Source organism: Denticeps clupeoides, chromosome 9 (genome assembly GCF_900700375.1).
Source record: "Denticeps clupeoides chromosome 9, fDenClu1.1, whole genome shotgun sequence".
Classification (NCBI taxonomy): Eukaryota; Metazoa; Chordata; class Actinopteri; order Clupeiformes; family Denticipitidae; genus Denticeps; species Denticeps clupeoides.
The window spans coordinates 21371736-21443824 of record NC_041715.1 but is presented as its reverse complement, the minus strand read 5'-3'; the positions used below and the strand labels follow the sequence as shown (position 1 = coordinate 21443824).

The 72089-nt window shown below is 41.8% G+C and overlaps 1 protein-coding gene across 6 annotated transcripts; it reads right to left on the bottom strand.

The window, feature by feature from the left end:
• Positions 1–34188: 34188 nt before the first annotated feature.
• slc39a10 (solute carrier family 39 member 10) lies at positions 34189–51867 on the bottom strand. Of its 6 annotated transcripts, none has more exons than XR_003750807.1 (11): positions 44890–45187; positions 40815–42047; positions 40567–40741; positions 38926–39101; positions 38414–38584; positions 38211–38331; positions 37735–38046; positions 37494–37574; positions 35860–36050; positions 34721–35771; positions 34189–34468 (listed from the first exon to the last, which is right to left on the bottom strand). XR_003750807.1 is itself a non-coding variant. In XM_028991796.1 (11 exons), exons 2-11 carry the CDS (start codon positions 42021–42023, stop codon positions 35619–35621), a joined length of 2412 nt encoding a protein of 803 aa, XP_028847629.1. In that variant the 5' UTR covers positions 42024–42047; positions 44890–45188. The 6 variants fall into 6 exon arrangements, 5 of the variants coding, with proteins under 5 accessions (XP_028847625.1, XP_028847629.1, XP_028847626.1 ...); XM_028991796.1 differs by lacking the exon at positions 34189–34468 and having other exon boundaries at positions 35619–35771; positions 40815–41562; positions 41740–42047; positions 44890–45188; XM_028991792.1 differs by having other exon boundaries at positions 34189–35771.
• Between the last annotated feature and the right edge of the window lie 20222 nt (positions 51868–72089).

Here is a 72089-nt window from a genome sequence, read left to right as displayed (position 1 = left end):
AAAGAATAGCACTGTGATCAATATTCTCTCAATAAGAATGTTAGTATTTATTTGTTATACAGTGGTAGAAGGAGTGCTACAACAAAAAAATGGTGCAAAATAATTTTTATGGCCATTACAAGACTCATCAAATTCTGACGTGAGCGTACAATATACTAAAATCCTTCTGCAACAATCTTCTGCACTCCCAGTTGGTGCTTTCTGCTGGCCATGTGACCAGCTTCTCTCCCTGCACCGCGCAGGAAGGCAGTCTCGGACCTTCCGGCGACGGTTTGCCACTCCGCTCCTGCCTGGCCCGCCCTTCTTACCGACTACTGGAGGTCCCAGCTCCACTGCTTCCCCACCCCCCTCCCCTCAGGAGGAGCCCCCAACCCAAACTGCACCTCCCCCAAGAAAACTTTGGGGGAGCACCCCACCTGGCTGGACAAAGTGGGGCTTATCCACCTCATCTCGGACTGGCGCAGTGAGGTCAGGAGCTTCCTCCCTGGGGTTTGGCTTCGCTGTTGGGTCACCATCTGGTTAACATAAAGAGGGGAAGTGGGGGTGACATTCAGACACAAAACATACACACACACAGACAGACAAAAGAGAGGGTTGTCTGGTTCCCTCTCTGGGCTCTCCGGGACCTCCTCAGGGGGCACAGCCAGGATGACGGGAGGCACAACCCTCTCGCCACCCGCAAGTGCTGGTTCTTCTTTCACCGAATCCTGATTGGCGCTGGGTGGGGTGGTGGGGCAGGGTTCGATCCCAGTCTCGGGTTCTGGCCGATCGAACTCCGCCCTCAGTTTCTCCAGGAAGTCCGGAAAACCCATCTTGTCTGTCTCTCCCTGCTGCCAAAGGGCTGCGCCCCAGCCCCATGCTGACCCAGTCAGACGCGTGAGGATAGTGATGATCTTGTCTGCGTCTGAGAGGGAGGGAAGCGCAGCAAAGTACACACCACAAGATTTCAGAAAAGACTGTCAAGTACCTGCTGCTCCGGAGAATGGTCCAGGGACCATGGGTATGTACCACACAGGGCTGGGTGTGTTGCTGGAGATGATGGTGGGTGTGTGGCTTGGAGGGTGGTGGACGTCCTCTACAGCAGGTGGGGTCACCTTCCCAAGCAGAGGGAAGGTGTGTCCACGACTGGAGTTGGAGAGGTGGATTCCCCGCAAGGCAGTTGCCCGCTTCCACCACCTTACCCCTGCATCTCTGTCTTCCTCCTTGAGGTCCGGCTCTCTCTCACGGTCCTCACACCACCGGAAGTGCCGTGGGTCCCCATGGACCTTGTGACGATCGTGGATGGGCACGATGGGCGGAGCCTCATCATCATCCGTGTCTTCCCAGTCCACGGGGGTCCCTGCCAGCAGAGCGCAGAGTTCCTGGCAAAGATCGTGAGGGTCGCATCCTCTGTCCCATAAGTGCTGATGTAGCATTCGTGCAAGCGTCCAAAACGCTTTGCACTTCTGGGTCAAACACCTACCAACAACATAGTTTTCGCTACCTTTAAACCTGAATACCTGCATGCACCACCCTGTGTTCCACTTAGGATATTACAACCTTTAACTTTACAACATTTGCGGCTTGTCACGTCCATGCGGGAATGACGCGGCGGGTGAACGTAGAGGAGGACGAGGAGTGACGAGGAACGAAGAATGAAGGACGCTTTCAACTGACATCACGGAACAGGGGTTTAATTGGTGAATCACAGGACAGGGGAGACATCCGAGACGAAGACACTGGTGAACATAGAACATAACTTCAAAGACCTGACAGCGGACAGAAACGAACAGGGCAGCTTTATACAATTAACACAGGTGAAAACGATTAGGGAACATTACACAGGACAACAATGAAACTCTGGTACGGATCCTGAACCTGATCCGGGCCTGAGTAACCCCCCTTTCGGACCGGATCCTGACAGAATCCCCCCTCCTATGGCACGACGCCTGGCGGGCCAGACGAAGCAGTCCATGAAGGAGGAAGGATAGTCCAAACACAGTCTTAAATGGTCCGAGTGGACAGGAGGAATCGAATGGAATCGATTCGAAAACCGGAAAAGATGAGATGAACAGAGCAGAATGATAAATTACTGAATGAACGAATGGTCCGGTATTCCAGATGGACGAGCGGCGGATGTCCAGCGCAGACGGCTTCGGGCCAGTGTGGTACCGGCACCTCGTCCACCGTCCGCATGCGTCCGCCGCTCCCTGTCAGTCTCCGGCGCGCCCCGCTGAATGGCCGCTCCTCACCTTCAACGCCGCCAGACACGGGACTGAGAGGCAGGGGTCGGGACCCTGCTGAACATGAAGCCATGGAAGGCCAGGGACAAGGAAGCTGGCGGCGTCCTCACGGCGAGTCGCGGCTCCTCCGATCTCAGCGGGGCTGCGTCAGGTGGCGTCCAAATGTGGGTCAGGTCTTTCTGTCACGTCCATGCGGGAATGACGCGGCGGGTGAACGTAGAGGAGGACGAGGAACGAAGAATGAAGGACGCTTTCGCCTGACTTCACGGAACAGGGGTTTAATTGGTGAATCACAGGACAGGGGAGACATCCGAGACGAAGACACTGGTGAACATAGAACATAACTTCAAAGACCTGACAGCGGACAGAAACGAACAGGGCAGCTTTATACAATTAACACAGGTGAAAACGATTAGGGAACATTACACAGGACAACAATGAAACTCTGGTACGGATCCTGATCCTGACCCGGACCGGAGTGACCCCCATTTCTGACCGGATCCTGACACGGCTACAATTACTCTTAATAGAAAAGGTCCATCTTGAACTGGATACAAGGTTACACTCCTGCCTGGCTCAGGCATTATAAAGCAACCACATGTCCACAGTTAGGGTCCTTTAAACCTTGACTTGGGAGTCCTGCAGCAGAGAAGACATCAGCACACACAGCTCCCATCAACAGGCTAAATACAATACAAACCTCACACCTGGCTTGTGTTTGTGTGTGTTTTATAACCAAATTGCTCCTGTTAACACAACCCACAACCACTAAGCTTTCTGGATAACCAGTATATGAGCAGCCTACGCAGGACAGTAACCGCTATGTCACAAAGATAAAGACATTCCTTTCTTGGCTGTGAAAGGAGCAGGGTCATCTTTGACAAATTTGAAACAATGTTAATACAGTGGGGCTAAAAAGTATTTAGTCAGTCAATTGAGCATGTTCTCCCACTTAAAAAGATGAGAGAGGCTTGTAATTTTCATCAGAGGTATACCTCAACTATGAGAGACAATATGAGAAAAAAATCCAGAAAGTCACATCCTCTGGTTTTTTAAAGAATTTATTTTTCAAATTATGGTGGAAAATAAGTATTTGGTCACTAACAAACAAGCAAGATTTCTGAAATAGTCACAGATCTATAACTTCTTTTGTAAAAGGCTCCTCTGTCTCATTACCTGTATTAATGGCACCTGTTTGAACTCATTATCAGTATAAAAGACACCTGTCCACAACCTCAAACAGTCACACTCCAAACTCCACTATGGCCAAGACCAAAGAGGACACCAGAAATTGTAGACCTGCACAAGGCTGGAAAAACTGAAAACTGAATCTGCAATAGGTAAGCAGCTTGGTGTGAAGAAATCAACTGTGGGAGCAATTATTAGAAAATGAAAGACATACAAGACCGCTGTTAATCTCCTTCAATCTGGGGCTCCATGCAGGATCTCACCCTGTGGGGTCAAAATGATTACAAGAATGGTGATCAAAAATCCCAGAACCACATGGGGGGACCTAGTGAATGACCTGCAGAGAGCTTGGACCAAAGTAACAAAGGCTACCATCAGTAACACACTACGCTGCCAGGGACTTAAATTCTGCAGTGCCAGACGTGTTCCCCTGCTTAAGCCAGTACATGTCTGGGCCCGTCTGAAGTTTGCTAGAAAGCATCTGGATGATCCAGAAGAGGATTGGGAGAATGTCATATGGTCCGATGTAACCAAAATAGAACTTTTTGGTAAAAACTCTACTTGTCATGTTTGGAGGAGAAAGAATGCTGAGTTGCATCCAAAGAACACCATACCTACTGTGAAGTATGGGGGAGGAAACATCAGGTTTTGGGGGGTTTCTGCAAAGGGACCTGGACGACTGATCCATGTAAAGGAAAGAATGAATAGGGCCATGTATCGTGAGATTTTGAGTGAAAACCTCCTTCCATCAGCAAGGGAATTGAAGATGAACCGTGGCTGGGTCTTTCAGCATGATAATGATCCCAAACACACCACCCAGGCAACGAAAGGCAAACTTGCACAATTGGTGGCTGACTAAATACTTTTTTGCCCCACTGTATTTTGAGATATATTGTTTTGATAGTGACATTAATGGCTCTATGTTGATAATTGATATGTTAGTCAATTATAGGCTGGAATATGTTGTAGATATATTTGTTTATATAAATGTAATATTGCATTAATAGTGGTATTTGTTTAATAATTCTGCATTTGAACCTTTGCAAATGAGTTGCTGTAGCATGATGCATTTTAATTGGCTGCTGCATTGTAGAAATTGAGAAATCAATTTAAGTAACAATTTAAAGTTGCCCGAAAAAAACATGTTCTGATTGGTGACTGCGTTTGCTCGGTGGAAGCTTGAGGGAGCTTCACCTACATGGGTTCGTTCTTTACAGCAGTTGTGATGTTGGGAGTGTCTGGCAACAGGGCACAACGGGTGTAAATAGGGGTTGTCGAGACAGGTGGAAATCAGATGGTGGTCAGTTCGTCAAAGGATTTCAGATAGTCTTAACATGCCAGCTCAGCTTGGAGATCAGGATGAAGGGCAACTTGGCTGCTCAAGGCTGCTACAATGTGGAAGTACAGAGCAAATTCAGAAGCCTAACAACCTCCCAGAGGTTTCTATCTCCCTCCTATCCAGGTAGCAAGTGATCAAATACAGCATTTAAATGGCAGATTTGTGGCTTTCCCATAGCACTGTTGCCCACCTCAGCATTCTTTCTGTCAAACAAGAAATCACAGAAACAGGGTTAAATGAAAAGTACAAAGTCATCAGGAGAAAAAAAAGGCACTTATCTGGCAACTTATCCTGAGATGATCTAGGTGGTTCTGGAGACTGAATCTGTTGATAGATCCATGATGTGGTTGGTTTGTCTGTCAATTTGTCTTGTCAATACAATTCTGGGTGAACTGTATATCAAAAATGTAGTTTTATTAAATGATACATAAAACAAAATATGACATGGCCCCAACCAAAACAGATTAGAGAAGACAGACAGGATCAGCAATACACAGACAGCCGGAAAGAAACAGGACGTAAAAAAACAAGTCTCAAATGCATCTTCCAATGTCCCACACAGAGCTTTAAAGTGTGTTACTGTGCTACATGTCAGACTGGCCCAAAAATTTAATTCAGGGTGCATTCAGATGGGTCTTTATAGTGGTTATGCAAGGCATTGCAAGAGGCAGATCAGGGCAGACATCATTAAATTATTAGGGGAAGGTGAACCGGGTTGACAGGCTTGGTGCGTGACCCCAATTATGGACGAGGGCAAAAGCTGCCTGCAATCAATGTCACGTCCATGCGGGCATGACGCGGCGGGTGAACGGAGAGGAGGACGAAGAGTGGCGAGGAATGACGAGGAATGAAGGACTCTTTCACCTGACATCACGAAACCGGGGTTTAATTGTGAATCACAAGACAGGGGAGACATCCGAGACGTAGACACTGGTGAACACGGAACATAACGTCAAAGACCTGACAGCGAACAGTAACGAACAGGGCAGCTTTATACAATTAACACAGGTGAAAACGATTAGGGAACATTACACAGGACAACAGTTAAACTCAACAATTAACCCCATTTCGGACCGGATCCTGACAATCAATATTTTTTAAAGGGATTCAATTATATAAGAAAAAATTAATTTATGAAGCTGCCTATTATTCTATTTTACCTTTATTCAAAGATATTGTAAAATGCAAAGGAACAATGGAACATTACAGGAAGGACAACAGAGAATTTCGTTGACCTTGTCAATCTGACTCCATTAATTATTAGCAATGTATTTAACTCATTTTATGTTACCTGAACATACAGAGGCATGGCATAATAGAAGTTTCAGGAAAAAACAGTTTCTAATTTATTAACACAGGTAGGTTACTATTGCAGTTACATGAAAATATTGTATAGAAAAATAGTCCTAATGTTGCAGATAAACCCAAATTAAAAGAAAAGAGAAAGGTAGAACCGGGAGCCAAAACCCAAAGCCTGGACTTGGTGTAATAGCGGGGGAGAACCTCCCAATGGAGGAGGACAAGAAGAGACAGTAAGATAACTGTTATGTTTGCTGTTGCTGAATAAATACGTGGACACTCGACGCATTTCTGCTTCTATCTCACTTTACTTATGTATACCCACAGCCTTACAGCAACACCCACAACTCAGAACAGACGCAAAACGCATACTGCACAACGCTCCCTATTTGCATATGTAACATTCCCCTCCCCCACCCCCCAGGAGGAACACCAACAACACAATATAACTAGACCCAGGTCAACTACCCGGAATGCCAGTATAGCCATGTGTCTGCCAGGTCTGGTTGAATCGTTCCACGCCACCGTTGGCCTCTGGGTGGTAGAAAGCAGTGCGTGTGTCGAATACCTCTGTCCCCAAGGAATGTCTGAAAGACCATGGAGGTGAACTGAGGCCCATAGTCTGTTGTAATGGTGTTGAGAAGGCCCCATCTTGAGAACAGTCGAGGAACTCCATGGCCGTCTGAGATGTGACCAAGCCTGTAGAGGAGATCTCGGGCCATTTTGAGTACAGGTCATAGGCAAACATTAGAAATCCCTGATTATATGGGACACCCTGGAATGGCCTACAGATATCCATCTGAACGTGCTGCCATGGCCCGGCTGGAGGTGTGGGAGGGCCCGTCTTCCACTGACAAGGCAGGTTGAACTTCACCTTAAATTCAATATCCCTGTCGATCCCAGGCCACCACATCCTGTCACAGCAGCGCTGCTTGACTTTTACAATGCCTAGGTGTCATGGCCAGGATGCGAGGTTGTAGGCTGCCAGGGATGACGGCCCGCAGTCCCCGTACCACACAAACCTCATTCCAGCAGGACAGCTCATCTTTAATACAATGAAATGCCACCAGGTCCTTAGGCACTGTGCATGGCCACCCCTCTTGAATGAAAGTGCAAAGCTGTGACAGCACTGGGTCTTGCACTGAAGTCAGTTGGAGGTCCTGCAGAGACACAACGTCCCGGAGTAGTCCATGAAGCATGTGGATAAGCTCTGGCTCCAGTGTATCCGTGGCTGGGCCTGGAGGAGTGCCTGGAGTGGCCCTGGAAAGGAGGTCCGCCACAACATTGTCCCAGCCGGGGGTAAACAGCGGAGTGAAATTATATTGGAGGAGCCTCTCCGACCAGTGGTGGAGCCAGAGCGTGCCTGAAGATGCGAGTAAAGTAAGGGCCTGATGGTCTGTGCAGAGAGTGAAATGTTGGCCATACAAGTATATATTTGCATATTGGTTAATTGTATACTTCCAATATTTGCAATACTGTGGTGTAAACCCTGCATATCATACAGTGTATGACTGTGTATGTGACAAATAAAATTAGAATTTGTACTGTATGTGCAAATTTTGAGGCAACTACAACAAACATCTGACCACTGTGATTGTCAACAAAGGCTTTGCCACCCAACACTAAAGCACTTTTTGCGGAACTTATTTAATTCATGAAAATACAAATTAATTTATAATTATTTCGAAATGCTTTTTCTGGATATTGTTGTGTCTCTTATTGTTTATATGAACCTACCAAATTACAGACTGATCATTTCTTTGTTAGTGGACAAACTTACAAAATCAGCAGTGGTTCAAATACATTTACATGGACTCTTACAAACCGGATTCAAAAAAAGTTAAGTAAATGTATCATTTTAAAGGAAAAATATGTTGATTAAAAATTTCACAGTGTCAACAAATCTCAAAAAAGTTGGGACAAGTAGCAATAAGTGGCTGGAAAAAGTAAATTGGAAGAGCAATTAACACTAATTAGGTCAATTGGCAACATGATTGGGTATAAAAAGTGCTTCTCAGAGTGGCAGTGTCTCTCAGAAGCCAAGATGGGTAGAGGATCACCATTTCCCACAATGTTATGAGGAACGATAGTGGAGCAATATAACAAAGGTTTTACCCAGTGAAAAATTGCAAAGACTTTGCATCTATCATCATCAACTGTGCATAACATCATCCGAAGATTCAGAGAATCTGGAACAATCTCTGTGCGTAAGGGTCAAGGCCGTAAAACCATACTGGATGCCTGTGATCTCCGGCCCTTAAACAACACTGCACTACAACCAGGAATGTTACTGTAAAGGAAATCACAGAATAGGCTCAGGAATACTTCCAGAAACCATTGTCAGTGAACTCAATCCACCATGCCATCCGCCGTTGCCAGCTGAAACTTCACAGTGCAAAGAAGAAGAAATTTCTAAGCAAGATCCACAAGCTCAGGCGTTTTCACTGGGCCAGGGATCACAACATCATGGTTGTGTAGGAAAAGGATCCGGGTACTGAATTGGCCAGTCTGCAGTCCAGATCTTTCACCTATAGAGAACATTTGGTGCATCAGATTAAGGTGTGACAAAGAAGGCCCAAGACGATTGAACAGTTAGAGGCCTGTATTACACAAGAATGGGACAGCATTCCTATTTCTAAACTTGAGAAACCCAGACGTCTGTATTGTGTTGTAAGAAGAATGGGAGATACCACACAGTGGTGAAAATGGCAAAATCCCACTTTTTTGGGATTTGTTGACACCATGAAATTCTGAATCAACATATTTTTCCCTTAAAATGATACATTTTCTCAGTTTAAACTTTTGTTCTGTGATTTATGTTCTATTCTGAATAAAATATTAGAAGTTGGCACATCCACATCATTGTATTCAGTTTTTATTCATGATTTGTATAGTGTCCCAATCTTTTTGGAATCCGGTTTGTACCTGTTAGAAAATGAGATGCAATCGATTAACTTTTGTAATGCCATAAATACAGTGCTTTTACCTGTGTATATCCCAGTTCGGGGTGAAATGTTTGTTGAAGTGGCAAAAGCAAAATTATCATAGTGTCCATGTTTCCATGTTAGGTGTTGTAAAAAGAGGCTGACCTATCACTGAGTCATTGTACAAAAAAAATGTAAAAATAAAGAGAAAAATATTTATTTGCAGGGAGAGAGAAAGCAGTCTATGGTCCAAATCCCAGAGTTATTGCCAGATCAGAATTATTGGCCAAGTAAGTGCAAGCACATACAAGGAATTTGATTGTCTCTCAAGTACAATGTTTGAAAAAAACAACAACAACAAACAACAACTTCAATAATGTGCAAGGATGTGGTAAGTGTTATTGTACAAGTTGTGGATTTGTTTGTGATTTATAAATAACTATATCTACTTTTTATGAAATAAATAGGCAAAAAACTAAATCTTATATACAAGTGCATTGTGCAATGATGGAGGTGATTTGCAGTTTTAGCTGTTTAGGAGGGAGATGGTAGCACCCTAGTGGGTAACACACTCGCCTATGAACCAGAAGACCCGGGTTCGAATCCCACTTACTACCATTGTGTCCCTGACACTTAAGACACTTAACCCTAAACTACTGACTGTTAGTCGCTCTGGATAAGGGCGTCTGATAAATGCTGTAAATGTAAATGAGCCTGTGACCAGGGTGTGAGGGGTCTGAGATGATTTTCCCTGCCCTTTTTCTGGATCTGGAGAGGTACAAGTCCTGGGTGGAGGGCAGGGGGGATTCTTTATGCTGTCCGTACAGTCCGCTGCAGTCTGATCCTGTCCTGTTTAGTGACTGCTCCATACCAGGCGGTGATGTAGGAGCACAGGTGACTCAGTGACCGCAGTGTAGAACTGGATCAGCAGCTCCTGTGAAAGACTGTACTTCCCCAGTTGCCTCAGGAACTGGGTCTTTTTGAGGATGGAGGAGATGTTGGTGTCCCACTTCAGGTCCTGGGAAATGGTGGTGCCCAGGAACTTGAAGGTCTCCACAATAGACACCGGGTTGTCTGATATGGTGAGGAGGAGCAATGTTGAAGGATTTCTCCTGAAGTCCACTGCCATCTCCAAAGTCTTGAGCTTTGTTCAGCTCCAGGTTGTGTTGACTGCACCAGAGTACCAGCAGCTGAACTTCCTGTTGGTATGCAGACTCATCACCATCCTGGATGAGCCCAATGATGAAGGTGTCATCTGCAAACTTCAGGTGTTTTACAGTTGAGTTCCTGGAGGTGCAGTCATTGGTGTACAGGGAGAAGAGCAGTGGGGAGAGGACACATCCTTGAGGGGCACCGGTACTGAGGGACCATGTTCCAGAAGTGATCTCCCCCAGCCTCACTTGCTGCTTCCTGTCTGTCAGGAAGCTGGTGATCCACTGGGAGGTAGCAGGTGACACGCTGAGCTGGGAGAGTTTGGAGGTGAGGAGTTCAGGCACAATGGTGTTGGACGCCGAGCTGAAGTCCACAAACAGGATCCTGGCATAGGTTCCCGGGCGGTCGAGATGTTGCAGGATGTAATGCAGCCCCATATTCACTACATCATCCACCGACCTGTTTGCCCGGTAGGCAAACTGCAGGGGGTCCAGCTGGTGTCCCGTGATATTCTTTAGATGGGCTAAAACCAGGCATTCGAAGGATTTCATGACCACAGATGTCAAGGCGACAGGTCTGTAGTCATTCAGACCAGTGGTGGTAGGTTTCTTGGGGACCGGAATAGTGGTGGAAGGACCGAAATAATGGTCTTGATCTCAGCTCAATCATTACCTTCACAAACAAAGTCAAACAACACCCCATCCATCTATTGCTTTCAGACCATTTCTTGGCAATTTGAAATTCAGAATCATGTGATATCAGTGTGATCTACTTTTTTTTTACATTTGTAGGCAATTAAATATTTACTGAATAAATGTTTTCGCATATTAAATTTTCTATATTTTAATATTTTATGTTTATTAATAAAAATTATTTAAATAAACTTCTAAGAGAGGTATACATTTTAAACAGCAGTTCCCATTATAATGTGGAACTTAAATTGAACACAAATGTCTTCTGGCTGTTGTGTCTCTGCAGGTGGCTAGTTATTCATTGCTAAGGAGATTAAATTAAAGTTCTTACCAAGTCTTCCTCCTGACACATCTTGTTGGGAAACTTATTTAAAATTACTCTGTTTTTGCTCTAAAATCCCACTTGTTTTTCAGCATTTGTTTAGTCTGTCTCTGCTTGAGTTCAGGCTTTGAAGTTGCAATAATGCTGCTGATATTTTTTTCGCTCCCAGAATTTGTTTGGAATTGAGGAAGGCTGTCAGTTTGCTGCATGACGAGGTGCTGTTTCCTTCTGTCCTATTTCATGCTTCTCTTTCTCTCCCACCAATTCCAAGTTGACTGGGTTCTGTTTGAAGGGTAGGACATAGTTATTCCATGATATTTTAAATTACCTGCAAAATGCAGTACATCTTTTGATACAAATCTGGGAATGTGTAATCCATGTTATTTACATATTGCATCATAGTTTACACTGCACCATCTGTGTAAATCAGGAGTAAAATATATTTGTAAAGGATCTGCCATGTATAGATAACCAGTAAGGTAGACTGGTTATTTATATTTGCTGTTATTTTGAATAATTGCCATAGTAGAGGCAGTAGTGTCCTAGCAAGCAAGGAAGAGGATCTGAAATTGCTGTTAACTGTCACGACTGCTTGCTGACGGGGGAGGGAAGCACAGAAGCAGGACATGCTGGAAAGGGATTTTATTAACAAATAAACAATAAATACAAATAAACGGCAGCGCTGTGGCCCAACCTGGGAAATAAAGACGAACAACAAAAACGAGCCCGCAGGTGTGAGGCATAAACTCAAGTTCATGCACCAAGTCCCCGAAAGTTCACTAGGATGTCAGCGCTGCCGAAGGGGCGGAAATCTACGGCTTTTATGTGCCGTCAGAATTGGCCACCGGTAATGAGCCCAGCTGCAGTCAATCCTGACAGAGCCCCCCCTCCAAGAGCCCCAGCAGTACCATCAGTGGAGGCGGCGGGGCCGCAGCTGGGTCCTCATGCCTACCAGGGGGCTCTATTGTGCTCCACCCCTCTGGAGGCGGACACAGGCCCATGCCTGGCCCGCCCTCCTCACCGGCTACCGGAGGACCCAGCTCCATCGCTTCAGGAGGAGCCCCCAACCCGAACTGCACCCCCCCAAAAAATTATTTGGGGGAGCACCCCCCCTGGCTGGACTTGGGGCTTGTCCAAATTTGCCTTGGACCAGTGCAGTCAGTTTAGGAACTCCCTCCCTGGGGTTCGGCTCTGCTGCTGGGTCGCCATCTGGTGGAAATAAAGAGGGGAAGTGGGGGTGACATACAGACAAAAATGCCATGCTCACACACACAGACAGAGACAGACAGAAGAGATGGTCGTCTGGCTCCCTCTATGGGTTCTCCGGGACCTCCTCAGGGGGCACAGCCAGGATCTCGGGAGGCGCGACCTTTTTGTCGCACGCCAGTGCTGGGTCTTCTTGCCCCGGATCCTGACTGCCGCTGGATGTGGTGGGCCGAAATATTCGGCTTTTGTGCACCGTCAGAATTGGCCACCGGTGATGAGCCCAGCTGCAGTCAAACCTGACATTAACCTCCAAGGTGCCACAGAGGTGCCACTGAGCACCGGCCCCACTCATTGCTCCCTGGGCGCCTTTCATGGCTGCCCACTGCTCATTAAGAGTAAATGCAGAGGACGCATTTCAGAGTGTGCACCGTGTGCTGTGCTTGCTGTGTATCACAATGACAATCACTTCACTTTAACTTTCATTAGTAACAATGAAACTAAAGTGTGTCAAAAGATTGCTACACCATTTAAATATATCAATTTTTTTTCATGAAATGAAAACTGCTCTTTCTCTTTGTGCACTTAAAACTGAATGTGTTGAAATATAGCAAAATATAAAAATCACTCCATTCATCCTCTCATAATTCATGTCTAGTGGTAAACACTAATAATACAGCATTATAATACATGCAGCAGGCAAATCATTGGGTTCTCATTCAGGCAGTGGCATCAACCTTTAAATTCAGAAAATTCAGACATAGCATCTTTAAATACAAACAAACACAAAAGCGTTAGCAATGAACAAGTTTGTGGCTACATGCAGACCTATGGATTTCTGATGGAGAGCTTGTGTCACACTTACAGCAAGACCAACTAGTAACTGATGGAATCATCTTCAGAGAGTAAATAAAAACAAATAAGTGTAAGGCCCTTATTGTATGACACGTGGACAGAAGCATCTGCTTTTTTGGTGCCGGGGATGTAGGACACGGTGAACTCAAAGCGTGTGAAAAATAAGGCGTTGTGCGTCTTGCAGATATGCCAGGTTCTTATGGTCGCTTAGGACTAAAAATGGGTGGACCGCTCCCTCCAGTCAGTGGTGCCATTCCTCCAGCGGCAATTTTATGAACAGGAGTTCCCTCCTTCCAACATTGTAGTTTTGCTTAGCAGTGTTCTTAAAAAAAGGCAGTGGTGTGATTTATTGTCTAGGGGATTGCGTTGAGACAGTACTGCTCATCTAGACTAGATGTGTCAAGTTCAACGACGAAAGGGAATTGGGTGGAGCAAGATGGGAGCCATGGTGAAGAGCTGTTTGAGTTTGAAGAAAGCCTGCTGAGCCTAGGGGTTCCATTGGAGTTGTGTTGGTTTGTCCTTGAGGAGGTGAAGTCATGGGTTGTGCAACCTTGCTGAAGTCACGGATGATTAGACAGTAAAAATTAGCGAACCCAAGGAATTGTTATAGGTGATGAATGGTGGTGGGCACAGGCCAATCGGTGATGGTTTTGACAGGGTCCATGGCAATTCCTTGGGGACTGATGGGGAAACCCAGGAAAGAAATTTCGGATGCATGAAAAGTACTCTTTTCCAGTTTGGTGAAGAGGCGGTTTTGTGGGAGGCGCTGGAGACCTTTCGGACGTGGGAGATGTGTGTCGAAAGGTTGGGTGAGTAAATCAGTATGTCGTCTAGGTAGACAAACACAAACCGGTCTAACATTTACATTTACATTTACAGCATTTATCAGACGCTGTCATGATCCGGACCGGCAGGGGTTGACTCCGGATCCGGGGTCCGGACCGGAGTTTCATGTTTGTCTCGTGTAATGTTCCCTGATTGTGTTCACCTGGTGTCTATTTATATAATTGTATAAAGCTATCCTGTTCGTGTCTGTTCACCATTGGGTCATTGTGCGTGTTGATGTTCCCCTGTTTGTATTAAGTTTGTATTAAACCCCTGTCCTGTGATCGTGCGAATGCGTCCTCCTTCACCGCCATGTCCAGCCCACCCGTGACAGACGCCCTTATCCAGAGCGACTTACAATCAGTGATTACAGGGACAGTCTCCCTGGAGCAACTTAGGGTTAAATGTCTTGCTCAGGGACACAATGGTAGTAAGTGGGATTTGAACCTGGGTCTTCTGGTTCATAGCCGAGTGTGTTATCCACTAGGCTACTACCACCCCATGTCTCTAAGCACATCATTGACTAGCACCTGGAAGGCAGTGTTCAGGAGTTGGAGGGGGAACCGGTTCTTCTTGGTCACCGCATTCAGCTTCCGGTAGTCAATACATGGCCGCAGTCCACTGTCCTTCTTCCCCACACAAAAAGAATGGTGGAAGGACGGATTATGCCACTATCTAGGGATGACTTGATGTACTCATCCATCGGCCTTCGTTCTGGGAGCGAGAGCGAGCACAGATGGCCCTGCGGTGGTAAGGTGCTCAAATGCCAAGTCGTAGGATCTATGGGATGGCAGCTCCGCCGCTTTGTCTTTATCGAAGACAGCGAGGTCATGGTAGCAGTCTGGGACCCCCGGCAAGACGGGGGTGGCGCTGTTTAGAGAACGTGGTGTGGCAAATAAGGGAACATGTGTTAAGTCGTGTTCAAGGGGCATGTTTTCAGTCAATGGGCATGGCTTGGTCATGGTTACACATGGGGGCGTGGTTAAAAGGGAGCTGGGTTGGACATGGGCATGCTTCTGCACGTGGCCATAGTCTGATTTTTTTTTTTTTCTGATCTGATTTTTGCATTGGGTAGGGGTGTGGTTTGTTTCAAGGGCGTGGCTTGGCATGAGGGCGTGGTCAACATGGTACACTCTAAAAAACGCTGGGTTTATTTTTCAACCCAAACGCTGGGTTGAGACTGCTGTTGGGTCGATTTAACCCAATTTGGGTTGAAAATAGGTCTTTATCTTTAACCCTGGGTTGGGAACGCGGACGTGAAAGAGAGCACGCACGTCACGTCAACTTTCAGGAACATCAGCGAGAGAAGCCGCCATTTTTTTGTCACCGTCATTAGTGTCTGAGAGGCGAAAAAAAAAGGTTTCTGAGAGGCGAAAAAAAAGTTTATGAAGGGCGAAAAAAAAAAAGTTATTAAGGAACGAAAAGAAAAGTTTCTGAGAGAAAGCTGCGGGGGTAGGAGACGGGCGGGAATATTCTGAGGGGAAGGAGAGAGGAGAACGGAGATCGGTATGCTTTATTTTGCATATACGCTGTGAAAGGGGGTTTTTGGTTTAATGTTGTATTTTAGATGGTTAATTACACTGTTGCCATTTCATATGTAAAAAAAAAAAAAGTTAATCCTGGTTATAAGTGTTGTACAACTTTTTGCAGACATTTCATGAGTTTGTAATGGAGGAAGATAAATACGTTGCTGTATGTATTTTGTTTAGAGATTACAATGGTTTACAGTGGTTTAATGGCAGTTTTATTTAATACAGTTAGGTTTCTGGATATATACATACACACACACATAGTTCTGCTAGTTCTATAAAGGGTAACTAGGTTCATGTCAGACTGCTAATTTTGCCTTGCCACTCTTTATAATTTGGGATGTACAATTAAATTAGATCATAACGCTAAAATGTATTTTATTTGTTATTCTATTTCAGATGGATGAATACGTGAAAGCTAAGTGAATGGAATCTGTGTTAATTCCCACATTTGAAGGTATGTTGTAATATTTTACTCTGTTCATTGTAATCATTAGGGCTGTCCTTGCCTAAAGATTTGTCTGGATGACTTGTGATGTTCGTTTGACGCATTAGTCAGATAATTGCACATTTATTAATAAACCATTTAAATCATAATAATTAGTCTATAATTGCCCACATTGCCTGTTTTATAAGGCGAAACAGTTTCGGAGTACCGCATCAGTACAGTTCATAGAGACCGAGACCACAGAAAGCACATCCTGTTACTTTCAGTATTTAACAAAATTGCAGTGTTTTGTTGTTATTGTGAGTGCACACTGAGACATGTAGTGTCTTTACATATTCAAAAGGTGTATTACTCTTATCTAAATGTATAAGAGTATTTTAAGAGCAAGTGACCACACAGGTGCCTCCATCTGTCATGCTGTGACTACTGTGCTACTGTTCATTTTCCACACTCTGCACAGACATTTCCACAGTGCACATATTTCTACATTAGCATTAGATTGAGCAGCCATGTAAAGTTGCCACTATATTTCAGATGATAAGCCATATATTATTTGAGGTCGATGATAGCATTTGGATATCCTGCCTGATGTTGCTACTACTGCATAGACCAGCTGTTAACAAGCTGTTGTGTTCTACATATTTTTTTTACTTACAGCTGAGAAGATCGATCAAGAAACCCTCCTTCTTTTAGATGATGTCACACTGACTTCTCTTATCCCTATTATTGGACTTCGTTTAAAATTCAAGAAGTACCTCAAGAATGTGCTTGATGTAAGTACAAGGTATTAGGTGTAGACAGCATGGGGTACATTTGCTTTAAATGCAAAAGGTCTTTGGGATCTGATATCAGAGAATTCTTTTCACATTTGAAAGTTGTACATCATGTATATTCTACATCAACATACTTTCAGTGTGCTCAAACTGGATGTAATCGCACGTTCAGTATTATTAGATCATTTAGAAGACACCTACTGAAGCATGCTAATGAAATGGAGGAAGCCCCTTTGGTTGAGCCTGGTAAATCCACTTGGATCTAAAACCTCAGTTCACAAGCTAGGCTTTGTTTATTTTACACTTAAATGCTTGCGACCTGAGTATCTCTCCAACCTAAACTCTCACTTCTTGTTGGCAGTGTACAAGACGGATGACATAAAAACTTATGGAATAAATTCTGTTTTAGATCCAATTGTGTCTGAGATTAAGGATCTGGAATTGGAAGGAGTTCAGGTTCACACAAAACATTTCAAGGGCACTATTAAAGCAGGCGTTGCACAGGTTTGTGGGGATAACCTGGGTCTTAATTCCATCCTAGGCTACACAGAAAGTTTCTCAGGGAAAACTGTGTGTCGATGGTGTCGGGTTCAAAGAGAGGTTTTGAGAGAACAGACAGTTGAAGACCTGTCAGTCATGCGCAACAGGATTAACTACCACTCTGATTTACTTCAGAATAACCCAACTGAAACTGGCATTAAAAGAGAGTGTTCACTCAATAAACTTCAGTTCTACCATGTAACTGACAATGTAACTCCTGATGTCATGCACAACATTCTGGAAGGGGTCGGAGGTTACGAAATCAAGCTTGTTCTTAATTCTCTGATTGAACAAAAACTCTTGACACTTGATCAGCTGAATAATAGACTTACAAGCTTTGATTATGGTTTTTCTGATAGTCACAATAAGCCATCTGTTATCAAACCTCAGGATCTTAAAAACCCTGATGGGGCCATGAGGCAAACAGCAGCACAGACGTGGTGCCTTCTAAGGTTGCTCCCTCTTATGATAGGGGATTTGATTCCAGAAGGTGAGAAATACTGGGAACTACTGCTTTCATTACTTAGCTGTATGGAGCTGATTTTCTCTCCAGCCTTGACTGCAGAGGCAGTTATATTTTTGCAGCATCTGATTGAGGAACACCATAGTCTGTTTTTGGAGCTTTATCCAGACAGGCATTTGAAGCCAAAGCACCACTTCATGCTTCACTATCCTGGGGCCATCAGGAGACTTGGACCTTTGGTTCGGTTCTGGTCCATACGTTTTGAGGCAAAACATGTTTTTTTCAAAAGACTAAGTCATATAACCTGCAATTTTCGGAACATTTGTAGAACACAGGCTTTCCGACATCAGATGATGTTGTGCTACACCTTGCTGTCTGAGAAGATGTTCTCATTTGACTTTGAAGTTGGTCCAGGATACACCACACTCCTGGCGTCTATAGACGATTTTGAGAAAGTGAAATGTGGTTTTGAAGAAATCCCATTGTTCTCAGATGTCTATTTGCCATCTTGGATTAAATACAAGGGAGCAACCTATAGGCCAGGAATGACACTTTTAGTATCTCACTCTGCTGATGGTGAGCCCCAGTTTGCAACCATTAGGAATGTTGTGGTCTTTGACTCCAAAGTCAAATTCATTGTGAAAAAATGGGACACTGTTGGATTTGACAGCATTATTTTGCATTCTCTGTGTCTCCTTCTTCTGTGCTTGATTTGGTGGATATTCACTCTCTTGAAGATCACCACCCTCTACAAGTTGTGATGTCCTTAAAGGACAATGAGAACCACCATTACATCTCGCTGCGATATAGGCTATTTTAGGAGGGGGCGAGAGGGGGGTTATTGGAGATGTTTGGGGACGGATGGACGGGGTTGTGGTAGCATGGTGATCAAAAACAGCAGTAGTCCATGCTTGTGTACACCTACTACTAAATACTACCTCATGCACATTTAAACAAAATTATACAAATATCAGCAAATTTCAAGTTATCATGGGGACATCGCAATACATGTAAGTTTTACTGAAAGTAATAGCTTAGTTCAAATTAAATGTCCTGTTAAAAATGCAGACATGTGAATTATAATTCAGTTTTATTTATTAAAGGAATCTATCAAAGAGCCTGCAACTACAACAACAGGACCTAGGGAGCAGCAACAGGGTCCTGAGCACAGAAGAAGGGGGGAGCAAGCAGCAGCATTTGTAAGGTCCAAGTCTGAGATAGATTGTGTGTGTGTGTGTGTGTGTGTGTGTGTGTGTGTGTGTGTATGGTCAGTGTACATAATCAAATGCAATTATCATGGGCATCTTGTCAGTAAAGCTGATCACATGCTGTGAGAGAGAGCAGCATTTACCGAGCCGTAGTTCACTGACAAGCTATACTGCAATATTGTGTTCGCTATTTTTATTTATTTAGAATGTAAGAGACATCCTTGCAGCAACATCCTGTGGCAGCAGTATTGTGGATGCCATTGAAAAAAGGAACTGCATTTCGCTAAAAGAAAGACAAGCGATGGTTTGTATCTTGGTGTCGCATCTAATTGAGCGCTTTGGAGAAAAGTAAGTACAAATTTAAGTAATGGATTTAATGCCAAAAATATCATTTGAGATATTAAATGCGTTAATGTGTATGTATGTAGTATTGTTAAAAGTCTAAATAATTTTTCTTTTAGTCCAAGTGGAGCAACAAAAGTCACCCTGGCTTCATCAGTAGTTGAACAATTTCCATGCCTTAAGGATTGCCAAGGTAAAGGCTATGTGAGTACAGTGTCCTAAGACAAGGATTTAATTTTTCTGAATTTTTTTCTGTATCTCACAATCTGATTACTAATTGATAATCGACTGAAGAAAGAACATCTTGGATCTTGAGCCAATGTTGTATTTTCTAATTCTGTTTTTGTATTTTTTTAACACAAGGAGGCATGGTTCAGTCCAGGTAGATTTCACAGACCTGCCACAGGCTTCCTTGAAGAGCGTCTTCGGAACGTGCGCAAAAAGATCGGAAGAGGTGACAAAAACCAGTTTCTTCAGACAACCCAAGAGACAGCAGTAATTTTACTTTGCCAGGTATGTGGGTACATCTGTGTAGGGTTTGGTATCGTTTTAAGTTTTATCAAATCCAAGACCCTAAAGAGTGAAAAATGGGCATTCGATGACCCCTTTAAAAGACGTAACTGTTTGGTATGAATACGACCTCTATTTGCCAACATTAATTGCTGCATGTTTGTGATGTATGGTTTTTCTCACAACAGAGTCAGATGTGTACTCGGAAAGAGTGACTCAAATGATAGAGTGGCTCAGAAATAATGTCTGGCCAGAAAGTCAGGTCGAGCAGTACATGAAAGAGACAGCAATCCAAAGGGCCAAATGGATTCGTAACGATGGATCCAAGACTATAATGGAAATAGCCAAGGAGTATCCACGTCTCCTCGACACTCCGGGCATGGTGGGTAAAATTTTAAAATTTAAAATCATTGACTCTATATGTTATTTTTTTGTTTTACAACTTTTGCCATGTTTGTCTTTGTTCTCTGCTTTTTAGATATCCCAGGATTTTTAAATTTTGAATCCAGACTGCGCTTCAAACCTCACAGAAAATTGGGTATCTGTGTTTAAGGAAAAGATTCTACTGTTTGCCAGCAAACAAAAACAAGCTCTTAATCTACTTCACGACATAGAAACAATGTCAGCAGGTAATGGGTATTAAGCAAACAGTGTTACAAAATGAATTACTTTCTATTTTTTATTTTTCTAATTATTATCTATTGATGTTTATGCATTATATTACATTTACATATCAAATCGTTTTTCTAATGTTAATTAATTCTGATTAATTGTTACTGACTTAATTCATTGTTACGTGTATTGTCATGAATAAAATTCCATTACTGAAGTATGTATTGCTGTAAAATAGTTTTTTATTTTAGTCATTTTAATCACAAGTTTCTAGATTAAATTTGACCCATTTTGGGTTGCATTCAACCCAGCAGCATAGTCATTTTTAACTAAAGGTTGGGTTAAAAATCACAACCCAGCATGCTGGGTTAAACGTGTAACCCAACTTGTTGGGTCAAAATAACCCAGCGTTGGTTTGGTCCCTTTTTGACCCAGCGCTGGGTTACCAAAATAACCAAAATTGGGTTGTTTTTAACCCAGCAGTTTTTAGAGTGTATTTAGTTTGGGGGCATGGCTTAGTTTGAGGGTATGGTTACAGGGTCACGGCGGAGAGGGCGGCATCAGACCTCTCACTGTCGTTTGCCTGGAATACGGTTTGGAGGCGTGCCAGGAAGGCAGTGACAGACAGACAGATCGGGTTGGGCTGCTACACCAGTGGAGTGACCCAATTTAGCATGCACCCTGTCAATCGGGAATAATATAGGTGATCGCCAATTCTTTGTCGTGGAGGTAAGCAGCTTGGAGGCGGAGAAGAAGACTGCATTGCGTTATGAAGCCCAACAACTGCTGGGATCACCACTGAAAGGCGGGGGTGAGGTGAGGTGAGGCCCGCAAGGATGGAATTGGGAGTGGATGGTGGCGTGGAGGGAGCTCCAGCTCCAAAGGGAGCAGTGGGGAAGGTGGTGAGGGGATGAGGCTGGGGTGGACAGGGGCAAAGGAGAACAGGAAGACAGCTGGATTGGGTGGCAGGAATGTCGGGTAACATTTACGTATCTTCGTAGCAAAAGGGGCAGGCAAACTCAAGGCCAACGACAGGCAAAGATCATTGTCAAAAGGCAGAATCAGTCAAGCGTTTGTAAAGAAGGCTAGTGTCTCTGGGAATTAAATTCAACAAAGAGCAGGCAGCTGACTTTTGGCCACCTGACTTTTATACTGGTTGCTGCGCGCTTACACTTCCGCTTCCGGGTCGCTGTCTCGCTGTGGGCTGGAGGTGGTATGTTGGCCCTGACAGTTCTCCATTCTCCTCAAGTTCTTTCTTATTGTCCTCTTCATTCCGACTATCTACAGTACAGGCTAAAAGTTTGGACACACCTTCTCATTCAATGTGTTTTCTTTATTTTCATGACCATTTACATTGGTAGATTCTCACTGAAGGCATCAAAACTATGAATGAACACATGTGGAGTTATGTACTTAACAAAGAAAGGTTAAAAAACTGAAAACATGTTTTATATTCTAGTTTCTTCAAAATAACCACCCTTTGTTCTGATTACTGCTTTGCACACTCTTGGGATTCTCTCGATGTGGTCTCTGTTCAAGAGGTAGTCACCTGAAATGATTTTCACTTCACATGTGTGCCTTATCATGGTTAATTTGTGGAATTTCTTGCTTTATCAATGGGGTTGGGACCATCAGTTGTGTTGTGCAGAGGTCAGGTTACTACACAGCCGACAGCCCTATTGGACAGCTGTTAAAATTCACATTATGGCAAGAACAAATCAGCTAACTAAAGATAAATGAGTGGCCATCATTACTTTAAGAAATGAAGGTCAGTCAGTCTGGAAAATTGCAAGAACTTTAATTGTGTCCTCAAGTGGAATCGGAAAAACCATAAAGCACTACAAGGAAACTGGCACACTTGAGGACCGACCCAGGAAAGGAAGACCTAGAATAACCTTTGCTTCTGAAGACAAGTTAATCCGAGTCACCAGCCTCAGAAATCGCAAGTTATCAGCAGCTCCGATCAGAGACCAGATAAATGCCACACATAGTTCTAGAAGCAGAGAACAACTGTTAAGAGGGGACTGTGCGAATCAGGCCTTCATGGTCAAATAGCTGCCAGGAAACCACTGCTAAGGAGAGGCAACAAGCAGAAGAGATTTTTTGGGCCAAGAAACACAAGGCATGGACATGAAACCAGTGGAAACCTGTGCTTTGGTCTGATGAGTCCAACCGCCAGATCTTTGGTTCCAACCGCCATGAACAAACGGATTCCACATGCCTGGTTCCCACTGTGAAGCATGGAGGTGTGATGGTGTGGGGGTGTTTTGCTGGTGACACTGTTGGGGGTTTATTCAAAAATCAAGGCACACTGCAGCGACATGCCATCCCATCCAGTTTGCGTTTAGTTGGACGATAATTTATTTTTCAACAGGACTATGACCCCAAACACACCTCCAGGCTGTGTAAGGGCTATTTGACCAAGAAGGAGAGTGATTGTGGAGGCCAGGTCATCTGCCGCAGCACTCAGTCACCAGACCTGAACCCAATCGAGATGGTTTGGGGTGAGCTAGACCGCAGAGTGAAGGCAAAGGGGCCAACAATTGCTAAACACTTCTGGGAACTCCTTCAAGACTGTTGTAAAGGCGTTTCAGGTGACGACCTTTTGAAGCTCATCGAGAGAATGACAAGAGTGTGCAAAGCAGTAATCAGAGCAAAGGGTGGCTATTTTGAAGAAACTTGAATATAAAACATATTTTTAGTTATTTCACCTTTTTTCGTTAAGTACATAAGTCCATGGTTCATGGTTTTGAAGCCTTCAGTGAGAATCTACCAATGTACACACAATTCACACATGGAAATGATAAACTGTTACCACACAGAAATTCCTACAGTGTGTTTTTACAAACAAATCAAAGCTTTCAGTTTCAAGTACGGGTTCCATGAAGTATATGCATTGGGTTGGGTTGTGATTAACCCCCCCAAATCCAGCCCCAGGGTAATTAAATATATAAAAGTAAATAGAAAAAAGGCATACAGGCTCTAGGGTGTCTTGCTTCTTTAACTTGAGGGCGGATCGGACCACAACCTGGTGCACCTTGAACTCACCAGCCAACCACTGGTCAAGAGGCAGCCACCAAATGTCATGACATTGAAGGAGTGTTCAAAGGAGGCCAGTGCAGCCCTGCAAGACTGAAACATCTTGTTTGAACCACATGCTGAGGACATTAACCATATCACAGACTGTTCTATATGGATATGAAATCTATATGCTGCTTTCCCAACAACAAACCATGTACAACAAACATCAAAGTAAATTTTTACAATGTACATTTACACAAAGTGCCTAACAATAGAACAGTTCTCAAGGCCCCAAGAGAGTAAGCAGAAGGTAACGGTAGCAAGGAAAAGCTCCCTGATAAAAGAAGAAACCTTGAGAGGATCCAAGGCTCAGCAAGGGGAACCCATCCTCCAATCATCATCACTGGATTACTCTGGGATGTTCAATGAGATATATCCAATAAATATGGCATATACAGGGTATTGCAGTCCAGTGGTGTATTATGATGTGAGATAGCATTTCTGTCCGATAACTATCAGGAGGGATCAACAGATGGCTTTTAAGGGGCAGGTGTTACAGACCAAGCAGGGAAATCCACAAGGGTTCGCAAAGTCATGTGAACAGATTTACTATCCACATGGGAGTGGATAGTGAGAGATAAACTAATATATATAAAACTAAATGGCAATAAATGAGAAGAAAACTCAACATTTCCAGGGCCACTAACTAAAGGTGAGTGGGGTGATGGTAAAAGCTTGACTGTAGGAATAGGTTTTTAGTATAGATGTAAATATTAGACTGTTAGAATGTTAGACTGAGTACTGTCTAACATTCCTTGGAAGGTTGTTCCAAAGATTTGGGGCACGTGTAGAAATGACTGGAGATGGGGAAAATTCTGGAAAAGCAGGGTTGCTTGTGTGATGAGTGAGGATGATGTGAGGATGCACGAGGTGTGTGAAGATGATGAGAGCGAGGAAAACAGTGCATCTCAAAACTGGAAAAAGTGTCCAATTTCAATGGCCTGTCCTTTTAGGTGACACCATATCTTAGTTTATTAGTCGTTGTTCTATCCCAAATTACCCTCATGGGCCTTTAATGATCTTTAATTACGTAATTCTTTTTCAAATAAGGTGCAACTGAGCAAAGCACCCACACACTGCTCCCCAGGGGCCTTTCATGGCTGCCCGCTGCTCACCAAAGGTGAAGGGTTAAAAGCAGAGCAGGACCCACCATGGCCAGAAATAAGCATTAAAGAAGCAAAATAAAAATAAAACAAGAGAAGAGGCGAAGTCTATAGACTTATTGTTTCTCTGTTTTATTCATGCTGCTACAGTCAAGATATCTCTCTAGTTTTCTAGCATCTTACATTCCATAGATGAATTTGGATAAACTGGTTTAACTCAGGCTTTTTTTTTCCTGCATTACTTATTTATTCTTGAATGCACACGCCTGCCAGACACCTGCAAGTGTCCCACTATGTGACACGAATGAAAACTGATGGAAAGCTAGTTTCTACCTTTTCTGCCAGCCTCCCCTCAGGGTGATCTGTTTGACTTATTTGTTGATGAGAACTACCCTGAGGCACTGGTTCATTCATAATTCCTCAGTATCTCTAGGGACCAGTGTGTGATCTGACTGCAGCAATTTGTTGTTTTGCAGCAGAAACGGTGGTAGATGATTGAGTAAAGGGTACTCCTCTCCATGTCCATATCCATGTCCCTCAGGGACAGACTGGAAGTGTGCGATATAGCCGTGTTATATTTAATGCCAACAGAGACACACGAATGTTGACTCATCGTGATGCTTTGGTGGATACACTGTTGTACCTGATTTTCTCCTATGACTTTCTGCCATATAGTAAATGGTTCACCTTACTTCCTGTTTAGCCTACTTCACAGTTGTCATGCTGTAGAAGGATAACAGTCATGTGATGTTTTGCTCACACATACACATCAAAATGTCAACACACTGATGTATATCATGTTCACAGCTTGTCACATTTTCCACGGCAAATCCTGGAACGCTGAAAGCACAGTTATTGTTTTTTTTTATTTTGCCTTGTATTGGCTTCTTAATGGCAATAAAATACATGTGCATTATTGGAGGTGCTAATATTTTTACAATATTTGGTCTTGTCTTCCAGCCCCCTGTCATGGTGCATGTTTCCTGAAACAAGTCCATAATCTCTGATTGGCTGTCTAACCATTTCTCATAATTTACTGTGCAAGAATTTATAATGTTATCATGAAGAGGCTTTGCTGAATGTGTTTCACACAGCAATCATTTGTAGGCGTTGCTTTATAGCTGCCTGTTAGGGCGATCAGGATATTCTTTTGAAAGTGACTTTCCCATGACCCATGATTGAAGTGCATTAGGCTCATCACAGCAGTACCTGTCCTTGCCTCCATCTGTCTTTATGAATGGCCGCGACACATTCACAGTCAGCAACTAAAATGTTTCACTGGTTCACGGTTGATGGTCGAAGTCATTAATAAAAAGTACACACTTGCCTTCCTCTGTGCATTTTGCTTTATGTTTTGAATTGCATATAGTAAAATACTGTATGCTCAAGTTTTAATTAAAACTCAATTGCAGTAGTTGAATTTCTTGAAATACATTAAACATGTAATAAACCTATGTCTATTTACATAATCCAGACTATATATATAAAATTTGAATTAACCAGTTATAGCACATCAACAAATAGAGATACATGTCCATCAGAACATATATTGAAGCCTCAGTCTCTTGCAAGCTGGCTCTTTGAATGTGCTGACATTTTCCTTCCTCACCAGTATGCCCTTCTGGTCATTAGCAAGGCAAATTTACACAGGAAATGCCACCAACAGGCGGACTCACCTGTCGGTCTTTTCATTTCTTGTCCTGGTCTTGCCTGGTTGAACCTGCATATGCCAAGCTTTCACATTTAATGAAAAGGAACCTTTTGTAGTCTGGACCTGCTTGTAGAGAGACACTGAAAGGTCTGTTTCAGGTGTCAGTGGTAGGAAAAAGAAAGTGTTGTTGACGCAATCTTCCTCACTATTCTCAAGCTGACAGTCCAGTGAACTTCAGAAATGGCATCTCTGTTATTTTGCTCATTATATAGTCAGCCTATTTATCCTCTTCATTTGTTCAAATCAATTTTATATTTATCTAACCACTAAGATGAAATCATAATAACACATCTTTATGCAGAAGCACATGTTTCAGTCCCTGCAGAATTTCGGAATAAACTTTGTTGCGATCTACAATGCCTGAAGTTGCAGCAACTTTAATGAAAAGTTGTGGTGTTTTTGGGGGGGGGAAAGTTGCTGTAAAAGTGCTGAAATAAGTGAAAACTGCAAATTATCTTACATTTTAAATGAATACATAAATAAAACATTCAAATTAGGTAATTTAATACAAAAATGTTCTTGTGAGAAAACACTTGGAAGTCACAGAATCTTTCAGGGTGAATTGTCTTGGCTGTATGTGCACTCTCCGTGAGTAATTTGCGGTAGAATTTTTTTTTGTTTTGTAATTAAAAAAAAAAAAGCAAAATGCAAATACTTCATGCAGATTGGCTGAATTTGTGTTAATTGTTCACAACATTGTGAATTCCTGGAGGGACTGAGGTGACAGTAAAATGGAACTGGCTTTGTAGATTCTTATAAGAGCAGATGTTTTTGGTAACTTGAGCTCTACTCTGTTTGGTACTTTAGATAAACTCTTGGCACCACCACCCTCTCTGCTACCACCACCTCATGCACAGGTAACAATGGTTTGTCCACTCCATTATGAAGTAGTCATGGACAAAGTATCGATCAGTCATTGCAGATTACCTGTTTCTATCTTAACTGATGAGTCCAGAAATGTAAAACATTTGTGTGTATTGTTGCTTTGTGTGATAGACCCTTTGTTGTTAGCCTGTTTAGATTTGTTAGCTTGTTAGATTTATGTGCCCTTTTTGTGAACTTTTGTGCGTGTTTGAGTTATCCCCGCTGGACCATCCCTTCCTTTAGGCTGTACTGATATTGGTTATCTGTACTGAGTCTGCAGTTCTATTGTACGTGTTAGGTCACTGTAAATGAAAACACTGTTTGTATGCTTTGTTTGGTTGTGTGTGTAACAGTAGACGTCCTCCTCTCCACACCCTTGTCGCGTTTCTTAAACCCCAAGACCTCTAGGAATGTGACACTAGTCTGATTCTATTCTCTTAAGTAACTGTGATTGTAACCCTGATTGGCCTAATCTTACTCGAGGGTACCTGGTTGTACACAGGGGATGGGCCAAACCCGGAAGAGTAAGGAGCAGTTAACAACCCACATAAATAGCCTCCGGCTCCCTGGATGCATTCCCTGCTTTTTGTTTGCTTCTCCTTCAGTGATGCTTGCCCTCTTTCCCTTACCTTGCCCCCGTTTATGAGCCTTCTCCTAAGCCACTGCCTTACCTGCTGTGGCCTCCCTGATATACATTATTATAATTGATCAGCTTAATAAAGATAGTATAACAACTGCCACCACAAAGTCAGACTACAGGCCTCATTTTACTATTAGGTCTTTAGTATAAACCACTTAAAAGCATTTTATCAAATCATTAATTCCGTGGATTTAGCTTTTGCTAAAACATGGCTGAAGCTTACAAGCATCACTGGTAATGGTACTGGGACTTTATTTTCATAAAGAGTCCCTCAAGATATTTCATTCTTTTGCAAAACAATTATTATGGAAAGTTTTAGGTGAATGTCTAAACTAAAATACAATGTAGAAATTTATATGAATGCATTTGCCATGAATACCAGGTAGAGATGAAAGCTGCCCAAAACAAGAATTTTAGTCCAGTCAAAGCCCCAATTCTGAAACAAGCCTCACCACACACAAAGTACAGCAACCTAATCATCATTAATCATGAAGCCGCAGACTCATGGCTCAGTCAAAACACTTTAAACACAGCTACAACACTTGCAGAGCTCCAAAGCACCCTTTAGTTGCATCCAAAAAACAAGCTTTATACAAACCCCTATTGACCTTACATCAAAACCAACACTCAGTGAAGTGAAAGTGTAATTTGTCATTGTGATATACAGCACAATACACAAAACATGTCCTTCTGTATTTCACGCATCACCATTAGAGAGCAGTGGGCAGCCATGAAAGGCACCAGGGGAGAAATGTATCTTGTGGGAAATGTATCTTGCTCAAGATGTGGCACCTTCTTAGTTTGGGATTTGAGCCTGCAACCCTTTGGTTATGAGTTCACTACCTAGGCCACCACTTAAGTAGTAAATAAAAAATCTAGTCCTATATCAAAGGCTGTCTGTGATTTTCTCCAGGGAAAAATTATGAGACAAAAAGATGAGACAAAGGAAATACAAAAATAAATTCAAATAATTCAAAATAAACAATGATATAAATAATGATGCAATTTAATATTGATCAATTGAAGTAATAATAACAGTAGTTTTTTTTTTTTAATCGATCCTATACCTGGAGTACATTACTTCATAAGGAGATGTACAAACATTTTAGTCAATATGAATTTTCACATTCCACAGATGCTTTAATAATTTCTATGCTGTATTTTTTTTTATAAAGCTGCACAAAAACCTTCCTGTGCCAGGAAAATTGAACTAAGTCATATAGTTGTAAAAACAATGAAGACCATGTGGTGTGGGAGAAGAGAATAGAGTGTGTAGAAAAAAAACTCTTTCTCCCTCCACACAAAGTACTGTATTCAACCACTCCAATTTGATGTTACCTGGCAGAAAGAGGCATGGCACAATAGAGGTTAAAAATGAACAGTTTCTAATTTATTAACACCGGTAAATAATTATTGTAGTTACATGTGAATATTGAATGTAAAAAGGTACCAAGGTTACAGAGAAAGTAAAAATGAGAAGAAAGAGTAAAGAGGGAGAAGAGAAAGAGAGGGGGAGATAAAGTCCCAGAAGCCTTCCGGCTTCCGAGGGAAACCCCCCTGAGCAAGAAGCTCAGAAGTCCTTTTTCCACATGTGAGCAGACTTTTATACCCCTGGCCTACAGGAAGTTGTCACTGGCCTACAGGAAGTTGTCACTGACCAATCAGAACCTGTTGTTTCTGATGTCACGCTCCATTTTTGCCTCCCATTTGGGGAAGACAAAGAGGGTGGGCGGTCCTGACGGCTGATACTTCACACGTTGACGTCGGACAAAAGGCATGTAAAAACCGGGGTGTCGAATCTTCACCCACAACCGTCGACACAGGAATGTCACACCTCCCCCTGCAGACATCTGTTATGCAAGGCAAAAGCAGGCTCCCGTGATGTCCATTCTTACATAGTCATAGTTTTGTGGTGTTAAATTGGACATTTAATGGTTCCTGACATCGGCAATCTACTGGTGAACTGACCTAGTCTGGCATTCTCTAACAATAGAAAAGCAGATAAAAATGCAATGTTTGGTCATGAATTCACAGCATGCTATAATTAGTAGTCAAGTTTTGAGAATGACACAAATACTGTTTTGCTGCTTCCTTTTTTATTATGGTAAATTAGCATATACTCCAGAATGATACGAAGAGTGATCATATGAAGTGCAAAGTCACTCTTTGCCATGAAATCCCAAATCCCCCCCAAAAAACATCAAGAACCGTCATACATTCTAAATCCTTAACCATCATATCAGATTTTGTCATGGGCTGATAGACTGGACTTTACATCATTGTCAGTTGTGAAATGTTGTTTTAGGTTGTTTTAACCTTCGGGACCACTGTACTTATGTAATCTGGTGAAACGTAAGAACACAATGAGTCTTCTTCCACATCAGAATTTCTGACTGTAGAAGTACATCCTATATCAGGCCATAATTTATTCCCAATTCATCTTGTGATCAGAGATTCATTTTAATAACTTTGAGAGCAGTACCATCAACATTATACCTCTTTTCTTGCTCTCCAGTCTTGTCAAATTGTATCCTTCTAGAAGTATTACTTACTGTCTTAGGTGACAGCTTCCTTCTTTGGTACTTTCTAAAGTATCTGAGGATGAAAACCCCATGAATCCACCCTCTGTCTGTGACTCACGCAGAACAATGGCTGCTATGCTTAATGCCAAGGGACCCAAGCTGAGCCTCTTCCCCTTTCTGGCAGCGAGTCCCCTGCTGTGTGATAGACAGGTTCAATCTTGGCTTGGTTCTGTCAGAAAGGATGAGCAGACCACATGCCAGGTCTGATCTGAGAAGCCTGCAGCCAGAATACATCTGAGTGCTGTAATCCTGAAATCCTGTAATCTCATCTGATTTTGCAGGGGTTGTGGGTCTCGCCTCTTCTCTCTTATACACAGTCCTGAGGCTTATAAAGCAGCCATCGCCCTCTAATCTCTCCAGCAGTTTTTATTTTTTCATTTATTTGTTTTATATCATGGCTGTGCAAATATTTCCCTCAGAGGCAGGTTTAGCATCATTTCAAAGAAAGCCTGCAGTGAACTGATGGCAACGATGAGAATCACACATTGGGTCTTTTAAAAAAGTTTATATCTGTCCAATTTTGTTTTCTTTTTCATTTGCCTGATAGTAATAGTCCACCTGATTTACATTATTAACCTCACTTTTTGGGTCACTGTTTTTGCTAAATAGAAATTAATAAACTGTTTGTTTATTAATACTTTAAACACATATTTACTTCAACTGGGCAATGCCAACTTGTCTCCAAGTTAGATTATACATAAGTGATGGGTTAAATGCAGAGGACACATTTCTTTGTGTGCACCATTTGCAGTGCTTGCTGTGCTTCACAATGACAATCACTTCACTTTCACTTGTTACTTTCACTTATTTATTGCAGGATGTGTTGGATGCTTGCACTTGAGGGAGGTGCAGATGAGTGAAGGACAGCAGGAGAGTCAGAAAAGATGCATTTTTAGTTCATGGTTAGGGGGATGGGGTGATTGCGAAGCTTGTATAACTTTGTCCAGAATGAATCCAGAGATCAGGAGATACTTGTCAAAGTCACTTACATTTTGCTTCCAATACATCAACATAAACAAGATGTGGGTGGTAGTAGCCTTGTGGGTAACACACTCGCCTATGAACCAGAAGACCCAGGTTCAAATCCCACTTACTACCATTGTGTCCTGGAGCAAGACACTTAGGCCTAAATTGCTCCAGGGGGACTGTCCCTGTAACTACTGATTGTAAGTCGCTCTGGATAAAGCTGATAATGTCTGATAAATGCTGTAAATGTAAAAAACATTTTTTTTTCATTAAGCTACTGGCACAAACTTCCAGATGCCATTGTCATGACATAATGAAGTATACTAATAATGTTGTGGATGATCAGTGTAGACATTCAGGCTTGGTCTTGGGTACCCTACCATTAAAACTCCACATGGACCAAATGGACCATGGATTTTGGAGTGACAGGGTCTCACAATTTCAGTGTATTTGCAGCTTTGTTGCCTCCACTTTCTTTTCCCCTTACCCTTGATTTCTTTTGGATTTCTCATCCTGTCATTAATTTTTCTCATATCCCTTCAGATCCCAGACTAAAGGAACAAACACCTTCACGTGAAACAGCCAGATTTATTATACCTGACTTTGAACTGTCAACATTTGTCCCAGGTGCATGACAGAAACACGTAATGATGGATCAGACTGTTTGCAACGCGGTGCAATTCCAGACAATTTACTTTTGTTCATAAATGTTTGTGGTTTTGGATGACAGAATGGAAAAGCATCCTCCTGAGAATGGGGAATGGGGAAAAGGTGTCAAAGGGAAGAAAATCTATGCACATCCACCCCTGACTGCGCCTGCAAACGATCAATCAGTGGCAGCATTAAAGCCCCGTTTCCCCCTGCTGGTCCCTGATGAGCCAGCAGCAAGCAGGGGCACAAGTCTCGCCCATCGGGCTGAAACAGAAATCCTGTGCCAGAGAGGGCCGGTGATTGAGTTATCATGGTTTCTGTAAATGTGTGCATGGGGTTCATATGGGAAACTGTGTTTAAATCGTGCTATCCAATGAGCCGTAACCCATCTGGTAAGAAGATGCTCAGTTATCGTAGCTTTATGGTGCACTACTCTGTGGCTATACTCATTACGGAGAGCCATACAACAGTCACCTGGCCTGCACACGGAACATCAATATCAGTGTTTTCCCTCTGAACACAATCCAATTCACCATCAAACTCTGAGCAGTTGCTCAGTACAACTGGGAACAATCTCTATTTATCTAGCAGCGCAACACTGATTGAAAAAAAGACTCCTTCACAATTCTGCATTTCCCACATGGATGCTACAATGGATAAAAAAGCCTGAAGGCAGTCAGAGTGGAAAACACTCTGACAGTAAAGCAGGCCATGTTTCAGCCAGGAGGCTCTTTAGATTAAGCCTCGGTCTAGAAGGTTTTTGTGCAGCTCTTTCAGGATGTATTTCTGATTTCTGCACACCTTTAACATGACACAAGGCAAAGGGTTCATTTTAATTCTGATATTATTGAGTCTTCTACCTATTATGCAGTATTAAATAAAAAAGTAACATACATGGCTTTTGGCAGGGAAATAGAATATAACCTTTAATGTTGAGACATTTCTGTAAAATTCAGCAATAGCATGGTTACCAAAACTTTTTGTGTCCCTAAATATCTGATTTAAATCACTGAAAATACTTACATATTAAATCTGATTTTTAGGTATAGATGGTGTTTTAAAACAATGGGATTTTACTGTGGAAGCAATATTTAATTATGTATAAACCATCATCCTATTTTCATCCTATCTAGAATATAAAATGGACCCTGGAAATCTACAAGATCTGCAAGATCTATCCTCCACCATGTCTGTCTGTTCCTGATTCATCCTGGTTTTTGTTTTAGACAAAAGTGACCCAGAGGGCTGCTTCTTCACCTTTACTTACGTCTGCTCTCAATAACAGTTTATGTGCTCAATGTGCTCAGAATGGATTTAATCACATCCACGTCTCATACTCACCATGTATGCTTAATGCCATCCTTTATCCTTTCACCAGTTTCCATTGGAAAAGTCTGGAAAGTGGACCTATTGGAGCCTTACACTCCAATCGTACTCATTCTTATTAGGCTGAAATCCTACCCTCCATTCATTTAGTTGGATTAAGCAAAGATTTCTCTGCATGAACCACAGGGTTCAGTTTTTGACCATTTGTACTGGCTCTACATGCTTCTTAGGCATTTAATTTGTAGGCATGGAGACAACTTTCACTTTTATGCATCTACAGGCAGTTATTAATTTAAAGCAAACTTGACCTTTAACTTTTCTCTTACTCTCACCATCCAATCCCATGGGGATGGTAAATCCCCCCCAGAGAGCTGTACAAACAAAGATGGATTGATTTACTGTCAAACATTTTTTTTTTAAGTGTTTTTTTCCTCTTGGCTAATGAAGTGTTTAAAGTGTATTTTTTACCAGTGTTCTCTGAAGCTGTCGTCATGGTTATCATCAAACAAATTAGCTGTTAACAACTTTTCCAATGCTCCTGGAGGAACTGAAGCACTTCAGCTCTAATGATTGGAATTAATGGTCAGTAGGCTGGGGAGTCCATCAATGGACAGACCCACCAATTGTAATGAAGCAAATTCAACGGTAAACCAAGATGAAAGAAAAGATCCTCATTAATGTTCATCCGTTCTTTTAACTGACAGGATGTAGCCAAGGGGATTATTGGCTTTCATCTGTTAGCATCCACCCTCATTATTAAAATGTGTACCACATTATATTCATCTTCATTATGAGGGGGAAAAAACACACACACAAAATTTCTCTTTCCTCCCCCAATTTTAATAAACAGAAGTAAAAATATGCCCAAAACTGTTCATTTTTCTCATTCATGAGTCAATCCTGTGACATATATTAGTGATTATGGTCCACAATGATTCATAGCCAGGACAAGATGATGTCAGGTGTCACATGGTGACAGGATAAACACAGGATCACAGGCACACTTCATGCAGACTGGACAACTTGAACAGCAGAAATGGAATTTTCTGAAGCATCCAGAAGCAACAATGGCAAGCGCACACATTTACCCAGAGATTTCTTTTTGGCACAATCAACACAAAAAAGAAAAAAAAAAATTAGTGATTGTAATCCAGACAGCACTGCAATTTAGAGCAGACAATGATAAAGAGAACACACTTTGTTAGAAGCAAAAGTATAGTTTCCAGAGACGTGTGTAAAAACTTGGTAAAGACAAAATGATTTAAAGTATTTCACCTGTAAAGAAATACATTTTTACAGGAATGTTCTTCAGAAGGAAGGTAATATTTTCTGCTCTTTTTCTATGCTCACCAGATAACGAGCCTTTCAGCTTGTGGTTCTGGTGCATCTGTCCACAATAGCTGAATTGTGCTTCTGGACACGGTGCTGGCCTGGGAAGAGTTGTGTTTGTGCAGTGACTGACTGTGCTTGACTCGGATAAAACAGTTCTGGGACTGGTCCCACCTTCAGTGACAAGGAAAATCGCAGAGTAACAACAAGGTAACCTAAAGTATAAATCTACCACTCAGTCAGTACTTGCTCGATACAAAACAATAATTAGAAGAATAATAACAGTGAAGCAAAATCAGCATTCTGATTAAGAAACATTCAACTCATGTCCGACAGGAATATTCGAAATTGGAGTCTAAGTCCCGGCCTGTGCTATTTCAGATAGTAGCCGGACAAATGATTTTTCTTCACACAGCACCTTTAGTAAATTTCAAACTTTTTCACATTATCACAGTAAAAAAAAACTGGCAGCTTGTACAAGCTCTCATGAAGTATCCTCCTCTCTGGTGGGCTGCTGCAACACTGAACACACAGACTGGACAGGGTGGTAGTGATGGAGGGCGGGCAGGCGAACGGGCAGCAAGTAGCAGCCATCACATGCTTGGCACTGTGGATCTTGTCTTTCTGCTAAAAATTTTGTTATTATTAATCACTAATATTATGACTATTATGAAGAATCTTCATCACCAGAAGTGCACGTGCAGTCTGGTTTCATATTTTACAGGCAGTCATATGAGAGAGAGAAGTACATATTAACACAACAAGCTCAATAACCCCCTGCATGTTGGTGGGCTTCTTCTGGTGATGTCAAGCTCTTGCAGCACTGTGAAGTGAAGCCACTCAACTATAGAATAAAAGCGAATGTACGATCACAGGATAACCCCCTACCCATGTCCCAGACACCAAGGTCTTTTTGATGCTAGAACCCAAAGTCTAAAACGATGCGCTTCTCAAAGATTGCGATGAGCAGCATGATTGTGAACCCTGTGAGCATGCCCAGGTTCTGCAGAAGGAAGTGTCCTAGCTGGCAGCGCTTGTGCTCCTCACTGTCCCCATGTAGCATTTCTGGTAACTACAAACAGGGCAAAAGGAGAGTCAATTACTGAAGACAATGTCCAGCAGTTATTACCACAAAAGAATTTGGAGCTACACTGACTCACCATGTCTACCAAGGCCACGTACAGGAACATGCCAGCAGTGACGGCGAAGATCCAGCTGGTGACATTGTGGGTGTACTGTCCGATGGCCGTGCCAATCACCATGCCAACGTATGCCATAAGAGCAGAGAGGAGGTTGTAGACGATGGCCTGCCGCACTGACATGCCTGCCTTAAGCAGCACAGCGAAGTCACCTGCACATGACAGGTACATTGTGAAGGTCAAACTGAGGAACATGCACAGCAAAGCAGATCAGCTAAAGCCTCTCATTTTAAGAGACATAAATATTTACAAAGCTCATCCCTATTTTTCAGAATTCATTAAAAAAAGAAAAGTACAGAACAAAAAAAAAATTATTTTTATGTCCGAGTCATTTAAGCAGCTTTTATTATAAAGAAAAAAAAAAAAAAACATCTCCCCCTGGAGACACTCAAGTGTCTTGCTCAGGGACATAATGGTAGTAAGTGGGGTCTGAACTTGTGGTTCATATGCGGGTGATGTGGAGACTGTATCCTGTACAGAACTGATAAAATAATATAAATAAACGACTGTGTTTGGATGGTTACAGGTTAGCATGATAAAAAAAAGTGTACTGCAGTGCACCAAGAACTGTTGTCCAGGAGTAAATGTGAATAGCTGCAGAGGCTCATCACAATCACCTCCCATCCATCGACTCTTGATGACTGCCTGCTTCATTACGCCCAGAGATGCTTCTCCTCATCCAAGTCAGACTACCGCCCATGTGTCACCAAGCACAATTAACATGCTCATCAATTAGCTGCATCACGGGTCAGTAGAGACCTCTCTCTGTGTGTGAGATGGGGATAGCTACTGCTAACGGCAGACTGAAAGACAACTCCATCACAAACAGCATGGTTTCCTGCTGTTTTCTCTGGCTTTTTGTTAAAGTCCTAGACACTCATTTAACTTCACTTTGACACAGTGTAAATTATAAGTCCCCCTGTTAGACAAAGTTAAATTCACCCTAGTTAGGCTGTCCTAGTTAGGGTACCAGGCCACTGTAGCACCAATATACACTATAACCACATATTTCAGTATTGGTCGTAAAGTGCAACAGTCTGCCGCTGCTTCTGTTTGTTTTTCTCCGAGACACGGAATCAAGCACCCAGACTACTTGCAGACCCCAGTGAAGAGTCGAGCAAATAAATCCTGGTTCCTGAAAACTGCTAAACGAGGACAGAGCATGAAACGAACCAGAGGGTCACCACAGCCACCACCACCATTACAATTACAGCTTCAGTGATCTTCAAGTGGACCAGTAACATCATTATGGACATGTAATATAGACCATGACACTGAACTACATTCTGGACTTCTCCAGCCCTACAACTGTAGGACTTATTATTATATTGTACAAATCATCACCAGCCCTGCACTGACACCATTTGCAGGCTCACTCTACCCTGGTCCCTCTCTGTATCACTCCTTCCCAAGGTTTCTTCTTTTCTTTTTTTCTCTCTCCTAGAGTTTTTTTTTCTGTGGAGTTTTTCCTTGTGTGCAGAAGGGTCAAGTGTGGGGGGTGTCAACTGTAGGGCCTGTCAAAGCCCATTGAGACATACTGTATGTGATTTTGGGCTATATAAGAAATAAATGTTGTTGTTGTTGTTATAACTCACCCAGTTCGTGTGGTAACTCATGGCAGAACACCGCGACAGACGTGCTGATGCCCCCTGTGATGTCATCACTAAAGGCTGCCCCTGATGAGGACAGACACTGAACTGTTATCAGCTGACATCACAGCAATCCCAGAATATGATTCAAATAATAGATCATCCTCATCTGTGAACACGTGAAGCAGCTTCGCCCACACTGCAATCAGTATATGAAGATGTAAGCAGCAATGAAAATGAGAATCACCTATGGCAAGTCCATCGCTGAAGTTGTGCATGCCATCACCCATGATGACCATCCAAGCGATGCTTGCAATCCCAGCATCCTTCATGTCCTGGTCCGAGTGGCAGTGGCTGTGTGAGTGCCCATGGCTGTGGGAGTGTCCGTGGCTGTGCTTTTTTGTCTTCTTGCCATTCTCTCTGGCTAGGTTGTCAGTCTGCTTGGGGGAGCATTCTGTGTTGGTCAGTGCCAGTGGTACTTTGCTGGGTGAGTCCAGGGTCTCAGTAATCTGAGTGTCATTGTGGCCAGTGTCAACGGGCTGTGCCATGATGTCCTGGCCTGAAGAAAAAAAAACTTGTAACATTAGTAGACACAAACCTAGTAGCCAAAATAATTTTTTTATTTGGTATGAGTACCAAAAAAAACATTATACTAGGTCACCAAATATAAGAATACATGACACACCAAGCGGCTCTTGAATGAGACAGAAACTTATGCCAAACCTTCAGTGAGGGGCTTCAGGTGAAGCCACTCTGCGTCGGAGCGCCGATTCAGCTTGTGGTCTGACAGCTTCCTGCCAATTTTTGCCTCTGCAGCCCCTTTCTTGCTCAGACCCCAACTTCCCTGAAAAGAAGAACCAATGTGAGAAGAGAATAGAACCTTTGTTCCTCAATGTGTCATTTTAAAAAAATCCTTGTGAACTTACCCCTTGATCTTTGTAGTGTTTGAACATCCCAATGCAGTGCTCAATGATAAAGAGGAGGTAAATTCCAGCCAGCGCTGTCAGGCCCTTCCACACTCCGTCAAACTCCTCCAGCAGATTCCCAGCGCCCACATCCTCGTGACCCGTCTGGCTGTGGTCATGTCCTCCTTGAGACTTCACCACAAAAAGGCACACAATGTTTTTGTTTTTATGTAGCGATGCTAAGCATGCACTATTTGGCTGGAAGCTAAGAGACTAAGAAGTCATATGCTGATCTGGCAGTGAATTTTTGTTATGGAACCTCTTTCATCTAATACAGTAACATTTACACAAAGCATAGCTCATTGAAATCAGACTATGTCTTCCTAATCAGAACCCAGAAAAAGATCTGAACAAGTTTCTTGGTGATCTGCCTTTGATTTGTTTGATACTGTACTTTGTCACGTTATCGTGCTGCCTCATTTCATGTTGGTATGAATCACAGATGTGGGGTTGAACTGGGCAGGTGGACTCACATGCGGCAGCAGGTGGAGAAGGGCATCTCCACTGAGTGTGCCCACCGCTAGTGCCACCAGGAAAGTCAGCAGGAACTTGAAGCAGGACTGGTTGAGGATTGGCACCAGCACCACGCCCAGCAGAGACAGAAGGCTGATGATTGTGATGGAGATAATGCCAGACATCCATACCCAGCCTGGAATGGGGAGAGAGGATTTATGAGTCAATGACTAAGGAAGTAATAAATTAAATTACTGATCACATTTCTTTCCACAGCAACAGAGTTTACAGCAATTCAGAGTGAATGCTGATTAGCCTGATCTTTCCAAAAAGTCTGCAGTCCAAAAATTGTGGACAAAATCAAGCACTTAAGCAGCTGCTTTCCTCAAAACACAGAAGCAGGTGAATGGTTCACTAGTGGCTTTATGAATGTTGTGTCCCTGTGTGTGTGTGCACGTGTTATTTTTGGGAGAATTCATCTTAAATTACAGGCTCCACCTCCCAGCAGTGATTTGCTTTCACTTTATTCACTTGTATGCTGTGCTCAGCATTAGCATTTATAGCATTTATCATAACACAGCGAACACAGTGCTAAAATACTGCAACATGGAGGGAACAAAAAATAAAAAGTCATCAGTATGGGGATATTTTACACTTCATACACCAACATGTTCCACTGCAACTTGCAATATCTAGAGTTAATCAAAACAGAATTAGTGGAAAGCTTGCAGCAGCGCATATGCATTTATGTAATTGTTATATTAAGGTGTGATGCTTGTTTAAATATAACAGAGTAATATCAGTCCCCTCCCCACAATAAGACAATTTATTCATTGGTGTGGGATCTGAGAAAGCCAGATCGGTGCGTTTGTGTGATTAAGTAACAAACAACACAGAGGAGTGGAAATGAAGCGAATTTTACACTCCACGATATGAGCCTGCATTTCATTCCATAACCAATTCATGATCATGCTCTTGTTCTGTGCTCTGGTCAGACAGCAGGAAGAAGATGATACGCAATTTCAGTGCAGCGCTACAACTCTTACTGCCATTGATCTTCACAGAAAAATCAATACAACAGTGTCTGGCACAGTTTGAGCACAAATACGCTCAGCACACAGTGTCCTTCAAGGCTTTGGGCATTTCTTACAGATATTTCTTAACAGCTCAAAACAGTATATTTTCCATAGCTTCCTTCTGAAAGGCTCAGGATTTCTCTTACACTTATGCCAATCTCACAATTTTCATCTCAACACTAACTTTTCACTAACACTAAGTCATTTCAGGGTGATCGATGTCTCATGTGTAATAAAAGATTAAACATGGTCTTCCCCAAATAAAATTTCTTCTCAACACATTGTATTTATATGCCACTTAAGAGCTAAAATGTATGACTAGTGCTTCAAAAATGTGTCTAAACTAATTCATGTTACTCTATGCTTATGCTATTTTCTAGAGAAGTAGAGAGCAGCAAGTAGAAACTGAAATGATCTACCATATGTTGCATCAGTTTCACTCAATGATGTAAATAATTTGATAGTAAAGCATAATTACTAATTCTAGCATTGAATCAACTCCATGATTCAAATGCTTTGTATTCTGTATTTGAAATTGAAAAATTTAAATCATTATGCATTAACCACAAGTCTCACGGCTTCTACCTGTGGGAGCACTGGCATCAGTCACATGGATGTCCATTTGGTGGTAGTGACGGATGCAGAGCCGACTGTCAATCTGGTACAAGAGGGCTGGGCACAGGTAAGTGAACTGAACAGGCGAGATGAGGGAATCAGGGCTCAGCCCGTAGTGGTTCAGCAGCTGTGTAAGATTCAAACACTGCAAAAGATTGAAAGAGATTGAAATGTTGGAAGGACAGTAAAATGTTAGCTGAGAGAGGGATGTGTCTTACCTCTTCGTGCTGGTGGGAGAGTCCACCAAAGTGCTCAGCCGGACTGTGTGGGATGGTGGACTGTGTTGGATGGGGTGCCTCATCAGGCACTGCTCTCTTCTCAACCCTGGAGTGGCTATGAACATTAACATGATTGTGGTCATCATGTCTGTGCTTATGAGTTGGGGGAAGAGGAGGAACCCCTGTGCTCTTGTTACGTTGACCTCTGCCTTTGGAAGGCCTTCTAGACCTCTTGTCCATGGTGGCTGGAGCCTGGGTTGGTGTGAGAGATGGCTGTGCTTCCCCGAGGTGTGGAGCTCCCATGACTACAGAATATGCAGAAGTCTCAGGTGATGTCTGTGTGGGCTGCGTCTCCCATTGGGTGGGTGGAGAAGTAATACGGTTGGAAGAAAGCTGGTCATGATGGTGAGGGTGTGGGTGCTTGTGGTGGTGGTGGTGGTGACTGTGATGATTAGAATGAGTCTGGTTTTCCTGTCTGTTGATGTGAAGATGATCTGCATGACCTGGCTCTTGGTCAAGGTTGTTAGCTGGATGTCTGCGGTAACTTTTATCTGCTTTGTGGTCATCTTTTTCAGTGTGCTCGTTGAAGTGGTGATCATGATCATGGCGTGGCATTGGGCCACTATCAATTGTGGGACCAGGTTCCTGCGAGCTACAGGGAGAATAGGGCACCTGGTCTGTGGAATGGTGCTCTCCATGCTCCATGTGAGGGTGTTCATGAGAATGTGGATGATGGTGGTGCTGATGGCCAGGAGAGTGGGAGTGGTGTCCCTCCTGCACATCAAGAAGGTCCAGGTGGGCTACATGGTCATGGCCCATGTCATCATGCTCAAGTCCCACTACCTTCACTTCACCCAGACCCAGGCTAAGCAGCAGGCTCTGGAAACCTTTGAAGTTGAGGCGATCCCCCTGGCCATAACGATGGAACAGTTTCTTGATGTAGAAGTGCTGCTCACTCTCAGCCTCGCTGATGCTGCGGGCCTTTGGTTGCACTGATGGTCCCACATAAGGCACCTGAGATATCTGCAGGTCATTGTGGGCATGTATGTGTTTATGATCATGACTTGGGCTGCCCTGCCCATGACTGTGTGCAGCTCTATGCTCCCCATGGCCATGATGGTGTTCTTCACCATGGCAGTGGCTACACTGGTGAAATAGGAATGTGAGCACACACAGGAAACAGAACTTTGTGTGCGAATGGACCCTCATCTTCTCCTTCAACTCAGTCAAAACCTAAGTAGACAAATAAAACAAAGTAAAAATCAATGGCCTCAAATCTTTGTTTCCCCCCTTGTTTTTTTTTCCATCCGATGTAAACACAGTATTGACACTCAGGTGCGCAGCAAAAAAAAATCACTCTGAAGCTCACAAAAAGTAGTGGTCTTGAGTCGAATAAAATTGGGAACTCGAATAAAATTGGTGCAGTCCGCCCATTGAGAACACGTAGCGAACCACAAGATGACCGAACGCCTGAAAACAGTGCCTTATGGGTATATTTGATGTCGTTTTTCCATATGATTAATGCACACCGCCTCCTGTGTTGTGCCTTCTGCAACTCCAGTGCATCAGCCCATTTTTTTTTAAAGACGTGCATAAACCTTCATCATGTCCCTCCAATTTCTCAAAGACAGATCTGCTCCCTGTATTTACTTTTGTTGTTCCTGCAGCGATACCTTTGACCAATCAGCAGAGAAAAAGTTTTTTTGGGAATCGAACCAAGAGGTAAATGATACAATGTTCAAAATTCACAGACTGATTCGGACCAAAGCAAACAAGCTGAGGTGTGAATTCTCCTCACTGGAACCATAGAAGACCAAAAACCAATAAATGGCTATTTGTAATATTATTACTAATTTCTATGTCATGGCTATTAATACCAGTGCAAAATCTAAAGCTTGCACTCAGTGAATTGAACTAAAAACCAAATTACCCCATACAGTGAGTGAATAATGGCCTAGCAAACTACATTCCAGTTTTCATAGGAGCAGCACACACCAGCTTCAGTCTACGATCCAAGTACACCACAATCCAAAAGGAAAACCTGCATGTGGACATATTGCTTCTTTTTACAATGTCTTATACAGTCCCTGACAAAAGTCATGTCGCCACTGAAATACATTTCTAATGAAGAATTTTTGTGCCTCAGCATCAAGCACAGAGGACAAGCCCAGGTTAGGCAGACCCCGCAAGACAACTGCTCGAGAGGACCGTTTGTTGGCTCGAAAATCCAAGGTCAGCCCACTTTCCACTGCAGCAGAGCTCCATGAGACCTGGCCACCTAAAGTCCCTGTGTCAACTAGAACAGTTTGTCAGATTTTGTCAGATTTTAGTGCACAGAAGCCAGCACTAATCAAAAGAAAATTGAAAAACCGTGTGGCATTTGCCAAGTCCCACAGCCTACTAAAAGGGTGGACGCGGGAAAAGTGGCAGAAGATTTTTCAGTTGAATCTTCAGTTGAAACACACCACAGTCACTCTCAAATATTGCAGGAGACCTACTGGAGCCCGCAATGAAGTTTGGTGGCGGAAAAGTATGGGGGTGTGCGAGAGATCTGCACAGTGTAAGGCAACATCAATAGTCTGAAATACCAAGAAATCTTAGCTACCTTTTATATTCCCAACAATACAAGAGGCCAAATTCTGCAGCAGGATGGTGTTCCATCACATACTTCCATCTCCACATCAAAGTTCCTCAAGGCAAAGAATATCAAGATGCTCCAGGATTGGCCAGCCGAGTCACCAGACATAAACATCATTGAGCATGTGTGGGGGTAGGATGAAAGAGGAAGCATGGAAGATGAAACCAAAGAATATTGATGAACTCTGGGAGGCATGCAAGACTGGTTTCTCTGTTATACCTCATGACTTCATCAAAAAATTGTATAAATCCTTGCCAAACCACACGGATGCAGTCCTTCAAGCTCATGGAAATCATACAAGATATTAAATTCAAATCTCACAGCACAACTACTTAATTTGCTGACATATTTTTGTATTTGCAGTAAATGTGTTCAATTTCTGTTTAATTTTTGTCTGGCCAAAATTGTAACTTTCTGTCTTGATTAAATGATGAAAAAGTCAGGTTAATAGCAGGTGTTTCTACAAAATAGATAAGCGACAAGTCAGGGACTGTACAAACAGTAAACAGGTGTGGCAGCGAGTGAAGAAATAACACCTCTAAAGCAAACAAAGCAGCGCAAGTTGGAGGTTAATGACTTACAAAGTCAGTCTGAAGATTAAAGCGCAGATTTACAAAAACATAAGAGCAGCAAAGAACCTCAGTAATTGGCTGAATAATCCGGGTGGAGCTATTTGCAACTCACAAACTACAGTGACAGTCCCATTGCAGACTTTTCAGTTTAACTGAAGCCACTTATGTGAGCTAGAGCCCTATAATTACTGATCAGATATTGTTACAGTACTATTTTAAGATTCATTAAATGAAAAAAGAACTGTTCTTTTTTAAAAATGCATTTTATAATGCACTATACAACAAACAAATGAAGCTAAAACACACAGTGATTATAAGATAATTCCAAAGCAGACTAGTTATTAGATTTTTGGTATATTTCATTTGATTTGTTTTCTCATTTTCTTAAACAGAAATTTTAACAATTTAATATCTACTACATTTTACTATACAGTTTTACTTCTGCAACAAAGAAGGACTTGAAAATTCACACGAAGATCATAAGATTCCACTGATATTAAATATCATTGACTTTTGGAAATGAAAAACAAAATAATATATTAGAAAAGTAAATTTTGTAATGGACTATACACTAAGCCACAGACCAAAAAACAAGGACTTACCTTACTGCCAAAGCAGAAAATCAAGTAAGCCAGTGTGTGAAAACCTCCATCACCATGATTTAGTTTCAATGCCACTACAGTAACTGTGAGTGTCACATGTTCAGTTATGCTGACTCAGAAACTGCAATTACCACAACATAATACAAAATACTTTCATAACAGGAAAGCTCACATATATAAAATATATAGATTTTCATTTGAACATAATTAACATAAAAAATAAATAAAAAAAAAACATCTGGTTCTCCAGCCTGTTTACTTACGCCAGGCTGTGTGTGAAACTGATTTCCTTGCCTTTTCTTCAATGAGTGCCAATGGTCTAGGTTCTGGTTTCAAACATTAACGTGATTGTAAACCATCAGAGCTCCCGACAACACTGTTTATAAACACAAGGCTACATTGACCTCTGAACCCAAAAGCATTTTTTTTAGCAGTTTTCTTTTTTTCTTTTATAGACACTGTGTTGAGGCTCAACAATAAACTCTTTGTTGTAAAAGATGACATTTAAAAAAATGAAGTCTTGTTACACAAGTTGCACAACAATCATAAGATGGTTCTCTGGAGGTCATATAAGAGTGGAAGCTGCAGGAAGAATCAACATATGAGCTGAGGTCAAGACTAGTGGTTCTGAGTTCAGTTCCAACAGGAACTCCTGCCAATATCAGCACTATTTTGAACATATAGTTGTAGTCGGAGGTAATTTGTCATGGTAATTTTGGGTGTACAGCAATTCCTTTGAAATAGTCATTGACCTAGAGTGCTTGTTTTTGTACAGAGGAACAAACAAAAAATGGAACAATGGAAAGTCAAATTGAGTCAATGAAAACCTACAAAAGAGAACTGTAGATTTAAATAAGCTAGGAATGTCTATTGGAGTGCAGATAAATGCAGATACCTGTCAACCCAGGCCACCCAACTACTGGTTCAGTCCTTAGTAATCTCACGACTGGACTACTGCAACTCCCTTCTAGCTGGTCTACCACTATGTACCATCCGACCTCTACAACTAATACAAAATGCAGCAGCACGATTAATCTTCAACCTTCCCAAATTCTCCCACACCACCCCTCTGCTATGCTCCCAGTAGCTGCATGCATCAGGTTCAAAATACTGATGCTGGCTTACAAAGCCAAACAAGTAGCACCATCCTACCTCACAGCCCTTATTACACCTCGCACTGCACCTCGTTTACTCCGAGCCTCCAGTACTGCTCGCCTGGTCCCTCCATCTCTGAAGGTAAAAGGAAAACATTCATTTAGACTCTTCTCCGTCTTGGCCCCTCGGTGGTGGAATGAACTTCCCCTCGAGGTCAGAACAGCTCAGTCACTGAGCACCTTCAAACGACAGCTCAAGACCTTCCTCTTTAAAGAATATTTAGATTAAATTGTAAATTGTTGTCGAACTTTGTGTACAGAATCTACAACAGAGTGAATAAAATAGATGTATTCATAGTTGGGGTCCTAGTGAACCGGAATTGATCTCTTCATCGATGGTAACTTGAAAGCACGTTGTAAGTCGCTCTGGATAAGGGCGTCTGCCAAATGCCGTAAATGTAAATGTAAATGTAGATACCATCTCATCTTAGTCAAGATCAGCCTAAATGAATTGGTTAGGAAGTTCAGTACCATGGGCCCGAAACCGCTAGAACACCACTGTCACTGGCTGAATCCACAGGGACAAACCAAAAGCCTCAGTAATCTTATGGGTGGTTGAACCATAATAACAAGAATGACCAAAACCAAAGAACACTGTACAAACTTTCAGACATGGTAGTGGTAGCAGCATACTCCGGATAAGTAGAACTGGTACACTACAGGTTTGAAATTTGGACCCAAACAACAACAAAAAAATTTAATTGCATTTTAAAATGGAAAATTTGATTGTCATTGTGAAACACTGCAGTACAGCAGACAGCGCACACAACAAAATGTGTCACTATGTACTGTGTAACATGTATATAGCTGAAATGACAAATTCAACTTCAAATTGAACCGTTTCTAACATTTTACTTGGGCTTGGGCAGTAAATGAGCAGTCAGGTGATTAGTTTTGATTAACTTGAAAATGAAAGTTGAGGAGATAGACTAGCTTCTGGCAATTACGTTTTGGTTGCACTGGCAATGAAAGCAAAGTAAGAGGTGTGAAAAAAATTATGTATAAATGACTCGTAACATGGGCAAAGCATGTTGGTACACTCATGTTGGCCAACATCCGCTGCCACAATAATGTCGGCCTTGTTTCTAACTTTTAAGGCTTGATTAAAGCTCTAATCTGTGGCTACATCCAATCTGTCTATCTGACAGGCCCAGGCTACTCACCTCTCTTTGTCTGACTGCAGCAAGCACACTTTCAAATGCAGCTTGGCCAATCAGAGGATGGCCCCGCCCTTAACAATTAATCAAAACAAAACCTAAGAATATGCAATTAATCAGACCTGGACATTTCCCTTTTACATCATGTGGATGGTCTTCCATGAATTCATGTGCATTGCTTACCTGGAGTTTCTATGGATGTTACATTGGGTGGACTTGGAAAAAGTATTCCCTGATGTGAGCGTCTACTTTCAGCTGCAGCTTTGTACACTGAGGAATATAAACTTCAGAGGACTAGTGGTGTCAGTGAGTTTTAATGTTGTACATATATATACATAAATATATATAATAAATTATGTACATGAAATGATGAGTAAAGTGTATTGATATGTATAATGTTAAAATATAATGTGACAAATATTAAAATGTTTGTCAATATACATTCTTGTCATAAAAATGGCAAGAATGTGATTGGGATTTTGAGCCTAAATGCCTCAGCTATATCATGCAATGTTTGTTTTCTGAACAGAAAGTACATTTGAGGGAAATTCTATAATAGTTTGAAATGTAAGCTGTTCATAAAAAAAAGACTCGAACACATGTATAAAAGGGTGACTGTTACCCAATCGCAACCAAGGAATGTATAAGGTCCTTAATCAGTTCTCAGCATGAATTCACTAGTTCACATTTTGCAGGACCTCGGGCCGTGCAGGTGACCACAGCAGCAAAAAAGCCCAACGTAAAAATAAGCAGTCTTGCCCAGTGGGCACCTCACGGGGGCACATTCCTGATGTCTGCTGAGGCGAACGCACCGCTCACACTATAGTTCATCACTGGACACGGGATGAGAGGCTGAAAGAGGGAAGCTTGACTGGTAGAGACGAGACAAGGAAGCCCTTAAGCCCATTCATATGACTCTCACATGCCCCCCCTGCTCAAGCTTGATACTCACTCACACACACATGTAGAGACACACTCCAACTGGGATACAGAAGTGCCAACCTCTGTATAGCCCTGCACCTCACACAGAAACCAGTAGGGGTTCAATCTCAAACCTGACAATTAAAAAAATCCTTCATTGAGGCTTTTTTATAGATCTACATTACATTGAAATGTAAAAAACTAACTAAATGTAATTAAATAAAATGCATCTGTGTATTTAAAAAACATTAAATAAGCTAAATAACTCAAAAGTACACCTACCCAACTCTCTACTCCAGATGGAAGGTGACGTAAGGTAAGATGTTTCTTATCGATCTTCAGGTCAATGGAATACCGGCTGTACATTAATATAATGTGTCAAGTTTATCCTGCTCATATGTTATGCCAATCTACCTCAGGTTCATAGGCTTCAATAATATTGGCTTGTGGGTGAAACGACTAAAAGTTGCGGCAGAGATATGTTCTGGTACTGGTACTCCATATAAACATAATGGTACAAATCAGAGCAAAAATGGCATAGAATATATGCTGAATAAGCCTGAATAAGACAATACTTCTACAAGGCAGTTTTAGCTGAAATGCCAAAAAAAAAGTTATTACTGAAAGTGACATTTCCAGAATGAGTACATATGTACGTCAGGAAAGGGTCTCAGGCTTGAGACAAGCAGATGCCTGCTAACATATGGGATGCAAAGACAGCAGATGGTCCATGAGAACTATGAAGTTTTGGTGAGTGAACAAGGAATAAAAGAAAAAAAATAATGTGCAGAAGTGGAAGCCCCTGTGACAAAAAGCAACTTGTTTCTATTAGGAAACCAGATAAAAGTAAAGTGCCATCTATAACCCCTGTGATGAATGGCAATGAATGGCAACTGGGTACTTGCACATCTGTGTACCAAACTGGACTTTCTGAAGAAATAAATAATGAATATACTGTATATAATACTTGCAAACAAAAAGAAGAGATGGAAAAAAAAAACTTAAAATGCACTACAGACAAAAAGTGTCAGCTGATTGATTATGTGGCAACAGGATCATGAGTAGCACTGTATAACAAACTGGACATTCTCAAACTGGAATGTTATAAAGTGGTGTCTTACATTAACCTCTGGATCTATCCACACATCAGGTAACAAATACAAAGAGAACATGGCACCAAGGAACTTCAAAGTTCTCTACATCTACAGTAGGGGTCACCTACCCTGGTCCTGGAGACCACTTGACCTGCACATTTCTGTATTCACCTTCATTTAGCACAAAATATTCAACTTCTGTACTCGCTTTCACCCAACAACAAAATGTATTTCTTATATAGCCCAAAATCACATACAGTATGTCTCAATGGGCTTTGACAAGCCCTACAGTTGACACCCCCCACACTTGACCCTTCTGCACACAAGGAAAAACTCCACACAAATAAAACTCAGTTCTTGAGTTGAATGAGGTGTGGTAGAACATGGAAAGATGTTCATTTTAAACAGCCTTCCTGGCAATACAGTAACACTTCTTGACAAATTGGTAAAAAAATTTCATGTAACATTAACATGAATACTGGATACATGGAAATTCATACAAAGTAAAATCAATTACACACACAATCAGCAATCATACATTTTGACCAAAGTTCACACATTGCAGTGTTCATTGAAGTACATAATGATTAATGAACTAACACAAATATTTTGATGTTGAAGTTGTATTTTGTAATCCGTCTCTGATTATATTTTAGAAACAATTTGATATGATATTGTTATAAAAGTGTGTATCATGGAACAATCACATTCTCTGCTCATTATTACACCCATGTGACAAATCTTAAGAATCTATGAATCATATTCATATCATCCTTCAAATGATTCTTTAAACTTAAGTCTAAGGTGCAGTTTAACCACATTAATAATCATCAACCACAGACTAATGTTTGAAATATGCTTTCAAAAGAAACTATTCCAAATCGTAAGGAGCTCACAACAGCAACAATCAATGAAAAAATGGAATATACCCACAATGCAACTCATCAAAGCTGCAGTCAAGACACCTGCTAATCTCAACATCATCATCAACACAAGCCATATGTGGAAAATGTTGTCTCAGACATTTCAACAGAAACCTACCTCATAATTTCCTGCACTTCTCTCCTACGGCACCGTGACAGAGGGTCTGCTGAACTCAGTCAGGTGACCAACGGGGTGGGGGTTAGAATCTCGGTTTGACCAGTCACTCCTACAGTGGTCATTTACATTAGAGAGGGGAAACACTACACTAGGTAAGATTAGCTGCCTGACCCACGGGTGCTGAAGACACACCCTTCATTATTACCTGGTGAAGACTTTTCATCACCCACCACATACACTTATCTAATGTCTGTGAGATATTCTCCTGCTTTCAGCATGAGTGAAACCGAAGCAAGGAAGGAAAGAGTAAAGGGGCAAATAAAAAGAAGCCTCAGCAGGAGGTAGAGCATGAAGCAGCAGAAGAATTTAAATAAGTTATTTTAATGCCTGTTAGATTCACATTCCTTGACCACTGATCTGGAGTGAGTAACACACACACACAGGTCACACGGTGTCAGTTCATCCTGTACTGTCAGTTACTACTGTTAACTGTCTGGTAGGGCATTCAGTGAACATCTCTGGGCTTTAATCCACACCCTTCAGTCTCCCTGAGAACACACCTCTGGATCAGCACCTTAACAGCAAAATGTGGGTGTGCCTTCAAATAAAAGCTTCCTGTTCTAACTGATGTCTCAGCAAACTCATCTGGCTGAAGCTAATGTGTCAACACACACACACACACACACACACACACACACATAAACAAGGCCTAACAAGTAAAAAATAAAAAAGTAAAAAAAACCTTTGTTTATAGAGTTCACAAATCTCCACTGTTATCTTAATTCCACCCTCCAGCAGTGATAAAAATTCACTATCATTGTGAACAAATTAACAAACCTGAATATGTAAATGGAATTGGGTTGAGGTTGGAGGCTGCACATGATGCATGCATGCGTGCTACATTGAGAACCATCAGCATTTAATTACTTGTCACCTTCTTACGAACAGAACTATGAATGCACACAATGTTAGAAAATAAAAATGTTTAATCCCCATCAAAGCTTGAGTTGAGATTCAGGGGGATTATGAGGCAGTGCACAATAAGGCACCTATATAACACCACGTGAAATGTCTGAAGAATTTTTTGGCTACCAAATTAAACTCAGCAGGGCACGTATGTCACATGTCTGGATTGAACCTGAGCACCAGATGCTGTAGGGCAGGAGCTGTGAAAGTGTTGCTCTACTCCTTTTATACGTTCTACTTCGTGTAACACCCAAGTAAGATGACGCAACAGACCAAGGACCATGACACAATTCACGGACTGGTCAGAGCCACGCAGCAGGCACGTGCTTTCCCAGCTTCAGAACTTTATTCAGGAGGACGCTGATGGTGGCGACGTGGTGCGCGCCTTAACGCTGCACAAAAGCTACACGTCCGTTTACGGACATGGGACCTACAACATGTGGGGTGTGTAAAAGGTGCGTTAGACCACAGAAAGCCGGCGGGTACAAACACGACGCATCACGCTAGGCGGCTAGTCAGCTAACTACAGACAGCGGTTCAATGTTCCTTTCCTGCGGGCTCTCCGGCGCTTCTCGCCTGTCCGAACGCAGAAATGGTTTCGACGGTCGTTCCACGGTCGTTTCGTACAGAACGAGCCGCGGGTGTCGGAGTGGCTCAGCCCATATACGGCGGTGCGTTAGCATTAGCCCGAACGCAACCGGTAAAAGTCAACGCGCCGAGGCACCATGATATATAAAGCGGCCAGCGAGGAGCCTCAGCCCATTTCTGAACGCCGAAGTTCCCCCAGCCTGCGCCGCGGCCTGTGGGAGTGTTTTTATACCGTTACCTCACTCCAGTGCCGTGTGCATCTCCTCTCCGCTCGGCCCGCAGCAGTTACGCGCAACAGCGTAAGCGGCTCTGCGGCGGCGCCATTCTCAAACTGCAGCTGCGTCACTTCCGTACCTTACCTCCGCTCACTGCAACTGCGGAGTTTACGCAACGTCCGCGATTTCAGGTGTCTCACATGATGCTCATTATATTTACGTTTATCAGACTCCCTTATCCAGAGCGACTTACAATCAGTAGTTACAGGGACAGTCCCTCCCTGGAGCAACTCAGGGTTAAGTGTCCTGCTCAGAGACACAATGGTAGTAAGTGGGATTTGAACCTGGGTCTTCTGGTTCATAGGTGAGTTTGTTACCACTAGGCTACTACCACTGTATATAAACAAAACACAACAGCCAAGACATAGTATTAAATATTTATCATATGTATATGACTTGGAGTTTTATTACTTCAATTGTATTGCGACCTTGCACTCTCCGACCCTGCTCGCCTGGTCCCTCCACTGCTGATGGTAGGAGGAAGACACTCGTCTAAATTCTTCTCTGTCTTGGCCCCTCGTGGTGGAAGGTCAGAACAGCACAGTCACTGAGTATTTTCAAACAGCAGCTCAAGACCTTCCCGTTTAGAGAATACTTGTAAAGTTCTTATGTCTGACTTATGTATGAAAAACTACAACAGAGTGAAATAAAATGATTGCGTCCTAGTGATTCAGACTGATTACTTCATTGATGGTAACATGAAAGCCCATTGTAAATTGCTCTGGATAAATGTGTCTGCCAAATGCCATAAATGTAAATGGATTTTGAAAGGGACTAAAGAAGTCAGTGTACAGCTTGTATAAAAGTGTAAATTTGCTCTCGAATTAAAATAAGTAAAGACATAATCATTAATGTCTAAACCACTGGCATCAAAAGTGCCAATATTTTGTTTTGCCACCATTATTTTCCAGCACTGATTTAACTTGATATGGAGATCACTAGAGCATCCAAGATTCCCAGTGGAATCCTTTTCCACACCTCCATGACAGAACTTGTGGATGCTAGAGACCTTGCGCTCCTCCACCTTCCGTTTGAAGATGTCCCACAGATGCTCAATAGATGGGGAGACAGGCTTGGCCATTCCAGCACCTTCACCCTCAGTTTTTTTAGTAAGGCAGTAGTCGTTTTGAAGATGTGTTATTATGTTGGAATACTGCCCTGTGGGCCAGTTTCAGAAGGTAGGGGATCATGCGCTGCTTCAGTGTTGGCATTCATATTTAGTACTCATGCCACCCCAAACCATAACACTCCTATCATCATGCTTGACTAGACAAGACACTGGTTCTGGTTGCAACCACACACTCTTACATTTACATTTCCTGCAGAGGTGGCAGGAGGAGAAGGAAGGAGGACCGTTTTTGACTGTGCGAATGTTAAATGTTAAGAAATATGTCACCGTGTATGTTTTTCTACATACAACCTGTGTAATGCCACATCGGGTAAAGTGGGAGGAACAGGCGCCTGACAAAGTGACTAATGGGAGCACAAGGACATGTAGCACATGGAATGAGGGAGGGTACAAACTTAAATCCACTTTTTAATTACACTAATTAGGAGAGACAAAACAGTGAGTCATGGAAGTGAAGTGACTGTCGTTATGAAACACTGCTGCACAAAGAAATCTGTCCTCTGCATTTAATCCATCACCCTTGGTGAGCAGTGGGCAGACATGACAGGCAACCGGGGAGCAGTGTGTGATGACATAACTTTGCTCAGTGGCACCTTGGCATGAGTCACATGTGCATGACATGCTGCGTTAAGAAATATGTTGTGTTAAGAAACACAAAATAGGCCAGAGGGTCTCAGAACAAGACATATATTGCAAGGAAGTAAGTGGACCTGAAGACTCAGAAGCCTTTTCCTTGCATGTCCAGAATAGAGGCAGGCCGGGACACCCAGAAGGTCCTCCCATTGCACATAAAGCACAAATGCAGGCCCAGGAAATCCAGAAGCCCTGTTACCACCCTTGTCCAGCAGGAAGGCAAGCTTGCAGTACATGGGTACCCAGCCTCTATCAGATTGACAGAACCAGACACTGTGGAGGAGGAACAGAAAAACATCACCACCTTGTAGCTGATGCTAGAACCAGAAGACCATGCATTGTGGAGCAGGCACTGGAAATTCAACAGCGCTGTCTGAAGTGTCATTTGGGGTGTACTGGTACATGGAACTTCACAAGAGTGGAGGTGTGGCTACCTGCAAGGGCACTGCAGATGGACTGTCCAACCATGGACAGCACCCGGGGGGCAGTGTGTGGGGACGGTGCTTTGCTCAGTGGCACCTTGGCAGATCAGGATTCGAACTGGCAACCTGCTGATTACAGGGCCACTTCATTAACTGCTAGGCCACCACTGTCCTCAAATAAGCAACACAAAAGACCACAAATGCCACCAAACAAGGCAGAAATGTATTGACGCGGGTTAAAGTTTTACCATACACAACAGCTAGCACAACAGACGAGCAACCAAGACTGGAGACAGAGCAAGAGCAGTTCTATAAATTTCAGAACATAACTAGGAACAGGCAGACATCATTAACAAGGGCAACACAAAGCAGGAAAATGACATCACCTGGTGGGCCGGTTTCACCATGGCATTACACCAGCAGTTGTGCCATTCCACCCAATTCCAGAGGGATGGTGGCATGAGGTGAGAGTAAAGCAGTTGAGATATGACCTTGCCTCTACATGGGACATCTTTTCAAACATACAGGTCCCTCTGCTGTCTTCAAAATAATGTAGTCCATATGTACTACAGACACATTAAAAAGTGATTAAGATATAATTTTCCCCAGATGAAACAATTGCCTTCATTCAAAAAATTTGAAACGAAATTGGAATTAATGTCGTTAAATCAAGCAAGTTGCTGGGTGATGGGGAAATAGGGCATGGCTATTTTTAAGGCTGCATCTGAACCAAGCAGCCAGTAGAGCTCCATCTCAGCTGGATCTCAGCCACAGAGCAGGGGAGAGATGGAGTGGTGTGTTTTAAACAACATGTCATTACCCACCCATAAACTAATCTAATGAGGGTCCATGGATTTTTCATTCCCTTTAATCGTGCAAAGTACTGTGCCGTGTTTCCTCCAGGGCATGTGGTCTCAGCCAAAACTGCAATTTGCCAGATCGATGCCTGCAAGAAGAGCAAGCAGACCAACTCCTATGGAGCTGGAATCTCTTGGTTCATTCATCTGATTTTTGGGGTCTTGGTCCTTCAAGATCATTTGTGTGCATCTTAGCAATTCATAATTCACCTGTGTTTGAGCGTTAATAATGACAGATTTCATTCCATTCACAGTTTTCTCTAATGTTTTATATTCTGTTAAAATTGTGTGTTGAAAAGACACAAGAGGGACAAGCATTGGGAGGCCCGTTTGTCCCGGAAAAGGGACCAACATAAAGGAACAAGCTCTGGGAAGATGAAGGCTTGGAAATGGGAGAGGGAAAGTCAGCACTCACACAGGGAACATGCCACACAAGAATAACCTGAAAGACCTAACCAAGACTGTTAACATAAACTACATTTACAGCATTACAGCATTACAGCATTTACATTATCCAGAGCGACTTACAATCAGTAGTTACTGTGACACTCCCCCTGGAGCAACTTAGGGTTAAGTGTCTTGCTCAGGGAAAAATGGTAGTAAGTGGGATTTGAACCTGGGTTATCTGGTTCATAGATGTGACCCACTATGAAACTACCATCCTAACTAGAGCGGCACCACTTACTCACCACTTACTCAAGTAACATGAGCAGCTGAGTGCAAGTGTGTGTGTGTGTGTGTGTGTGTGTGTGTGTGTGTGTGTGTGTGTGTGTGTGTGTGTGTGTGTGTGTATATATATATATATATATATATATATATGCCTCACAGCCTAATTCCTGCTCACACACCCTGCTGTTTGTTCCTGAGCCCAGCTTTCACTTGCACTTGGGTCTTCGCTTCAGTCTTCAGTCACAAGGATATGATGACAGACAGTCAATCTGCGTAGAATTTCTACTTCCAGTAGACAAATGTTCAATGGGACATATTTGACTCTTTATTTACTTTATAAAACTGTCACATTGTGATCACAAAAATATTTGTCTGACATGAGACTAGCATATAAAACATCATATTCATGCAAAAATTATAGTGTTGTTCATAATATTTAAAATATTGTGTTTTCCTTTGAACAAAGCTGGACGCTTTGTAAGGGAAGTCATCGTTAGACTTCAACATCATGATCTTTTGAGTCCAGTTTGCCTAATATCTTGACTGGTAGCTACATAAAATGTGTGCAATGGAAACGCTCCTGAGTGAATATTAATTATTTTTGTTGTGCACACAATTTCGTCACATTTACATCTCATTGCCACAGTGTAAGGTTTTCTATGTAAAAGCTTCTGTATGTTTGTGAACTTAGCAGCAATAGAACTTTAGCTCTAGAAAGAAAATGTATGTTTTACTGGTTTAGTCACATGATGCAGGGGTTAAGAGGCACTTAAGTGTTTTTAATGCAGTCTAATCAAATACATAAAATATATATTTGTATATAAATCCTTCTTGTACTTTAGTGTTGAGGATGTTAGTGATGCACAGCAGGGGTTTGACGGCCCCCTAGCAGCCAGACAGAGTACTGCATTACTCTACAGTACGGCTGGCTGATATTATTGCCCAATGATGAAAAACAAAGGGGAAAATGTGCTACATTTGACATTATTTACAGTAAAATACAGCATCAGAGAACAAGAGACTGAAATGATATTTCAGTAGAAGATGTGTGTGCCTTTCTTTATTGATTACATAATTACCCCTCCTGATCAGCCATACAGAGACAAGGAAAGTCAGAACAGTGCAGTATCAATAATGTATGTCACCATTATGGAAATGGATTCCCATTCCAAAAGGTAGAAAAGGCAAGAAAGGGGAAAGTTACCCACATGAGTTTATCATGTAAAAAAAAACCTGCATCTAATTGTAGTCAAGTATGAATCCCGCTTTGTAATGCAAAGTGTCACTCACTTTCACAGTCCCACCAGCCCGCCTTTGATAATAGCCTTTTCAGACCCAGGGTCTGCACACACAGATCTGAATGACTAAACACCTGCTCAGGGCAACCACACAGGAATCACAGCTCTGCAGCTTCCACCTCATTTTACTGTATCATACAAATGATTTTCTGAAGATCATGATGAGATATTTTTTACTTGTATAACGTGGAAGCATGTTGTAAGTCGCTCTGGTTAAGGGTGTCTGCCAAATGCCTTAAATGTAAATGTATAAGCAACGTTATGTCTTATCTTTAATTTCAACCTGTTAAATGAAGCTGTCTACATCCTTTGTCCTCATATCATCATTCCTAAAATGCACTTACAAAACAATTAAGTGACATGCTCTGTGCTACTGGTGTCGTTGGATTTAAAGCATTCTGCATTGAGGCTTTCAGTATCTTATGAAAGGTGAACCAGGCTCATTCTTTTGAAATCTCAGTGTCATCTCTACTACAACATTTCATTAGACTTTCAAATACAGTTATTGCTTAATTAAGCAGTATAACATGATAAACAACTAAATCATTTTAAGAATGACGGTCCATTTATTTATGTTCATTTCACAGACACAGCAAAGTGGAGTAAATGAACAGAGGGATGACTGGTTTTATTATTTATAGTTTTGGAGGAGCTGCATCTGACTGGTGAGGAGGTCTTTCTCTCCTGCTACAAAGAACGTCCAACACATCTCCTCATCACATGTAGTGTGACATCTATCATCCCTCATCCACAGCTGTCACTCTCTCCCTGGCATCTGCATGTCATGTGAGAAATGCAAAATGGTGACCTTTGCCAAGCTGCAGAGCTGCCTTTACCCTTGAGATGCGTGTCACTCAGCTTCCAGCTGCACCCGTCCCCCGTTTGTTCATTAACAGACATGACACTGCAGCCCTGGCAGGCGCCCACCCCCGCACATATGTTTTATTTATGTACTTTTTTAATTACACACAAGCACATTCATTTAGCCTGAAACATTCAAGTAGGGCTGTTGGATCACATTCCACAGACACGTCGTGCTAATTAAGCCAATTTTTCAGAGTAAAACGAAAACTAATTTCTGTGGAGCCCCTTCCAGGGTCATCCTGAGTATCAAGCTACTCCTTGGGCCCACCCACGGCACCACAGCACTATGCACACGAGCAAGTTGATAAATTCTGATTTTATTACCCTGCCATCATTACCATAATTTTCTGTGCTTGCGGTGACATTTGTTATCAAAACCGGGTGTCAGACGGGCGGTGCACATTTCTCATGCCTGCAAAATCTGTTTTCCAGCGCCGTCGCCCATCCATCAGAACCACAAACAACTGACTGTTATTGAATGAGAGCGTGAGACCTCATATCCACCTGTCACATGGTAGATAATAGTAAAAAGCCACACAATCTCTCTCTCTCACATACAATGATGAAAGACAATACATGTAGCAGCTAACAGATAAGTTCGATGATGGCTGATCCTGTTTTTGATACGCCTTTATGTTGAGAGGTCAACCATCTTTGAGATGTTAGTGAACTGTTCAAAGGATTATTAAAACACCAGGTATTGTGCAGCAATGCCTAACACATAACTCAAGATATGAATTACTGCATATTTCTATTTTAACTTGGAAAAACAATTTTGGCCATTTTAACATGCAAAAAAATATGTTATAGTGACTATGCAGCACATCAAATATGTTATCAATATAATACTTTGTTTGCTAAATGTGTTCAGAGAAGTTCTACCATCAAATAGGCACCCGGGGAGCTTTGGATAAGGATAGAAAACAGACTAATTTGCAGTAAAATCACAGTTTTTTTAGACTGGCATTCAGTTTTTACCATCCACCGTATTACACTGTAAGCAGTCACATGACCATCCAGTGTGCTGCCTAATAAACACAATGCAAAAGTTTAAGCAGTGATGTTCAACTTTCTTACTTTCTCTAATTATGACATTTTTTCCACTGCATTATGCTGCTTAAATTACCTCTGAATGCACAGTCTTCACGTTTCACTTTTAATGAGGGTTATAAATGCTTAAAGTTCTGTTCTGCTTCCATACACCACACACCCAGAAGTGACCCAGTTCCCCACCGACGTGACGTCAGGCTGTGGACTAGTCAATTTAGAGCTAGCACTGGCTCAGCAGTATTTACTGGGTCCAGTGGTAACACTACATCCTGGTGCAATGCACTCTGGGGTCAACAGGGCAACACCTGTAGCCACTGTACTGGACAACTCATTCTCCCAGCATAGTGCAAGACAAATTGCCAGTTGTGCTCCTTATGAAGTGTTTGGATGCAAAAACCTGGCTCATCTCCTATATATGCCAGCAAAGGTCCGAGCTCCATAATAACACCTCACTCTGATCTAATGAATGATGCATTAAGTAAAGCTAGAACCTCAGCAACCAAGGATGAGAAGGAGAGAAAAACAGGAGAGAAAAACAGGAGAGAAAAATAGGAGTCACGACGAGTGAAAAAAAAAAAACTCCATTCCCTCCCTGCAGCTCCTGCTCTCAATGGTAGCAAATGTCTGTGCCATGCTAGAATTGAATTAAAATGACTTGCAATTAAACTGAGAAATGCAGACACTAACAAATTATCAACACATTCTTTTTTTCTTCATTTTTAAACTGCTCTGAAGAGTTACTGACTTTAGCTTTACACTTCCTCATTTCCATTTTCTGCCTTCTGGTGTGATTGTTGAGAGTGTTCAGAAGGTGGAAAACTCTTCTCCTGGGTTTTGAACGGCCGAGTGTGGTGTAAGATAAATTGTGTTCGATTGAATTCGATTTCACACCAGAGGAGATCAGTGAAATGATACGCTGCAACAGATGGTTTGATCTGCAGCAATGACAATATTGAGTTGGTTAAAGGATCTAAGGTGACATGGTGGTGGATTACTCTGTTGTGATTCTGTTCCCCCACGTTGCTCTGGCACATTTGAAATGGATTTGTGACCAGTTGCATTTCTTCCATGTCTTTATCATGCCTTCACCTGATTGGTGCGTCTATAATTCAGGTGTTTGTACACTTGGTGGTTGTGTTTAACCAGATGATTCATGGGTGTGTTAATTTTTAGGCATGTTTAGTCACTGTATGTTGAGTTTGAAGCTGATAATGTAATTGTGCAAATTGTTTAGCTAACTGAATGAAAAGTTGTACCAAATGTGAATTTTTTTTTAACAAAATAATAATTTCAGGACATATAGTATGAGACATATTAAAAATGGCCCATATATGTGTGTGTGTGTGTATATATAGATATATGGGACACATTTACTAAAACTAATAATGGGAACTTTCTTGTTTTGCTTTATATTATTATTTTTGCTTTGGTGCCCTGAGGATGTGCTGCTCATAAATTAGTTTACCTCGCCTCTGAGTGGCTATTTACCAATAAAAAATAAATTACACATGTAATGATGAATGCAGTTGCATCAAAAAGTACTTGTTACTCCCCAGTGCCCGTTGCTTTATTTTTTCCCCTCCTGTATGAAAAAGATCAATATCCACTGAGAATCAATGGTTATATTGAATTGTCTTCTCATAACTCCAGACTATCTCTCCTAATTCCCACATAATTCTGGCCTGTATTCAGTTTAGTGTCATTGGGTTTGTAGCTTCATTAGACAACAAATGGCCACCCAGGGCTCTTGAAACAGCCGAATGTTGTCTGCTGCAATATTTCATAATTTGCTATGGAAAATATTATATTATGGCAGATTATCTGGGTCTAACAATGCTGAACATTTTTATTGCGGCCAGTTATTTAGACTAAGCTCTGTATGAAAGTGACACAATGATTAAGGTGGGGGCAGAAATGAAATCTGAGCTGGTCAGTTCAGGTGTCAGGATTGACTGCAGCTGGGCTCATCACCGGTGGCTAATCCTGACGGCGCATTAAAAGCCCGAGATTTCCGCCCTTTCGGCAGGGCCGACATTCAAGTGAACCTTTGTGAACTTGACCTTGCAACTGTGCCTGTGTTTTGGAGTTCTGGCAATCGCCACACGCCTGCATGTTTGTTTGTGTTATTCCCCTTTATTTCCCGTTTTTGGCCACGCGCCATTGTTTATTTGTACTTGTTTATTTTATAATAAAAACCCGTTCCCAGCATGTCACACCTCTGTGCTTCTTTCCCCCGTAAGTCCGTAGTCGTGACATCAGGCTTATGAAGTTGTTGTATTGTGTAGTCAGTCAGAGCTCTCCCCCAAGCAGTCAGAGCCCTCAATGCACTCAATGCATTGCCATCACCAAAAAAACAGATAAACTCAACAATAATACACTGCCAGCCTTATGCACCTTTTTTTTTTTTTTTTTTAACATCTGCTCTTTTTGCACGTTTGTCTTGTCTTTTGTGTCCTGTTTGAAATATCCATCATATCCACTTACAAGCATCCTACATGATGTTGTCCAGTTATGTCTAGTTCATTGTACAGAAAGGTTTTACTTTTCTCTTTTAGAGATAGTGTACAGTATTTCGTTTTAGTTATTATAGTTTAGTTTAGTGTGTATATACATGTATAATTTGTATAATTTTGTAAAAAATGTACTGGCACTGGCACAGTGTGAGGAAGTTCATTTATATCATTCAGCAGCAGCATGAGACAGGAGTCTCATGACTTCTTAACCACAAATCCTGTAATAAAGTGGAAAAATTTGTTGATCTATATATCTATATTAGTGCCATTTTGCCCCTGTACAGTCAACAGAACAACATATTTATATTTTATTAACGGAACATAACGGAATAGAAAAAAGAGGCGTTCGGGTCTGTATGCAGCCCGGCTAATGAGACACACTAAGGACAGGTGTGCAAACACATCATGTAAATACAATAAATTCAGGACATGACAAGGTAAGGTTATCACTTGGAGGACCAGTGGCCCCCTGGCCTGACAAAGCTCCCCTTAGCCCCCCATTAAAGGCTCATGAATAAGGCACAGAATAAAACCCCTAAAAGAGGGACACCCCAGAGAGTGGCAGGGATCTTCCAATGCCGGGGTCCAGAGGCAGCCGATGCCAGTGAGCATTGGTTGGGGCATTAAGCCCTGCTAATAATCTATTTCAAGACTCTCCTGTTCACCTAGACATTGCATTTGTAACTGTGGCAGGATGTCCGGCTTCCTTTATTTAGTAGGGCTTTTCCCTCACAATTAATAGAAAAAAGTGTGCTACAAAAATAAAATCAAAAGACATGAAACACATATTACTCAATTACTGCACCAATACAGAGTATCAAAATGTTTGTCTCTCTGGTAGGACTGTCACCTTCGCTCAATGATCCCTCGGGCCTAATAAAAGGTTATTGTAGCTCCTATAGCCCCTCCTGCTGGATCAAACCAACACTCAATAAAACAATATACAAATTAAACATTCAATATCATAAACACAGAAAACAAAAACACAAAATACACACCAAAATATTTACATGCATATGCTAAACATACAAAAACAAAAACACCTACACCAAAACCTTCAAACACCCCCAGCATTGGTATCCCCCATATACCCAATCAAGTCAAAACCACAACACCAGCAGCCAAGATTTAATCATGTCGGCAGAGGGACACTTGCATACTCTGAGTGTCACTCCATGACAGTAACTAAGATCATAAAGCTGCTAATTTTACAAAACTTTAATATTATTTACATTTTATATTATGAACAGTGTTCTGCATATATACAGAATTTTATGGTTATGGATGATTTAATTGGCATTTTTGGTTTAATACAGTAAAATCTGAAATTAATAAACTAACAACTTATGGGATCAAAGTGAAGTGATTGTCATTGTGATACACAGCAGCACAGCCCACGGTGCACACAGTAAAATGTGTCCACTACTTTTAACCCCTCACCCTTAGTGAGCAGTGGGCAGCCATGACAGACGCCCGGGGAGCAGTGTGTGGGGACGGTGCTTTGCTTAGTGGTACCTCAGTGGATCGGGATTCGAACCGGCAATCTTCTGATTATGGGGCTGCTTCCATAACCGCTAGGCCACCACTGGTTATTTTCCAGTTCATGAATGAAGTCCTTTTTCAATGTAAAACTTCAATAAAGGTGATGCTGGTGGTGGTGATACCACAAATTAAATTACATTTACAGCATTTATCAGACGCCCTTATCCAGAGCGACTTACAATCAGTAGTTACAGGGACAGTCCCCCCTGGAACAACTTAGGGTTAAGTGTCTTGCTCAGGGACATAATGGTAGTAAGTGGAGTCTGAACTTTGTGGTCTTGTGGTTCATAGGTGGTTTGATGTGTTGGACACTGTATACTGTACAAAACTGATGAAATAAAACAAATAAATGACAGTGTTTGGATGGTTACAGGTTAGCATGATAAAACTGAGATTTTTTTGTACTGCAAGAACTGTGGTCCACTGTGGCTACGACCACCCTACAATTGACGTGTTCATATTTATCTACTACTAAGAGTTAATTAGTTCATCTCTGACCCCACTGCTTACGTGACCTTATGACCTTGTAAAAAAAGTAACGAGGATAAATGAGATACTAGTGAAATCTTAACACACCCAGGAGGACCCTTCCAATCAAAATTCCTGTTTGGACCTGTGTTATAATAATAAATAAATGACTGTATGTGCAAAAACTCAATATAAGTACAAAAGCTGCATTCAGTAAATATAGACATTGCTGCTGCAGGCAGCTTTCCTTATCATAAAAATATCTTGTTCTGTTTTCCTCTGGGCCACTTTAACTGATTTCTTTTTTTTTCTTTAAAGTTGCACAATGGCAAAACCTTGAGAAAATCTATAAAAAGGAAGCACTTTAGTCTGGACCCAAATGTACAATGCATTTTAAGGCACAAAATTAGTTTAGCAACATCTCAAGAAAGAACACTTTTATCATTTGCGCCTAAAATGGCTGAATATAAAATTATTTAAATTAGGTTTTTCTGTGTTTGTGTGTGCAAGGGAAGGCATTCTGGGTAATGGCTGGCATCAATATGACTCTAATGTGATTGGGCGACGCATCCCAGTCGTTAGACAGCGGGTGGAGAGTGGTCCCAGCTCTCTCTCTAATGGCCTAGATGTCAAGGAAACAAACGGTATTACAGCCACGTTAAATATGCCACTCGCTTTGTGACAGACGTGGAAAAATATGCTGCAGGCACATTTACAGAATGGATGGAAAGGGTTTATGGAAAATACAGTAACTGAGGACTGCTGTGTCTCTGCTACATATATCCCATGTCAGGTTTACCAGAATACAACTAAGAGGAGCATCAGCTATCATCCATCTGGACTGCACCCTTCTTCATGTTGCATCAGCCCTCAGCTATTTGACAGTTAGGAACTAGAATGATGTTTGAGTGTGGAGAAGAGAAGGGTCACTAAAAGGGACATGTTCACCTACTGGACACTTCCTGAGTCTGTGTTTAAACAAATTATTCCCTTCTGCCCAGCACCAGTGCTCACAGTATAATAATAATGTTACCATAAAATCAGACCTACACATGCATATTTGCACATCTTGACAACCACTCGCTTAAAGCAGGAAATACATTAATGACAACAAGCTGTATCTCATACTGTATCTCCCATACTGTATCTCAGCTGTGAGTGTACACATCAAATCAGGTGGAATGATCTTCAGCGACCCTTCACCTCCAAATTGTGGTCTCTATGGCAACTTCCCTGAGCACAAGCCACATGATTTGGGTGTGCATGAGAGTGTTCCTTCAGATCGGTGGTAAACAACTTTCAAGGGCTGCTTGCAGTTGTGCGATGCTGTGGTCCTCTGCGCCAGTGCCTGGGCTAATGAGCCACCTGTCAGCGCGACTCCAGCCGAATGTGCAGTCGCACCATCAGCCGTGACAGATCCAGTGGGTAGACGCTGCTGGACACCACCCTCGACAACGTGGAATCTCATTTTTACAAATCAATCATTAGAATAAAGGAGGCTGTTCTTCACACCCTCTCGCATGGGAAACCAGTATCTGTCTTCTTTTTTTACCCTTACGATGGGAACAGGTGCACTGTGCATCACCGTAATGCAAATGCAAACTTGGGGAGAAATGTTCTTGTTTGGAGCCAAAATAAAGGCCGGCAAATGGCGGTGGCTCGACATCTAATGAGCTGCTTATCTCCAGCATTCAGGCTGATAATTAGGCTGCCTCTCACAGTGCCTATCTAGAATACACAGGTGAGACCGATAACATCTCCATAAAGAAAGTGGGACAATTAGGTGACAGATCATTGAAAAACATCATTAGTGGCATCCCCCATTAAAGTCTGGTTTCGTGCAGTTTTTGTTGTGAATGTTCTTGTTAAGATCTGGAGACTTCATTTCTACAGTGACTTATCAGTAAAGAACGCGGTTCTTTACTACTTGTAAATATGTTCCAAAATAGCCTGTTTAGTTTATACACTTTTTGGGTGAAGATGGAACTGTATAGACACTGAGTCTACACTGGGAGTGAGAATGAGGAAGGATCAGATCTTGTTATGATGTAACATTTAATGATGTTTACTTAAATTGACTTTTCATTATCAATGTGAATAATATCTTTAAAATAACAGACTTTGTGGTTGAGCAAATTTATAGTCTGTTCAGTTTTTATAAGCATATGTTTTCCCAGGGTTATTTCCTACCATATTATTTTACAAACAACTTCAGCACATACATTTCTGGCAGCTTGCTGAACAGAGCCTCAGAGGTCTGAGTGATAACACAGTCCAGATCATATCCAAAAGGCATACCCATTGTTATTTTAATCATATTCAGTTCAGTGAAAGGACCCTGAGGTGGGCTGTGAATGTTCCTCTGGCCAGGGAATGTTTTACACATGGGCATTAATACAAAATCACACAGGCAGGCGATCAGCTGTGTAGGTAACAAGATTCATTTAAGAGCTCAGCAGGAGTCAGGGAGGTGGTAAATTAAAACTGAATTATAATGCTGTGACCTTCTGATCATGAAGAACACTCAGTCGGGTTCATCTGTCACTGTTTGCATTGTTTGACTGGACCTGACATTTTACTGGATATATACTGGAATTTTTTTTCTGACTTGGGAGGAATCAGGATACAAAGCAAAAGCCTTTAGCAATTTAGTTAGCAAACATTTTCACTATCATATAAATATCAATATGATTTTGTGATTGAAATCATTTGCATAATTTAGTGCCTAATTAATTTCACTTATGTAGTTAATCAGATAGTAAGAAGTAAACAGAGCATTATGCAATTTAGCTTTAGGCTTGTGTTAAATTAAAGTAAAGTGTTGATTTTGCATCCTGATTACATTTGAGTATTAGTGTCTCATTAACACTAGTTTTTAAAGCCTTTGATCTTCATTTCCAATCTGAATGCATTTTGTCTTACTGACATCCAAAATGAAGCCATGTAAAAATAAAATAAACATTTTACTTATGAAATACTTGTGAACACAAATCAAATGGGTTGCATTGTACAAACTGACAGTTTTTAAATAATCTTGTGTAATGGTAATGCCTTCTGATAAATCAAATTGTCAGAAGAGTGATACTTTATCATGAATACTGGTGGTAGTGCTGGTGCTGGTGAGCCATTGAGAGTTTTGACTAATAGCCTTCAGCCGCCGCCTACTGTGACCCATCTGGCTGTGGCTTTCAACTGAGGGTGAAGAAAATGCACCGTAACGTCTTGCTGGGACCTCCACCTTGCCTTTTTATTGATCACAAACTAAACCAGGCTGCTTGCAGACAGCCTTCCTGCTGTCAAGCCACTCGTGCTGTGCTGAACTGGGAATCAGAAGAAATGCTGCATAGGTATGTTTGCAGTCTTAATGAAACATACTAATTATAAATTCAGCTGTTTTTAGTCTACATTTCACAGTTACAGGCTTATATTCTCATTCTGTATTTTCTTCCACCTGAAATGCTTGGAAGGCATGCCAGAGTCTCTTCTTTAATCCTGCTCCAATTGGACATTTTCTCCTTTGATCATGTATTCCTTGGACTGAAGAACAGCAGTGCTGGGGCCTGTACAGGAAAGCGACTTTTTATGCTCCTCTCTCCCTCTGTCTCTACCAAATCAGGCATGTTTTCAGCTTTCTTAAAAGATTTCTTCTCTTCTTTCTGTTTGGTAATGATATCCAAAATTCTTTTAGATGAGAGTTATTATCTGACATCTTAGGCAACTGCAAGAGAGATGTTCCCTACTCACATGGACAGTTCCAGTTAAATTTGAGCAACTCTGTTAAAAATTCTCACATCCTAGTGTACAGTGATGTATACTGCTTTCCCATGAATCTCTGGGTCAAAAACAAACTGCCCTGTTTGTAGGCTGACAGGAGAACTTCAGCAGGCTTCTCAGACACAGCAATCTTTAACAGTTAGAGAACACCTGAAAAGAACAGTTACAAAGCAGTACCAACCACAGGCTACTGTAGATCTAGTCTGGTGGACACCAGATCCAGCAACCTGGTCTCAGGATGAAAGCACACTTTTGGTTAGCAGCATTGAAGGTTATTGAGTTAAAGTAGAGACACACAAGGTATAATTTTGCTCCAGTATAAGTAAAAGCACTCCCTTTAAAATGCCATTTGAGTAGAAATGCAGGGTTATAGTAGCCTAATGCGTAACAAAGTCACAGGTTCAAACCCCCCTTACATGCATTGTATCCCTTAGTTCTGAGTGCCTCCCGGGGGACTGTCCCTGAAACTACTGATTGTAAGTTTGTGGAGATTCTTAGTCATCCAGGTGAATTTGTCAATCCTGACAAAGTTCTGTGGATGCAGAATGAAACATCTCTACATTAAAGAAAGAAAGTCCAGTTGCCATGACTGATTGTAAGGCACACTAGATAAGGGTGTCTGCTACACAATGTAAATGTAAGTACAAAGTATTTGCTTTTAAAAGTACCAAATTTACCCAAAGTAAAAGCACAGTTTTAATTGTAGTTGTACTGTTCTATTATGAGTTTCTTAGATAGCTCTTGCTTAATCACCTAATTTATGTCAAAACATAATATGTCAAATAATACGAGAGGAAGATCAGTGATTCATATCAATGGATTATGCATAGTTGTGTAAAATAATCATGATGACTCAAATGAAAGACACTAATATTGAAAAGTTATTGTCTGCAAATCCAGAAGAAAATACTTGACACGACAACACTCCTTATGCATGGCATATTGAGATGAAAAGTAGAGTCAGGGTAAAATATTCTGAATCATGGATTGTGCCAGACAATGCGGATTCCTAATTTCTTTGCACAAAATGGACACACAAAATGGAGGGATATGGAGGGGAAGATGGAGGTTTATGATTATTAGCTTTCCTGATTGAGAAACCTCAGTCTGTCGAAATGGGGAATAGCATCTCCAGCACCAGCTCCAGCTCTGGAGCTCCTTAGGTGTGTGTACTCTGTTGACCCTGCTGACCCACGATTGTCCAGTGATCATCAGCAAAAACAATGAATCAGCATACAGAGGAGGGCATTGAACATTGATAGATCTTGTGTGAATATAATCAAGAAAGGAGCACAGGCGCTGAACTTGGTTAACATAAAGACTTTTAATTCAAATAAAAAAAGCTAACCGACATTGTTACGTCCTGGTATTTTGGGGTGTGTTTCTGTTCTGTGTTTTGTGTTGTTTGCAGGTGCCTGGTGATTGTAAATTGAGACCACCTGTACCTGCTGTGGGACAGACAGAATAAAAGGAGCCTCAGTCTCCTTTTTCGGGGCTGCGCTTGCCGTGCCATCCACCCACCCGCCTTCCTACCCTTTCCCTTTGACATCACTTCCGGTTTCCCCTGCGCTTCCCCTAGGAGGCGACGCAACTTGTTGTGTCGGCCTGCTTCGGTGTTTGTTTGTTTTTCTCTGTTTTCCTGTTTTGTTTGCTGTTATTCGTTGTAATTCGTTTTGTATGTATTTCTTCTTTATTTATATATTTAGTAGTTAATAAAATACTTGTTAAAATTATCCGTTTCGTCTTAGTAGGTTTACGTTTGTGTCCTTTCTTTTGTTACGGGCCGGAGCCCCTAGACCGGTTCATAACAACATGAAGACCAACAAACATACACTGGGTTTTGGTTATGATTAAGGACCGAGAGTGGAGTGTGGAAAAATGTAATCTATACTAAATCAGTATAAACTTTTACATGTTGATTTTTTCTTTGCCTCTATCATCTTGTTTACATCATGAGACCTTGAAAGTGCGTTGTAAGTCGCTCTGGATAGGGGCGTCTGCCAAATGCCGTAAATGTAAATGAGACCAGACTGTGAATGATGTTGGTTTATTGTGCTAATCGTCAAATTTAAAGTAAAACATCATTCAGTCTTGGCATATTTCTTTTAATGCGTACACGGTGCAATGATTAGCCTTGCCTTTTTGCACAGTGAGCCGTGTGCCTGAACACACACTGTAAATGTGTTACCACCGTTCCCACCTTAGATGATGCACTTGAGTTTGAGATAGCCGGGTGGTAGTAGTCTAGTGGGTAACACACTTGCCTATGAACCAGAAGACCCAGGTTCAAATCCCTGGATGAGGGCATCTGATAAATGCTGTAAATGTAAATGCACTTGTGAGGTTAAACTATGACTCTGACCCTGACTCTCTTGCTCGCTGATCTTATCTAATCTTATGGATGCAAAAAGACTATGCTCTATGAGGATTGAAAACTAATAGTGGGATCTCATATTTATAATCATCAGGTTTTACATGCTCTTATTATTCTGATATTTTTTGTAGTTTTTATTTTGTACAGTTCTAGTACATTTCTAACAGTTTAACCTTTCAAAAAATGTTACACTCTTGCATGTTTCAATTCTTAGTGCCAACCTAAAGCAAATAAGTATGTTTTTTTAAGCTTTTAATTCTGACAAAATAGCATTTGAATAGTACACTTTCAATATATGGATTATTATACATGGTGTGTAGGGTGCTTGGAAGAGATCAGAGGATGGCAGGAGTTGTGAAATGGGCTGCTTGGCAGACAGTGTAATAATGACTATTGTTGTGTGCAGAATAGTGTCTGCATCGTGCCATTTATTCCTTTGTCAATGTTGCAGTACTAAGCCAAGCTCAGACTGCACTGGCCCAGCTGCTTGTTGCTCCACCAGCCACCTTCTGTCCCCATAAAACATGTTCCCCCTTACTCTTCTCCCACCAGAGGTGCAGTTCAGTAGAAGTAGGTTCTGTTTCATCCTTCAGAGGGAGCTGTGGTACTTTTCTCAAGCATTCACTTTAAGAGCTGAAGTGCCGTCCACCCTGCACAATGGGTGTCTAAGGTCTGAAAAACAGAGCACATTACTCTGGTCATCAGCATATTTGTAAATGATCAATGGAAATTTTCCTTACTCTTTCCTCACAAATACAAGAATAAAAGCACCTTAACATACTTACCAATCTAAAAATTATATTAACTCCAAAAACATTTAATAATTTATTATTAGCACCAACAGCATGTATGGATTTTTAAAAAAGATTTTGGCTATATTATAATGTATTAAATCATAAATATTATCATTCTGACTAAATAAGTATCTGAAACACATTATGAACATATGGTGCTTTCCTAGAATCAGCAAAGATGTAAGACATGTTCTGCATGATTATCTTTCATGCACTCATCATTAAAACATTAGAGAAGTATGCTTTCAAACAACACTAGACAAAGACTGTTGTCCCATGGCAACATTATTGATGGTATGTGAAGCCAGTCAGGTTTTCTTTGCTGGTCCAGATGAAAGAGGTTGTGTTTCCACTGATTTATGCAGCGCTGCTAAAAGCTCATTTTGATACAAAACATACTGCATGTAATGACTGTCTGTCATCAAATGAGTCCTCAGATACGAGAGACAAAGGACATTCATTTTCAACCTGCCGCAGCTCAATAAGTGTGGTGCCTATTCACAAATTGAGGGATTCACATATATTAAAAAATTGAAAAATAACAATGGGTTACAAAAAATTTTTTTGTGAGTTGTCTAATATATTTCTGCTGATTTAACATATTTCTGGCCCACAGAACACGAATATGGCATCAGTTTTTATAGATCAGGTCAGGTTTTTCAGCTAAGTTGATTTTATAATAGTGCGATTTTCTGTCTCGAAAAATATTAATTTACCACAAAATTAACTTTATATATGCAAATTGTATGTTCAATCATCACTGTTCAAAACTTGGGGCTTAAATTTCCTTTTCCTTGATGTTCTGGAATGTCCAGCGGAAGGGATGTCTCTAGTCAGATTCCAACAGTAGTCCGCCATCATTAATGCATCCCACCGACCTTGGTACCTGTTCTCCATCTCCTTCATCTCCTGATGGAAACGGTCGCCCTGTTCATCACTCATAGATCCAAGATTTTCCGGAAACCGATCCATATGTGAGTATAAGTAATGCATTTTGATGCTCATGTTGCATCCGAGGTTCCTGAAAGCAGTCAACATATTCATGACAAGTTCCGCGTAGTTAGGGGCCTTATTGTTGCCCAGAAAGTTTTTCACAACCATAACAAAAGCCTTCCACGCTTCCAGCTCCACTTCGTTCATTGACTTTTCGAACTGAGGATCTGTGATGAGCTGACGGATTTGAGGACCGTCAAAGATGCCAGCCTTTTACTTCTCACTGGTCAATCCTGGAAAAGCCTGGCACAAGTAAATGAAGCAGCCACCAGCTTTGTCCAAAGCTTTGGTGAACTGCTTAATCAAAGCAGTTTAGAGTTGGTCTGGATAACAGGCTACGGCCAGAGGTAGAAAGAGTACTGAAAAAATGTAATTAAATAACAGTATCTTTGCTTAAGTCCTACTCAAGTAAAAGTAAAAGTACCCATTGTAAGGTTCCCGACAGGACCAGGTCTGTCACAGCAGGGGACATCCTGACACCTCACAAAATCCACGAGAACCAGGAAATGTAATCGTCCCACAGACTATTATTTACCAAATGGTCGCAAGAACAAAGAACAGGTGATTGACCCCCACGGACAATTATTATCAAATGGTCACGAGAATAGGAGGATGAGATCTCTCCCACACTCTTCACCCTGAGAATGGCGGGAAAGCCCCTCTCACTTCTGGGGGAAGCAGAAGTGTTCCTTAGGTGTTTAATTTGAGTACAATATATATGGATGTATCATGATGTATACATGTGTGTTTAGATTTAGATTTATTATTGCCTCACAGCATTTACAGCATTTATTCTGATTGGCTCACAACATTTACAGCATTTATCAGACGCCCTTATCCAGAGCGACTTACAATCAGTAGTTACAGGGACAGTCCCCCTGGAGACA

Bases quoted from the DNA above. Each gene is read 5' to 3' on its own strand.
- slc39a10 (XM_028991793.1), bottom strand. From the start codon at position 42,023: ATGAGGGTCCATTCGCACACAAAGTTCTGTTTCCTGTGTGTGCTCACA. The intron at 40,742-40,814 runs GTAAGACACATC...AATCTTTTGCAG, and splicing joins TCTCCCACCAGCACGAAGAG to TGTTTGAATCTTACACAGCT. The intron at 38,585-38,925 runs GTGAGTCCACCT...TTTGTGGTGAAG, and splicing joins TTCTCCACCTGCTGCCGCAT to TCTCAAGGAGGACATGACCA.